This window comes from Pogoniulus pusillus, chromosome 22 (genome assembly GCF_015220805.1).
Source record: "Pogoniulus pusillus isolate bPogPus1 chromosome 22, bPogPus1.pri, whole genome shotgun sequence".
Taxonomy (NCBI): domain Eukaryota; kingdom Metazoa; phylum Chordata; class Aves; order Piciformes; family Lybiidae; genus Pogoniulus; species Pogoniulus pusillus.
The window spans coordinates 2132279-2198690 of NC_087285.1; the positions used below are offsets into that span (position 1 = coordinate 2132279).

A 66412-nucleotide genomic window follows, 5' to 3' on the forward strand; every position below is an offset into this window, starting at 1 on the left:
GGCGACCATCCTGCCACCGCACTCCCAGAAACTGAATTTCTCTGGCAGGTCCTTTGACCTTGTCTCTCTTAATGGCAAAACCTGCTTGCAACAGAATGTCAATGATTTTGTTACCTTTCTCGAAGACTTCCTCAGCAGTTTGGCCCCACACAATGATGTCGTCGATGTACTGGATGTGCTCTGGAGCTTTACCTTTCTCCAGTGCATTGTGGATGACTGAGTGACAGATGGTTGAGCTGTGTTTCCACCCCTGAGGCAAACGATTGAACTGGTACTGGATTCCTCTCCAGGTGAATGCAAACTGAGGCCTGCACTCCTTTGCTATGGGAATAGAGAAGAAAGCATTAGCAATGTCTATGGTTGCATACCACTTAGCCTCCTTCGATTCCAGCTCGTACTGGAGTTCCAGCATGTCCGGCACAGCTGCACTCATGGGTGGCGTCACCTCGTTGAGGGCACGAAAGTCAACTGTCAGTCTCCAGTCACCCGTAGGTTTGCGCACAGGCCAGATGGGACTGTTGAAAGGTGAATGAGCTTTCTCGATGACAGCCTGACTCTCCAACTGACGAATCAGCTGATGAATGGGCAACAAAGAGTCACGGTTAGTTCTGTACTGCCTATGATGAACAGTTTGAGTTGCAATTGGCACTTCCAGGTCCTCTATGTCATGATGTCCCACAACTGCAGATTCATCAGAAAGTTCAGGTCTAATAGACAATTTCAATTTATCATCCTCAATCTCTACAGATGCTATTCCAAAAGCCCATTTATGACCCTTAGGATCTTTGAAACAACCTTGTCTCAAAAGTCAATTCCCAAAATGCAAGGCGCATCAGGACCAGTTACAATAGTATGTGTCTTCCACTCTTTACCAGTTAAACTGATCTCAGCCTGTATCTTAGTTAACTCTTGAGATCCACCAGTGATTCCAAAGATAGAAATGGACTCTGTCCCCTTGCAATTAGATGGCAATAAAGTACACTGAGCACCTGTGTCAACTAAAGCCCTGTATTTCCGAACTCTTGAACTGCCAGGCCACCTAATGAATACATTCCAATAGATTCGGTTCTCTCCACTATCCCTTTCCTCCTCCTGGCTGGAGGCAGGGCACCCCTAATGCTGAACATGGCATGTGGGGTGTACACAATGATTGGTGTTGTTGTGAGAGAAATTGCAACTGTTGGAACAATTGCAGTTGCTCTCAGGAGCTGAAGAAGTGACAGCTACTTTCCTGGCATTGCTGCCTCTGTTTCTGCCACTCTGCAGATCCCTGACTCTCTTTGAAAGAGCTGAAGTAGGTTTACCATCCCATTTGTTCATGTTCTCACCGTATGTGTCACGCAGAAGTATCCACAGTGACGCACGTGATTGCTGCTGTCTGGGGGGAATTTGTCTCCTCCTGGGCTGGAATTGCCTTGCAGGAGGTGGGCGTCTGTTCCTGACTGCAGAAACATGCACCCATTCAGATGATGCAGGAACGGTATCTTTTACCAGATTGGAAATTGAGGTTGTAAGATCCTCCTTCAGTTCTTTCATGCTCTCCTTAATGCCATCTCTTATACCATCTTTAAGCTCTGTAGTCATAGTCTTTATGGCACAGATTATACCAGAATGTGACAAGCTGTCCTCAATCTGCCTGAGCTGGTCAGTGAATTCACCAACAGTGAAAGATCTTCCATTATCACTCCTTGCTAGAAATTTACTGGCCAAGATGTTAGCATAGGATGAAGGAGCAAGCTTAATGAGCTTCTTCATGAGACCTGTTCCCAAAGGAATATCATCAGGCTCATGAGTGCCATGATCTCCATAAAGCACTTCCTTCACAGCAAACTCCTTCAGAAGCTTAATTCCCTGCTCAACGGTGTTCCACTTCTTGGCAGCCCATGGCAAATCATCTCGGGAAGGATATCTCATAGCCACAGCCAACAAAAGGCGTGTCCACAAGCTAACCCTACCAAGAGGACTTGCTAGGTGTTTGTCCACTCCACTCTCCTTAGTGAGTGGTCCCAGCTGCTAATTTCCACTCACTGAAATATCTAGCCCCACGTTGGGCGCCAATTAAAAATGTGATGGTTTGGGGGTTACCCCACCCCTCCCACACTTTGTATTTGCCCCAGCTAACTCAGACGGCCTCTGGGAATATAGATGAAGCAATTTATTTACAGCTAGCAGAATTTACAAGCAGCTATTTACAATATATACAGTTATATACAATTATATACAGAAATATACAAAGGATAAACAATACAAAAGCACAACTCCCCTCCCAGAAACCTGAGTCCCCAGGAGGGGCTCTCAAACCACCCCAACACCTCCCCCCGGCCCTCTCAACCTTACCCCAGTTCTCAGGAAGAAAAGAGGTGCAGCCAAGAGGTTAGGGAGCAAGGTTAGTAGGAGCAGGGTTAATGAGATGTGACCAGGTCTAAGGCCAAAGCAAGAGTGAGAAACAAAATGGAGAATGTTTTCTTCTTCTTCCCAGAGTTCTCAGCGTGACTGTGAGAGAAGTTGACATCAATTGTTTTTCATTTCACTGCCCGTTATCTAGTTCTTGTACCAAAACATTCTAGCTTGCTTCAAACTAGCACAGCAGGGAGAGGGGATGCTCACCAGGAGGGCATAGAGAAGTGATCCTGCCCAGGGAGAAGAGAGGAAGAAGTGATCTCCAGGAGAAATGGGGAAAGGAGAAGTGATCTTCACTGCAGACAGAGGATGAAGAGCTGATTGTCACCTGAGAGGGGATGAAGAGGGGATCCTCATCACAGAGAAGGGAGGGGGAGGTGATGCTCACTTGTGAGAGGGGATGCAGAGTTGATCCTGGAGCAGAGAGAGAGGATGGACAAGTGATCTGCAGCAGGGAGAGGGAGAAGGGGTCAAGAGGTGAGTGTCACCAGGGAGAGGAGATCCTCAGCTGAGAGAGGGGAGGGAGAGGAGATCCTCACCTGAGAGAGGGGAGGGAGAGAGAGGATCCTCACCTGAGAGAGGGAGGGGAGAGAGAGGATCCTCACCTGAGAGAGGGGAGGGAGAGAGAGGATCCTCACCTGAGAGAGGGAGGGGAGAGAGAGGATCCTCACCTGAGAGAGGGGAGGGAGAGAGAGGATCCTCACCTGAGAGAGGGGAGGGAGAGAGAGGATCCACACCTGAGAGAGGGGAGGAAGAGAGAGGATCCTCACCTGAGAGAGGGAAGGAAGAGAGAGGATCCTCACCTGAGAGAGGGGAGGGAGAGGAGATCCTCAGCTGAGAGAGGGGAGGGAGAGAGAAGATCCTCACCTGAGAGAGGGGAGGGAGAGAGAAGATCCTCACCTGAGAGAGGGGAGGGAGAGAGAGGATCCTCACCTGAGAGAGGGGAGGAAGAGAGAGGATCCACACCTGAGAGAGGAGAGGGAGAGAGAGGATCCACACCTGAGAGAGGGGAGGAAGAGAGAGGATCCTCACCTGAGAGAGGGGAGGGAGAGGAGATCCTCAGCTGAGAGAGGGGAGGGAGAGAGAAGATCCTCACCTGAGAGAGGGGAGGGAGAGAGAAGATCCTCACCTGAAAGGGGAGGGAGAGGATCCTCACCAAAGAGGGGGTGGAGAGAAGATCTCACCTGAGAGAAGGAAGACAGAGATCAGCTGAGAGAGGGCTGGAGTGGGAGTCCTCAGCTGAGTGGGGCTGGAGAGGGAGAAGAGAGGGGATCCTCCTGAGAGAGAGGGGATGGAGAGGTGGGAGGGACCTGAAAGGGAATTGAGAAGTGATCCTCAGCAGAGGGGAGGGAGAGGAGACCTTAACCTGAGAGAGAGCAGCCTCAGCAGAAAGGGTCTGGAGAGGTGATCCTCACCTTGGAGAGGGGAGGTGGAGTGGATCCTCACGGGAGGGAGGGCAGGAAGAGATGGGTCTCACCTCAGAGAGAGCAGCCTCACCAGGGAGAGGCTCCTCACCAGGGAGAGGGGGTGGAGGGGTGGCTGAGGGGTGGCTGTCAGCAGAGAGGGGGCAAGGAGAGAGGATCCTCAGGGCAAAGAGGGAGTGGAGAGAGGATCCTGAGGGCAAAGAGGGGATGGAGAGAGGATCCTGAGGGCAAAGAGGGGATGGAGAGAGGATCCTCAGGGCAAAGAGGGGATGCAGAGAGGATCCTCAGGAGAAAGAGGGGATGGAGAGAGGATCCTCAGGAGAAAGAGGGGATGGAGAGAGGATCCTCAGGAGAAAGAGGGGATTCAGAGAGGATCCTCAGGAGAAAGAGGGGATGGAGAGAGGGTCCTCAGGGCAAAGAGGGGATGGAGAGGGAATCCTCAGGGCAAAGAAGGGATGGAGAGAGGATCCTCAGGGCAAAGAGGGGATGGAGAGAGGATCCTCAGGAGAAAGAGGGGATGGAGAGAGGATCCTCAGGGCAAAGAGAGAGTGGAGAGAGGATCCTCAGGGCAAAGAGGGGACGGAGAGAGGATCCTCAGGGCAAAGAGAGAGTGGAGAGAGGATCCTGAGGGCAAAGAGGGATTGGAGAGAGGATCCTCAGGACAAAGAAGGGAAGGAGAGAGGATCCTCAGGACAAAGAGGGGAAGGAGAGAGGATCCTCAGGGCAAAGAGGGGATGGAGAGAGGATCCTCAGGGCAAAGAGGGGATGGAGAGAGGATCCTCAGGACAAAGAGGGGATGGAGAGAGGATCCTCAGGACAAAGAGGGGAAGGAGAGAGGATCCTCAGGGCGAAGAGGGGATGGAGAGAGGATCCTCAGGGCAAAGAGGGGATGGAGAGAGTCCCACCAACTGATGCTCATCCACACAAGCTCCTGCTCATTCTGTGCTCTAGAAGTATCCCAAGCTCCTGCTCTCCTGCCCACAAACAAAGCAGCTCACTGCAGGGGGAACTTCACCTCAGAGCAACCTTCCAGTACCTTCAGGGGGCTACAGGGTGAGAGTGGTGAGAGGCTGGCACAGGTTGAGGGTGCTGAGACACTGGCACAGGTTGCCCAGGGAGGCTGTGGAGCACAGAAGCACCCAATGTGATCAAAGATCACATTGGGTGCTTCTGTGCTCCACAACCTCCCTGTAGGTGTTCAGGACCAGGCTGGATGAGGCCTGGAGTGACCTGTTCTAGTGGGAGGTGTCCCTGCCCATGGCACAGAGGGGTTGGAACTGGCTGATCCTTGTGGTCCCTTCCAGCCCTGACTGATTCTATGATTCTAAGCCTTGAGTAGATGTCTCTGCTGGGCTGTGCCCTCCTAACCCAGCAGCTGGGACAGAGCAGATCTGTCCCAGAGCACAACCAAGACTCTGCTCCCCAAAACATGCCAGCCTTGGCTCTGGAAGCTCCCTGGGACAGGCTCTGCAGCAGGGACACAGAGCTGCAGCAGTGCCAAGAGAGTCAGGTGCCAGCTGGTGCCCCATGGCAGCTCTGCTGGCACCCAGCTGCCAAAAGACCATCTTGGGGACCTCTCTAACTGTGAGCCATGGGGCCTAGCAGCACTCACTCTGCTGCAGCAGCCAGGCTGGCTGAGGCCCTGAGCAGCTTGGGCTGGTGGAGGTGTCCCTGCCTGTGGCAGGGGTTGGGACTGGAGGATGCTTGATGTTCCTTCCAACCCAACCCATGCTGGGACCCCATGACACCCTGAGTGCCACCTGAGCTGTCCCCAGCAGCCCCAGCTCAGGATCCAGCTCCCCCCCTCCAGCTGCAGAGACACCCAAATGGTTCTTTCAGGTAGGCTCCTTCTGTCCCAGGTCTCCTTCCAGGGTGGCAGAGGGTGGCACATGCCAGCATCCTGCACCAGGGGACTGAGTGTAGCAGCAGTGAGTGTGCAGCTGGCACCAAGCTAGGAGCAGTGTGGAGCTGCTGGAGGGGAGCAGAGCCCTGCAGAGGGACCTGGGCAGGCTGCATGGGTGGGCAGAGGCCAAGGGCAGGAGACTGAAGCAGGTCAAGGGCAGGTTGTGCACTTTGGCCACGAGAAGCCCAAGCAGCACTGCAGGCTGGGGCCAGAGGGGCTGAGAGCAGGCAGGCAGAGAGGGCCCTGGGGGTGCTGCTGAGGATGTGAGGAGGAAGCTGCTGGCAGAGAGAGTGATTGGCATTGGAATGGGCTGCCCAGGGAGGGGGTGGAGTGGCTGTGGCTGGAGGAGTTGGAGCCAAGGCTGGCTGGGCACTGAGTGCCATGGTCTGGTTGGTTGGGCAGGGCTGGGTGCTAGGTTGGGCACTGAGTGCCATGGGCTGGTTGGTTGGGCAGGGCTGGGTGCTAGGTTGGGCACTGAGTGCCATGGGCTGGTTGGTTGGGCAGGGCTGGGGGCTAGGTTGGGCACTGAGTGCCATGGTCTGGTTGGTTGGGCAGGGCTGGGTGCTAGGCTGGGCACTGAGTGCCATGGGCTGGTTGGTTGGGCAGGGCTGGGGGCTAGGTTGGGCACTGAGTGCCATGGGCTGGTTGGTTGGGCAGGGCTGGGAGCTAGGCTGGGCTGGGGGAACTCAGAGCTCTCTGGTCCATTCTATGATCCTATGCCCCCACAAGCCAGGCCTCCTGCATGTGCTGGGTGGGTCAGTCCCTTCAGCTCCCTGTGTGCCCTCCCTGCCCTCTCTGCACACCAAGGCCAAGCTGAACTCATCTCCTGCTGCAGAAAATGAACCTCCTGCAGAGTGCTGCAGGCAGGGCCATGAGAGCCCCCAGCCAGGGTGGGGTGAGGAGAGGAGACCCAAAGGGAAAGGAGAAGCTGGAGGAGAAAGAGCATGGGGTAAGGTGGCCTGCAGGAGGTAGGTCCTACCTGAGCTCAGCGTGGCCCTCCCAGCTCCATGGCTGCTGAGAAGCTTCCTTGGAGGCAGTCCCCAGGGAAGCAGTGGAGTGGCAGAGGCTGTCCTGGGTCTGAAGCCAAGGGGAGGAGGGAGAAGACCTTTCCTGCTGCAGGTGGTGGGATGCCAGCATGCCCTGGCAGGGGAGCAGCTGCTGGGATGTCTCCAGCAGCAGTCAGTGCTGCTGGCTGGATGCTCTCTGGGCTGCCTGGAGATGAAGCTGCTGGCAGGAGGAGAAGAGTTGCCCTTGGGGTGTCTCCAGGCTCTTCTTTCAGCCTCTCCACCTGAAGCAGAACCAAAGAACATCCCCGGGGGTCACTTTGGGCTCAGCTGCCCAAAGCAAACAGAGAACCACCCTGAAGCATGCCCTGGGTGGTCAGGTGTAGCTCCAAGCCTCATCCTTCCCTTCCCAAGATGTTGCTACCTTCCCTCCTTGCAAGCAGGAGACCTGTGGCACCTTTTGGGGACTTGATGCCCTCCTTCCATGAGCTGAAGGAAGGGACGGTGCCAGCCTGCAGCAGGGCAGAAGAGGTCCCACTGAGCCACAATTGGGAGCAGAAGAGCAGAGCAGAGCTCCCTGCCAACCCCAGCTCTGGGCTCCTCCCTTGCAGAGAGCTGCTGAGGTGCTGGAAGGTGTTGAGAGAAGGGCAGCAAGGCTGGGGAGGGGCCTGGAGCAGAGCCCTGTGAGGAGAGGCTGAGGGAGCTGGGGGGGTGCAGCCTGCAGCAGAGGAGGCTCAGGGCAGAGCTGATTGCTGCCTGCAGCTGCCTGCAGGGAGGCTGTAGCCAGGTGGGGTTGGGCTCTGGTGCCAGGCAGGCAGCAGCAGCAGAAGGGGCCCCAGGCTGCAGCTGTGGCAGGGCAGGTTGGGGCTGGCTGTGAGGAGGAAGCTGCTGGCAGAGAGAGTGATTGGCACTGGAATGGGCTGCCCAGGGAGGGGGTGGAGTGGCCGTGGCTGGAGGGGTTGGAGCCAAGGCTGGCTGGGCACTGAGTGCCATGGGCTGGTTGGTTGGGCAGGGCTGGGTGCCAGGCTGGGCTGGGGCAGCTTGCAGCTCTTTGCCAACCTGCTGGGATCTGTGAGTCTATGGAGGAGGAACCTGGCCCAGGTTGCCCAGCAAGGTGGCAGCTGCCCTATCCCAGGTGAGGCTGTTGGGGGCTGCCAGCAGCCTGCCCTAGCTGCAGCTGTCCCTGCTGGCTGCAGCAGGAGGGCAGTGGATGAGCTTTGGAGGTCCTTCCCCATCCAAAGCCTCCAGCGAGGCAACAAAACTCCTTCAAAAGAGGGAGGTTGGAAACTTCCAAAGGAAGGCAGTCAGGAGGCTAAAGCTCAGGCAGCCCTCAGCATTGCTGCCCCTCCTTGGAGAGGACAAAGGCTCAGCCCAGCCCGGAGGACCAATCGCTTCTAACAGCCTCATTAACCGCCAAATCCCAACGGCCGCAGGACAATGAGGAGCACAAAGAGCAGCGAGCAGTGAGCAGAGCCCTGCTTGCTCCCAGCCTTTCGCTCCCTCTCCTCCGCCACCACCTCCGAATCCTGGGAATCCCCCCACGATGCCAGCCTCAGGTCCTGGCAGGCGCAGGTGGAACTTTAGTGAGCTTCCAGGGGTGGGATTTTCAGCTCATCCATCAGCCGGCAGCTGCCAGCAGGAACCTACAGCCCTGCTCGGCGTTGCGCGGAGATGTGGGGAGCCTGGGCTGAGGCTCGGTCCCAGCCCAGCATCACCCAGGGTGGGCTGAGGCTCGGTCCCAGCCCAGCATCACCCAGAGCGGACTGAGGCTCAGTCCCAGCTAAGCATCACCCCGAGTGGTCTGAGGCTCGGTCCCAGAGCAGCATCACCCCGAGTTGGGCTGAGGCTCAGTCCCAACCCAGCGCAGCATCACCCCGAGTTGGGCTGAGGCTCGGTCCCAGCTAAGCATCACCCAGAGTTGGGCTGAGGCTGGATCCCAGCTAAGCATCACCCAGAGTGGGCTGAGGCTGGATCCCAGAGCAGCATCACCCCGAGTTGAGCTGAGGCTGGATCCCAGCTAAGCATCACCCAGAGTGGGCTGAGGCTGGATCCCAGCTAAGCATCACCCAGAGTGGGCTGAGGCTGGATCCCAGAGCAGCATCACCCCGAGTTGAGCTGAGGCTGGATCCCAGCGCAGCATCACCCAGAGTGGGCTGAGGCTCGGTCCCGGCTAAGCATCACCCCGAGTTGGGCTGAGGCTGGATCCCAGCGCAGCATCACCCCGAGTTGGGCTGAGGCTCGGTCCCAGCGCAGCATCACCCTGGGGTGGGCTCGGCGCTCCTGGGCTCTCCCGCAAATGAGCGTTTGAGGGGGAAAGGCAACCCCCGAGCGGAGCGGCAGGAAGGTTTCAGCGGAGCCGGCAAGCAGCAGGTCCCACAGCTCCACACCGAACCCCCAAACAGCCTCTGAACAGGGATACCCCCAGCGAGCCCCCCCAAAAGAAGCTTTGACATCCTTCGGCCATCACTTACGGGGGGCTTCGGAGGCAGGGGCGAAGCCGCAGACCCAGATCCCGCCGGGAACACCTCGGGAATGCCCAACCCCAGCCCGCGCACAGCAGCGGGGCCGCCTCATGAATATTCATGAGCGGCCACACCCCCCACGCCGCTCCAAGACACGCCCCACGGGCGCGGGAAACGCCAGCACTGGGTCCTAGAAGGGGTCGGCCTGAGCTGGGGCTGGGGGAAGAGAGACGAAAGGAAGAACAAAAACAGGGAAAGAGGGAAAAAAGTAACCCCAAAGCCGCTCGGAGCCCAAAAGCTCTGCCCCTGCCTCCTGCCCGCCCGCTTTGGCTTCCTCCTCCTCTGCAGACGGAGCCTCCTGGGTGCCACTTGGTGCCCTCTGCCCCTTGTGCTGTCCCTGGGCAGCGCTGCCAAGGGTTTGGCCCCAGCCTAAGGGGGCAACGAGAAAGCTCGGGAGGGAGTTTTTAGGTTGTCAGGTAGGGATAGGACTGGGGGGGATGGAACCAAGCTGGAAAGGGGAAGAGTCAGGCTGGATGTTAGGAAGATGCTCTTCAGCATGAGGGTGCAGAGAGCCTGGCACAGGCTGCCCAGGGAGGTGCTGGAAGCCTCATGCCAGGTGTTTGAGGCCAGGCTGGCTGAGGCTGTGGGCAGCCTGCTCTAGGGTAGGGTGTCCCTGCCCGTAGCACAGGGGATTGGAACTGGACGATCCTCAAGGTCCCTTCCAACCTTGACTGATTCTAAGGCTCTGTGATCCTCCTGCCCCCCACAGCTCCTTTAGCTGGTGCTGAGCATTGCTCAGCTGCCCTCTGGGGCTGCTCTGCTGCAGGCTCTCAGCCTTTGCTGCTCCCAGAGCTGCTCCAGGCCCCTCAGCAGCTCTGCAGCCTCCTCTGGACTCTCTCCAGCACTTCCCTGTTGAATGCCATGAGGTTGGCCTGGGCACAGCTCTGCAGCCTGTGCAGGTGCCTCTGGATGGATCCCTGCCCCTCTAGCAGGTTGACTGTGCCAGCTGCAGACTGCTGAGGCTGCACTGATTGCTGTGTCCATGGCACTGACAAAGATGTTAAACAGCACTGGGCCCACCTGGGAAGTCCTGGGGCTATGACCCTGCTGCAGGGCTTCTGACTCCCTCTCTGAGCTCCTTTGCTCCTGCCCTTCCTCCCTTGGAGCACAGCAGAGTGAGATTCAACTGTGCCACACAGCTTGGTGCCAGCTGCAGACCTGCTGAGGCTGCACTGATTCCTGTCCCCATCCCAACCCCTTCTGTCAGGCAGTGAAAGTGAAGCTGCAAGGAGCAGATCCTTATGGAAACTGCAACTCAGAGGCCCCCCGAGATGAAAAACCACTGCAGGAGAGGCCCCTGGAAGCAGCCCTCAAGCTTCTCACAGAGCTTTCACTCAAGTCAAAGCATCCCCAGCAGCCTGGGCAGGGAATTCAGAGCTCTGCTGGTGGTGCAGAGGCTGAAGACTCATCAGGGCACCCTCTGAGGAGCTGATGCCCCTCCCCACATGGAGGTGCTGAAGGACACTGCCCTGCTTGTTGTGTTCTCCAGCCCTGGGAGGACAGGAGCCAGGGGAGTGTGAGCATGGAACAGCCAAACACCAGGGCAGGTAAGAAAAATCTCTGCCTTTAATGGTCACAGCCACCAGGGGACAAGCCCAGCAGCAGCCAGCCAGAGGCTGGAACCCTCCCACCTCCCCTCAGCACCCTCAGAACCGTGACAGAGACCAGGGGATGGAGCAGCAAAAAGTCTGGGAGGGGCAGGAGAAGTTCCCCTGCTGGGTGAGGGCAAGGTGAGAGGACCTGGAGGAAGAGCTTCTCTCAGCCAGGAGCAGAAGCTACCAGCAGGAGGGAATGGGTCCTGCTCCCAGCAGCAGCCCAGGCCTCTTGCTAATGCACACAAGGACCTTGGAAGCCACCCTGGTGGTGCCCAGAGGCAGCTGGAAGCCACCCCAGAGGTGCCCAGACACCCATGGCAGCCAGACCTCTGCTCCACAGGGCTCTTGGCCTCCCTTCTGGCAGGGCAGTTGGCTCCAACTCATCACAGGTGGTGTGGAACTCTCCTGGGAACACAAAACTGAGCAGGGAGGGGAATGACCACCCCAAGGCCCTGCAGAGCTGCTGCCAACCTGCTCCATCAAGCTGCTCCCAGCTCCAGGGATGCCCCCAAGCCCTCTCCCACCATGGGCCTGGTCTTCTCAGGTGCTTTTCCCCCAGCAGTGGAGCAGCAGATGGGCAGAAAGGACAGCAGGAAGCAACTCTCAAGCACAGGCTTCAGAGGGAAGCTGAGCAGAAGGTAGGGATGGAGAGGGCTGGGTTGGGGGTTGCTGCTGGAGGGGGGCAGAGATAGCAGGGACAACCTGGCCAGGTGCCACCTCGCTGGCAGAAGCCTGGATGGGAGCTGCAGGAGGTGACTGAAGGCTCTGAAGGCAGTGACACAGCTGCCAGCCAGGATGCAGCAAGGGTTCCAGTGCTGCCTGAACTGCCAGCTCCCGGAGCAGTGACTGCTGGCACTGCCCCACCTGCTGGGGACGTCGAGGACGAACCTTTCACTGCTCTCTGCCTCTCCAGCTAGCAGAAGCCAGCTCTGGTGGTGGCCTTTCTGCTGCTGCTGCTGCCACCACCTTCAGTCAAATACACCAGGGAGGGCTGCCTGGCTCCTGTCTCTGGCCAGCCTGGCAGCCCCTCAGATCTCCACGTCGCTCTCTTTGTCGTTGTCGTGGTCACCGTCGTAGAACTCGTTGGCAGCTTCAGGCCTGCAGGGGGAGGCAACCAGCAGGAGTGAGGAGGACGCTGGGCAGCTCTGTGCCAAGAGAGGAAGGGCTGGGACATGCTGCTGAAGGTCAGGAGAGGGCCTGCAGCCCAGGTCAGGAGAGGATACACCTCCAGAGAGGGCTCCCTGCATAAAACCAGAGCCTCACATCGTGGTGGGAAGGCAGAGCCAGAGCTGGGAGCCCGAGGAGCCTGCACTGCTCTGTGGGCAGCAGAGGTGGACAGCAGCACACCAGGAAGGACCAGGCCCTCCCCCTAAAACAACACAGCCCTGAGAACATCAGGAGCTGCAGCACAGAATCCCTGCATGGTAGGGGTGGGAAGGCAGCTCTGGAGCTCAGCCAGTCCAAGCCTCCTGCTCCAGCAGGGCACCCACAGCAGCTTGCCCAGCAGCACAGTGCCCAGGCAGGGCTTGGAAGCTAAAGCAGGGCACCCACAGCAGCTTGCCCAGCAGCAGAGTGCCCAGGCAGGGCATGGAAGCTAAAGCAGGGCACCCACAGCAGCTTGCCCAGCAGCACAGTGCCCAGGCAGGGCTTGGAAGCTAAAGCAGGGCAGCCACAGCAGCTTGCCCAGCAGCACAGTGCCCAGGCAGGGGCTGGAAGCTAAAGCAGGGCAGCCACAGCAGCTTGCCCAGCAGCACAGTGCCCAGGCAGGGGCTGGAAGCTCTCCACACAAGGAGACTCCACAACCTCTCTGGGCAGCCTGCTCCAGGCCTCCAGCACCCTCACACCTAATGAGTTCCTCCTCCTCTTCACCCTCCTGGCTGCCACTTTGTGCCCTCTGCCCCTTGTGCTGTCCCTGGGCACCACTGACAAGAGCCTGGCCCCAGCCTCTTGCCCCCCCCAGCTCCTTTAGCTGTTGCTGAGCATTGCTCAGCTGCCCTCTGGGGCTGCTCTGCTGCAGGCTCTCAGCCTTTGCTCCTGCCAGAGCTGCTCCAGGCCCCTCAGCAGCTCTGCAGCCTCCTCTGGGCTCTGCCCAGCACTTCCCTGCCCCTCTGGCACTGGGGAGCTGACAACTGGACCCTGCCCTCCAGCTGTGGCTTCATCAGGGCAGAGCAGAGGAGAACCTCTCTCACCCTGCTGACAACCCAGTTCTAAATGCACCCCAGGAGAGCATTGCCCTCCTTGGCCATGAGGACACATTTCTGGCTCCTGGGGAACTTGCTGCCCACCAGCAGTGCCAGCTCCTTCTCTGGGCACCTCACACGGCCCCACCCAACCTGAGGACTGAGTGGCTGAGAACAGGCAGGCAGAGAGGGCCCTGGGGGTGGTGTGAGAGAGGAGCTGCAGAGGAGGCAGCAGTGTGCCCAGGTGGGCAGCAGAGGCACTGGCATCCTGGGCTGGCTGAGGAGCAGTGTGGGCAGCAGGAGCAAGGGAGGTTCTTGTGCCCCTGTGCTCAGCACTGCTCAGGCCAGCCCTGGAGTGCTGTGCCCAGCTCTGGGCTCCTCCCTTGCAGAGAGCTGCTGAGGTGCTGGAAGGTGTTGAGAGAAGGGCAGCAAGGCTGGGGAGGGGCCTGGAGCACAGCCCTGTGAGGAGAGGCTGAGGGAGCTGGGGGGGTGCAGCCTGCAGCAGAGGAGGCTCAGGGCAGAGCTGATTGCTGCCTGCAGCTGCCTGCAGGGAGGCTGTAGCCAGGTGGGGTTGGGCTCTGGTGCCAGGCAGGCAGCAGCAGCAGAAGGGGCCCCAGGCTGCAGCTGTGGCAGGGCAGGTTGGGGCTGGCTGTGAGGAGGAAGCTGCTGGCAGAGAGAGTGATTGGCACTGGCATGGGCTGCCCAGGGAGGGGGTGGAGTGGCCGTGGCTGGAGGGGTTGGAGCCAAGGCTGGCTGGGCACTGAGTGCCATGGGCTGGTTGGTTGGGCAGGGCTGGGGGAGCTTGGAGCTCTCTGCCAGCCTGCTGGGGTCTGTGAGTCTAACTCACTCCCACCTCACTCAGCTCCCCCCAACTCACTCCTACCTCACTCAGCTCCCCCCAACTCACTCCTACCTCACTCAGCTCCACCCAACTCACTCCCACCTCACTCAGCTCCCCCCAACTCACTCCCACCTCACTCAGCTCCCCCCAACTCACTCCCACCTCACTCAGCTCCCCCCAACTCACTCCCACCTCACTCAGCTCCCCCCAACTCACTCCCACCTCACTCAGCTCCCCCCAACTCACTCCCACCTCACTCAGCTCCACCCAACTCACTCCCACCTCACTCAGCTCCCCCCAACTCACTCCCACCTCACTCAGCTCCATCCATCCACTCCCACCTCACTCAGCTCCATCCATCCACTCCCACCTCACTCAGCTCCCCCCAGCTCCCTCACTTGCAAGTGGCTTAGCGTCAGTGGTAGGACACAGATGGTCTCCATGACCAGCACTGCAGCAACAGATCATCTCCATTGACCTGCCACCCCAGCAGGGACCCAAAAGGAAGCCTCCTTTCCTTCAGGAGCAGCTGTGGTACCTGCTGTAGTTCTCCTCAGACCCTCTCTCCTCTGGGTCGGGCTCATCGGTGCGGTCGTAGCTGAGCAGGTCGGAGGGGACGTCATGGATCTGCACGCTGGGAGCATGGTTCAGCATCTTCAGGTTCTCAAAGATGGTCTGCCTGATCTGATCCAGGTACTGCACAGACAGCAGAGAATCAACCAGCAAGCTCCTCTGGGCTGCAGCAAAGCCTTTGACACTGTCTGCCACAAGAAGCTCCTGGCCAAGCTGGCAGCTCATGGCTTGGACAGATTCATTCTGAGATGAGTCAGGAACTGGCTGGATGGCAGAGCTCAGAGAGTAGTGGGGAATGGTGCCACATGCAGCTGGCAGCTGGCACCAGTGGTGTTCCCCAGGGATCAGTGCTGGGCACAGTCCTGTTCAATATCTCTACTGATGATCTGGAGCAGGAGATTGAGTGCAGCATCAGTAAGTTTGCAGATGACACCAAGCTAGGAGCAGTGTGGAGCTGCTGGAGGGGAGCAGAGCCCTGCAGAGGGACCTGGCCAGGCTGCATTGGTGGGCAAGGGCAAGAGACTGAGCAGGCCAAGGGCAGGTTGTGCACTTTGGCCACAAGAAGCCCAAGCAGCACTGCAGGCTGGGGCCAGAGGGGCTGAGAGCAGCCAGGAAGAAAGGGACCTGGGGGTACTGGTGGATAGTAGCTGCAGAGGAGGCAGCAGTGTGCCCAGGTGGGCAGCAGAGGCACTGGCATCCTGGGCTGCTGAGGAGCAGTGTGGGCAGCAGGAGCAGGGAGGTTCTTGTGCCCCTGTGCTCAGCACTGCTCAGGCCAGCCCTGGAGTGCTGTGTCCAGCTCTGGGCTCCTCCCTTGCAGAGAGCTGCTGAGGTGCTGGAAGGTGTTGAGAGAAGGGCAGCAAGGCTGGGGAGGGGCCTGGAGCACAGCCCTGTGAGGAGAGGCTGAGGGAGCTGGGGGGGTGCAGCCTGCAGCAGAGAAGGCTGAGGGCAGAGCTGATTGCTGCCTGCAGCTGCCTGCAGGGAGGCTGTAGCCAGGTGGGGTTGGGCTCTGGTGCCAGGCAGGCAGCAGCAGCAGAAGGGGCCCCAGGCTGCAGCTGTGGCAGGGCAGGTTGGGGCTGGCTGTGAGGAGGAAGCTGCTGGCAGAGAGAGTGACTGGCACTGGAATGGGCTGCCCAGGGAGGGGGTGGAGTGGCCGTGGCTGGAGGGGTTGGAGCCAAGGCTGGCTGGGCACTGAGTGCCATGGGCTGGTTGGTTGGGCAGGGCTGGGGGCTAGGTTGGGCTGGATGATCCTGGAGCTCTCCTCCAAGCTGGTTGATTCTATGATATGCTACCAGACCTTCTGAATGTGACCTGCACCAGGAAGGTGCTGGGAAAGCTGCAAGAGGCTGCCTGGAGAGGTAGCTGAGGCCTCAAGCCTGGAGATGTTCAAGGTGAAGCTCCACAAGGCAACCTGATCAAGCTGAGGACATCCCCACCCAGGGCTTCCAGGAGAGCTCAAGAGTGGCATTGCAGGATCTGAAGGGGGCTCCAGGAGGGCTGGGGAGGGAGTATTGAGAAGGTCTTGGAATGAGAGGAGGAAGAGGAATGGGTTTGAAGTGGCAGAGGGGAGACTGAGACACCTCTTGACAATGAGGGTGAGGAGAGACTGGCACAGGTTGAGGGTAGTGAGACACTGGCACAGGTTGCCCAGGGAGGTTGTGGAGCACAGAAGCACCCAATGTGATCAAAGATCACATTGGGTGCTTCTGTGCTCCACAACCTCCCTGGAGTTGTTCAGGACCAGGCTGAATGAGACCTTGAGCCACCTGTTCTAGCTGGAGGTGTCCCTGCCTATGACACAGAGGGGTTGGAACTGGTTGAGCTTTGAGGTCCCTTCTAACCTAAACCCTTCTATGCTTCTACCTTTGGAGGTCTCTTCCAGTCTTTATCCCAGATCCTAGCTGAGCTTTGACCTTTTTCTGCCTCCCCAGGCAGAATCCCTTGCTTGGGGTCTGCCTGGTTTCACATCACCTACAGATGTGGTTGGGGGCCATGGAAGGAGGTGGTTGGGGGCCATGGAAGGAGGTGGTTGGGGGCCATGGAAGGAGGTGGTTGGGGGCCAAGAGGAGGTGGTTTGGGGCCAGCAGGAGGTGGTTTGGGGCCAGCAGGAGGTGGTTGGGGGCCAGCAGGAGGTGGTTTGGGGCCAGCAGGAGGTGGTTGGGGGCCATGGAAGGAGGTGGTTGGGGGCCATGGAAGGAGGTGGCTGGGGGCCATGGAAGGAGGTGGCTGGGGGCCATGGAAGGAGGTGGCTGGGGGCCATGGAAGGAGGTGGCTGGGGGCCATGGAAGGAGGTGGATGGGGGCCAAGGAAGGAGGTGGTTGGGGCCATGGAAGGAGGTGGTTGGGGCCATGGCCAAAGGCTCCAGGGCCTCACCTGCCTGGAGTTCTGGTTTTCAATCCTGGTGCTGACATCAGGGTGCAGAGTGAAGTCCGGAGCGAAGTACTCGAAGTACTCTGAGGAGGAAGGAGCAGAGGCAGAGCCTGAGGAGCCTGCACTGCTCTGTGGGCAGCAGAGCTGGACAGCAGCACACCAGGAAGGACCAGACCCTCCCCCCCCCAAAAACACAGCCCTGAGAGCATCAGGAGCTGCAGCACAGAATCCCTGCATGGTAGGGGTGAAAAGGCAGCTCTGGAGCTCAGCCAGCCCAAGCCCTCCCTGCTCCAGCAGGGCAGCCACTGCAGCTTGCCCAGCAGCACAGTGCCCAGGCAGGGCTTGGAAGCTGCAGCAGGGCAGCCACAGCAGCTTGCCCAGCAGCACAGTGCCCAGGCAGGGCTTGGAAGCTGCAGCAGGGCAGCCACAGCAGCTTGCCCAGCAGCACAGTGCCCAGGCAGGGGTTGGAAGCTAAAGCAGGGCAGCCACAGCAGCTTGCCCAGCAGCACAGTGCCCAGGCAGGGCTTGGAAGCTAAAGCAGGGCACCCACAGCAGCTTGCCCAGCAGCACAGTGCCCAGGCAGGGCTTGGAAGCTAAAGCAGGGCACCCACAGCAGCTTGCCCAGCAGCACAGTGCCCAGGCAGGGCTTGGAAGCTAAAGCAGGGCACCCACAGCAGCTTGCCCAGCAGCACAGTGCCCAGGCAGGGGTTGGAAGCTAAAGCAGGGCACCCACAGCAGCTTGCCCAGCAGCACAGTGCCCAGGCAGGGGCTGGAAGCTCTCCACACAAGGACACTCCACAACCTCCCTGGGCAGCCTGCTCCAGGCCTCCAGCACCCTCACACCTAATGACTTCCTCCTCCTCTTCACCCTCCTGGCTGCCACTTTGTGCCCTCTGCCCCTTGTGCTGTCCCTGGGCACCACTGACAAGAGCCTGGCCCCAGCCTCTTGCTCCCCACAGCTCCTTTAGCTGTTGCTGAGCATTGCTCAGCTGCCCTCTGGGGCTGCTCTGCTGCAGGCTCTCAGCCTTTGCTCCTGCCAGAGCTGCTCCAGGCCCCTCAGCAGCTCTGCAGCCTCCTCTGGGCTCTGCCCAGCACTTCCCTGCCCCTCTGGCACTGAGGAGCCCAGAGCTGGACCCTGCCCTCCAGCTGTGGCTTCATCAGGGCAGAGCAAAGCAGAGGGCAGAAGAACCTCCCCTGACACAGAGCATCCCATCAGTGTGGTTGATGCCAGCAGACCACGTGGGAGAGGTGCCACAGGCTCAGGGACTCACACAACTGCTTTTGTTGGAAGAGACGTTTAAGATCATCAGGTTCAAGCATGACCTCAGCACTGCCAGGCTCAGCATCAAACCAGGTCCCTCAGCACCACATCTCCAGGGCTCTGAAACCCCTCCAGCCATGGGGACTGCAGCACCTCCCTGGCCAGCTTAACACCACTGTGCTTGTGCTAAGGAAGGCTGGAATGATGATCCCTGAGGTCATTCCCCACCTGGGAGTCTGATCAGTCAAGCAGCAGAGCCACCCTGAGGTCACTGAACAGGAAACAACCCAGAGGAGGCCAGGAAGATGATCCAAGAGCTGGAGCAGCTCTGCTATGAGGACAGGTTGAGGGAGCTGGGGGTGTGCAGCCTGGAGAAGACTCCAGAAGGACCTTGCAGCTCACTTGAGGACCTGAAGGGATCCTAGAGGAAGGCTGCAGAGGGACTTTTAATGAGAGTGTTTAGAGAGAGGCCAAGGGGGAATGGTTTGAAGCTGAGAGAGAGCAGAGTTAGACTGGAGCTGAGGAAGCTCTTCAGTGTGAGGGTGGTGAGACTCTGGAATGGCAGCCACAGGCTCCCTGGGCAGCCTTCCTCCCTGGCAGGGAGTTCAAGGCCAGGCTGGATGGGAAGCCAAGGCTAGCTGAGAGGTGTCCCTGCCCACAGCAGGGAGGTTGGAGTGGGTGATCTCTGAGGTGCTTCCAAGCTGAGCCATCCCACATCAGTGCTACCCGACCCAGGCAGGGTGTGTCTGCCCAGGCACAGCTCCAAGCAGCTGGCAGGAGATGACTGAGGGCATCTCTACTGCTGCACCTCAGCCCTGATCTTATCTCTGGCCAACGAGGAGCAGAAGTGTGACTCCAGCTGCAGCAGGGCAGGGTTAAGGCTGGAGATGAGGAAGATTTCTTCCTGTCAGAGCGGGCAGAGATTGGCACAGGCTGCCCAGGGAGGTGGTGCCTCATCCCCAGAGGGGCACTTGGGGTCCTGGTTTGATAGCCACAGTGGGGTTGGACTCAATGATCTCTGAGGTCATTTCCTCCCCCCCCAAACAATTCCTTGACTCTTCAGCCGACACTGAATAGCTGAGCTCAAGCTAAGCCTCAACTTCAACTCACCACTGTAGGGCAGCTCTTCACTTATGGCTTCATCCACCAGCAACGAGGTCTCATAGGTCCTGCAAAGGTAGAGCAGGAGGAAATTCAGAGCAGAGGAAGCCAGGAGGGGACACTGGGACAAAGGCCACAGCTGCTCAACCTTGGAGCCAGCAGGGCAGGGACTCACCAGCAGCGCGCTACGTTGCGCACCGTGTAGCCACCTCCTCCCAGCACCAGCAAGGGGATGTTGAAGCTCTTCACATACTCCACACACTCCCTAGAAAGGCCCCAAAAGAAAAACTAAGGTGCCAGAGCTGTGGTAAGATAACCCAAATGTCACCAATGCCACCCAAACAGCACCACTGCTGGGGGTGACAGCATCCAGCCGGGAGCTACAGCATCCATCGCTGCTCTGCCAGCACCCAGAGGCTCTGCTCTGAGACCTCCACCCCTGGCATGCAGGAGGTGAAACATCAACCCCCAACCTGCTGGTGGAAAACCTCAAAGGGTGAAGGCAAACCTCAAGGCCCACAGCAGAGGGCTCAGAGCCCCTCAGACTAAAGGATGCTTCAGCACCAGCCAAGGGTTTGATGTTGCGGTCAGCAGGAGCAGGGCAGGGATTGTCCCTCTGTATTCAGCACTGCTGAGGTCAAACCTCAAGTCCTGGGTTCAGTTCTGGGACTCCTCAGTCCAAGAAGGACCTTGGGGGGCTGGAGTTGGTCCAGAGAAGGGCAACAGAGCTGGGTAAGGGTCTGGAGCACAGGGTTAGGGAGGAGCAGCTAAGGGAGCTGGGGTGGGGGTTTAGTCTGAAGGAGGCTGTGGGGAGGCCTCACTGCTCCCTACAGCTCCCTGAGAGGAGGCTGGAGCCAGGTGGGGGTTGGGCTCTTCTTCCAAGAAGCAACAGGATGAGAGGAAATGTCCTCAGGTTGCCCCAGGGGAGCTTTAGGTTGGCCATGAGGAACAACTTCTTCCCCTTGAGGGCTGCCAAGCCCTGGCCCAAGCTGCCCAGGGCAGTGCTGCAGCCCCCACGCCGTTGGAGCTGCGGTGCTGAGGGCCAAGGTTGGGTGGTGCCCCTGGCAGTGCTGGGCTTAGGCTTGGACTGGATGACCTCAGAGGCCTTTCCCAAGCTTGGATGCTGCTGAGTCAAGCCAAGGGCTGTGAGCTCTGCCCTGCTGCACTCACCCATGGCCTCTGATGCTGAGGTTAAAGCAGCCCAAGCGGTCACAGCCCAGCGAGTCGGCGCCGCACTGGGGAGCAGAGCAAGAACAGCCTCAGGTGCTGGTGATCTCCAGAGCCACATCAGTGTCCCCACCCCAGGGCCACCCTCCTTCAACCAGGGGCACAGACAGAGAGCAGCTCCCCTGGCACACCCCCCCGACGTGTGCCCAGGAAGGGAAGACATTGGAGTGGGCTCAGGAGAGCGGAGCCGGGAGGGGGTTGAGTCCTTCTGCCTGCTCGAAGGGGAGAGAAGGGAGGGAAATGGCCTCAGGTTGTGCCAGGGGAGGGCTGGGTTGCAGAGGAGGAGCAAGTTCTTGGCTGCCAGAGTGGTCAGGGGCTGGCACAGGCTGCCCAGGGAGGTGCTGGAGCAGCCATCCCTAAGAAACCTGTGGATGTGGACCTTCAGGACATGGCTGTTATCTCTCGACCTCCTTCCCTGCTCTCCCTTCCTGGTCCCTCCTGCAGTGACGTTGGGAACACTCCCTAATGCCATCAGTGGCCTTGGATGTGGCTCCTGGGAAGTGTCCCTCCCTCTGAGGGACCTGGGCAGGTGTGGTCGGGAGGAGAAGAGGCTGAGAGGAGACCTCAGTGCTCTCTGCAGCTCCCTGCAAGGAGGCTGGAGCCAGGGGGGAGGCTTCTCGCCCAAGGAACAAGTGAGAGGAGGAGAGGAGATGGCCTGGAGGGGAGGATGAGGAAGAGTTTCCCTGGGGGCAGAGGGGTCAGACACTGGCACAGGCATGAGGAAGAGCTGCTTTGGTGCCAGAGGGGTCAGACACTGGCACAGGCATAAGGAAGAGTTGCTTTGGTGCCAGACAGGTCAGACACTGGCACAGGCATGAGGAAGAGTTGCTTTGGTGCCAGAGAGGTCAGACACTGGCACAGGCATGAGGAAGAGCTGCTTTGGGGCCAGAGAGGTCAGACACTGGCACAGGCATGAGGAAGAGTTGCTTTGGTGCCAGAGAGGTCAGACACTGGCACAGGCATGAGGAAGAGTTGCTTTGGTGCCAGAGGGGTCAGACACTGGCACAGGCATAAGGAAGAGTTGCTTTGGGGCCAGAGAGGTCAGACACTGGCACAGGCATGAGGAAGAGTTGCTTTGGTGCCAGGCAGGTCAGACACTGGCACAGGCATGAGGAAGAGCTGCTTTGATGCCAGACAGGTCAGACACTGGCACAGGCATGAGGAAGAGTTGCTTTGGGGCCAGAGAGGTCAGACACTGGCACAGGCATGAGGAAGAGTTGCTTCGGGGCCAGAGGGGTCAGACACTGGCACAGGCATGAGGAAGAGTTGCTTTGGTGCCAGAGAGGTCAGACACTGGCACAGGCATGAGGAAGAGTTGCTTTGGTGCCAGACAGGTCAGACACTGGCACAGGCATGAGGAAGAGTTGCTTTGGTGCCAGAGAGGTCAGACACTGGCAGAGGCTACCCAGGGAGGTGCTGCAGTGCCCATGCCTGGAGGTGCTGGAGCAAGCTGTGGCCATGGCACTTGGGGCCAGGCTTTGGTGGCCATGGTGGGGTTGGGTTGCTGCTGGCCTGGACCACCTCAGAGGTCTCCTCCAAGCCAAGCAATGCTGTGGCCCTTGGAGCAGCCCTGGGGGGGGACAATGAAGCTTCACTTTGCCCCTGCAAGGAGGCAGAAGCTGCTTGGGGCAGCTGCTCTGCAGGTCTTGTGCTGCCTCTCTGCAGAGGCTGTGCAGTGCTCACCACCTGGCAGGGCCTAGGAGAGGGCTCTGAGTGTGTGCCCTGCAGAGCCCTCAGCACAGCTGCCAGCTCTGCCAGCACAGGGGCAGGAGGAGCTGCTCTGGCAGGGGTTTGCTGCCATCCTGCTGGCTCTGCAGAGGGACCACCCAGAGCAGCTCAGGACCTCTCTTGGGCTTCAGCAGGCAACCTCCTCCCCTCCCAGCAGGTCGATGGTGCCAGCAGGGACTAGAAGAGGTTGCTCAGGGCCTCATCCAGCCTGGTCCTGAACACCTTCAGGGAGGTTGTGGAGCACAGAATCACCCAATGTGAGCTTTGAGTCTGTGCTCCACAACCTCCCTGGGCAGCCTGTGCCAGGCTCTCCCCACCCTCAACCTGTGCCAGGCTCTCCCCACCCTCACTGCAAACAACTTCTTCCTCATAGCCACTCTCAGTCCCTCCTCTGCCACTTCAAACCCATTCCTCCTCCTCCTCCTCCTCTCATTCCAAGACCTTCTCAATAGTCCCTCCCCAGCCCTCCTGTAGCCTCTTTCAGACCCTGGAAGGGCCACTCCAAGGTCTCCTCTTCTCCAGGCTGCACAGCCCCAACTCTCTCAGCCTGTTCCTCAGAGCAGAGCTGCTGCTGCCCTCTGAGCACCTTGGTGGCCTCCTCTGGACTGGCTCCATCACTTCCATGTCCTGCTTGTGTTGGAAGCTTCAGTATGGCCTAGCCTGACCTCTCCTCAAGCCTTCAGGAGCTGCTTTGGGAGAGCTTTGCAAGGCCAAACCATGCCAGGAGCCTCTTGCAGGCTCTGAGAGCTGTGCAAGCAGCTTTGAGCTCCTTACCTGCAGCACGATGCAGGTGGGTTGGTAGTAATCCACCACTTGGTTAATGACAGGCTGGAAGAGGTGTTTGTAACCTTGGGAGAGGAAGGGATATTGGTGATGGCAGTGCAGGAGGAGGCCCAATCAGGGGCCTGGATGAGGAGGAGGAGCAGGAAACACCTACTTTGGTCATCGATGCCATCCCTGAGGGGCACATTGAGGCAGTAGTAGCGTCCGCTCTCCGCGCCCACCTCGTACATGTCACCTGCCAGGGGAGAGTGGAGCAGTCACAAGGAGCTCTGAGCCTTCAGAGAGGGGCAGGAAGGGCACTGTTGGGATGAGGGAGAGATGTCCTAAGCCAGTTGGGATCTCCTCTTCCTCTCAGCTAAGCACTCCTGGGCCTCTCTGTCTGGCTACGGCACAGAGCGGGACCCTTCGCGATCATCCTGCCATGGGTTAGGGACAGCTCAGACCCAGCCCAGGGTGCTTAAGGTCTCATCCAGCCTGGTCCTGAACACCTCCAGGGAGGTTGTGGAGCACAGAATCACCCAATGTGATCTTTGATCACATTGGGTGATTCTGTGCTCCACAACCTCCCTGGGAAACCTGTGCCAGTGTCTCACCACCCTCAACCTGTGCCAGCCTCTCACCACCCTCAACCTGTGCCAGCAATTTCTTCCCCCTCTCCCAGCTCCAAGCCATCCTCCCTCCTCCTGCCACTCCCAGCCCTCATCACAAGTCCCCTCCCCAGCTCTCCTGGATCCCCTTCAGGCACTGAGAGGCTGCTCTGAGGTCTCCCCAAAGCCTTCTCTTCTCCAGCCTGAACAGCCTCAGCTCCCAGCCTGTCCCCACAGCAGAGCTTCTCCAGCCCTGCCATCATCTTGGTGGCCTCCAGCAGTTCCATCTCCTTCCATGGGGGCTGTGAGTCAGGTTCTGCTCCTGCTGCCTTCCCTTTGCTCATCACCCCAGCTCAGGAGCCTTCCCCAGCACTCCTGCAGCCCCTTTCAGCTCCTGGAAGGCCACAGGAAGCTCTCAGTGCCAAACATTTCTTCCTTCTCTCCAGTCTGAATCAATCTCTTTTATTTCAAGCCATGGAAGTGTTCCAGGCCAGGCTGGAGGAGGCCTTGAGCAACCTGTGCTGGTGGGAAGTGTCCCTGCCCATGGTTAGGATGATCTTGAAGGTCACCTTCCAGCATCTCCAGAGCTTTCCTGTCACAGAGGCTCCAGAACTGGAACTTCTCAACCTTCCAGAGCTGTGCAATGGAAGAGAATCCACTGCTGCCCTTGGGAGATTCATGGGATCACAGAATGGGTTGGGTTGGAAAGGTTCTGCAAGATCATTCAGTGCCAACTCCTTTGCCATGGGCTGGGACAGCTCAGACCCAGCCCAGGGTGCTCAAGGTCTCATCCAACCTGGTCCTGACCACCTCCAGGGAGGTTGTGGAGCACAGAATCACCCAATGTGATCTTTGATCACATTGGGTGATTCTGTGCTCCACAACCTCCCTGGGCAGCCTGTGCCAAGGTCTCACCACCCTCAACCTGTGCCAGGGTCTCACCACCCTCACTGCCAACAATCTCTTCCTCCTCTCCACTCTCAGTCTCCTCTCTTCCAGCTTCAATCTATTCCCTCTCCTCCTGTCACTGCTAGCCCAGGCTGTTCCTGGGTCTCATCACCTAACTCTTGGGGCTTGGAGTGACAGGAGGAGAGGGAATGGCTTTGAGGTGGGAGAGGGGAGACTGAGGACAGGAATGGCTTTGAGGTGGGAGAGGGGAAATAGAGAGGGACAGGAATGGCTGTGAGGTGGGAGAGGGGAGATAGAGAGGGATAGGAATGGCTTTGAGGTGGGAGAGGGGAGACTGAGGACAGGAATGGCTTTGAGGTGGGAGAGGGGAGACTGAGGACAGGAATGGCTTTGAGGTGGGAGAGGGGAAATAGAGTGGGACAGGAATGGCTTTGAGGTGGGAGAGGGGAAATAGAGTGGGACAGGAATGGCTTTGAGGTGGGAGAGGGGAGATAGAGAGGGATAGGAATGGCTGTGAGGAGGGAGAGGGGAGATAGAGAAGGACAGGAATGGCTGTGAGGTGGGAGAGGGGAGATAGAGAAGGACAGGAATGGCTGTGAGGTGGGAGAGGGGAGATAGAGAAGGACAGGAATGGCTGTGAGGAGGGAGAGGGGAGATAGAGAGGGACAGGAATGGCTGTGAGGTGGGAGAGGGGAGATAGAGTGGGACAGGAATGGCTGTGAGGAGGGAGAGGGGAGATTGAGGGGGACAGGAATGGCTGTGAGGTGGGAGAGGGGAGATTGAGGGGGACAGGAATGGCTGTGAGGTGGGAGAGGGAAGATAGAGAGGGATAGGAATGGCTGTGAGGAGGGAGAGGGGAGATAGAGAAGGACAGGAATGGCTGTGAGGTGGGAGAGGGGAGATAGAGAAGGACAGGAATGGCTGTGAGGTGGGAGAGGGGAGATAGAGAAGGACAGGAATGGCTGTGAGGAGGGAGAGGGGAGATAGAGAGGGATAGGAATGGCTGTGAGGTGGGAGAGGGGAGATAGAGTGGGACAGGAATGGCTGTGAGGAGGGAGAGGGGAGATTGAGGGGGACAGGAATGGCTGTGAGGTGGGAGAGGGGAGATAGAGGGGGACAGGAATGGCTGTGAGGTGGGAGAGGGAAGATAGAGAGGGACAGGAATGGCTTTGAGGTGGGAGAGGGGAGACTGAGAGGGACAGGAGGAGAGGGAATGGCTGGGAAGTGGGAGAGGGGAGACTGAGAGGGACAGGAGGAGAGGGAATGGCTGGGAAGTGGGAGAGGGGAGACTGAGAGGGACAGGAGGAGAGGGAATGGCTGGGAAGTGGGAGAGGGGAGACTGAGAGTGGAAGTGAGGAAGAAATTGTTGGCAGTAAGAGTCTGCTCTGCTGAGACCATACCTGCAGCACTGCCTCCAGTTCTGGGGCCTCCAGCATGAGAGGGACAGGGAAGTGCTGGAGCAGGTCTAGAGGAGGTCACAAAGGCTGGAGAAGCTCCATTGTGGGGACAGGCTGAAGGAGTTGTTCAGCCTGGAGAAGAGAAGGCTCCAGGGAGGTCTTAGAGCAGCCTTGCAGGACCTGAAGGAGGCTAAAAGAGCTGGGAAGGGACTTGTGACAAGGGCTGGGAACGACAGGGTGAAGGACAATGGCTCTGAGCTGGGAAAGGGGAGAGTGAGAGTGGAGAGGAGGAAGAAATTGTTGGCAGTGAGGGTGAGGAGAGCCTGGCACAGGTTGCCCAGGGAGGCTGTGGCTGCTCCCTGCCTGGAGGTGTTCGAGGTGAGGTTGGATGAGGCCTGGAGGAATTTTAGCTTGGCCAACCTGGGCTTGAAAACCTGCAGGGAGGGAGACATCCAGAACCTCCCTGGGCAACCTTAGGTTGCCCAGGGAGGTTCTGGATGTCTCCCTCCCTGCAGGTGTTGAGGCTGAGGCTGCATGAGGCCCCCTGGGCTGGTGGGAGAGAAAGAACTCAGCTCTCAACTCCCTTCCACGCTTCATCCCTAAGCTCTTTCCTCCACCCTGCAAGCTCTCAACCTGTGCTTTCAAGATCTTGGGCCAGCCCAGCAGAAGCATCTGAGGGCTGTGCAAAGCAGTGCCAGGGCCCCAACACCTACCTGTGCCAGGGAAGAAGTAGTTGCCATACTTATGGAAGGACACAGTCATGACACGGTCAGTCAGGTAGAAGGCCTCCTGCACACCATCCCCGTGGTGGATGTCAATGTCAATGTAGAGCACACGAGGGTGATACCTGCTGGAGACAGGAGGGAGTCAGCTCTGCTGAGGCACTGCAGCCAACCTCACCCTCCCCTCTGCTGCCTCAGTACCAATTGGTCACCTTCGGTGTCTTTATGGATGGGCTGAGGCAGAGGATTGAGTGCAGCAGCAGCAGGGAGTGTGCAGCTGGCACCAAGCTAGGAGCAGTGTGGAGCTGCTGGAGGGGAGCAGAGCCCTGCAGAGGGACCTGGGCAGGCTGCATGGGTGGGCAGAGGCCAAGGGCAGGAGACTGAAGCAGGCCAAGGGCAGGTTGTGCACTTTGGCCACAAGAAGCCCAAGCAGCACTGCAGGCTGGGGCCAGAGGGGCTGAGAGCAGGCAGGCAGAGAGGGCCCTGGGGGTGGTGTGAGAGAGGAGCTGCAGAGGAGGCAGCAGTGTGGCCAGGTGGGCAGCAGAGGCACTGGCATCCTGGGCTGGCTGAGGAGCAGTGTGGGCAGCAGGAGCAGGGAGGTTCTTGTGCCCCTGTGCTCAGCACTGCTCAGGCCAGCCCTGGAGTGCTGTGCCCAGCTCTGGGCTCCTCCCTTGCAGAGAGCTGCTGAGGTGCTGGAAGGTGTTGAGAGAAGGGCAGCAAGGCTGGGGAGGGGCCTGGAGCACAGCCCTGTGAGGAGAGGCTGAGGGAGCTGGGGGGGTGCAGCCTGCAGCAGAGGAGCCTCAGGGCAGAGCTGATTGCTGCCTGCAGCTGCCTGCAGGGAGGCTGTAGCCAGGTGGGGTTGGGCTCTGGTGCCAGGCAGGCAGCAGCAGCAGAAGGGGCCCCAGGCTGCAGCTGTGGCAGGGCAGGTTGGGGCTGGCTGTGAGGAGGAAGCTGCTGGCAGAGAGAGTGATTGGCACTGGCATGGGCTGCCCAGGGAGGGGGTGGAGTGGCCGTGGCTGGAGGGGTTGGAGCCAAGGCTGGCTGGGCACTGAGTGCCATGGGCTGGTTGGTTGGGCAGGGCTGGGGGCTAGGCTGGGCTGGGGGAGCTTGGAGCTCCCTGCCAACCTGCTGGGGTCTGTGAAACAGCACAGAAGAGCTAAAGGAGCTGTGAGGGGCAAGAGGCGGGGTCCAGACTCTTGCCAGTGGTGCTGAGGGACAGCACAAGTGGCATTGGACACAAAGTGAAGCAGTAGAAGCCCTCTGCTGTGAGGTCAGGCTGGAGAAGAGAAGGTGCCAGGGGGACCAGCAGGCCTTGTAGTGCTTAAAGAGGACAAAAAAAAATGCTGGGGACAGAGTTCTGAGCAGAGCCTGTTGGGACAGGGCAAGAGGGGATGGAAACTCAAAGAGGAAGAGTGGAGAGAAGGGAGAAAAGTTGGAGCCTGAGGGTGAGGAGAGCCTGGCCCAGGCTGCCCAGAGAGGTGGCAGATGCCCATTCCTGGCACCATCCCAGCTGAGGTTGGTTGGGGCTGTAAGCAACCTGCTCTGGCTGCAGCTGTCCCTGCTGGCTGCAGTGAGGTTGTGCTGGATGAGCTCGGAAGGTCCTTCCCAACCCATTCCCTGATTCTACCTGCTCCTATAGGATTCACTCAGGGATAGAGACAGGGAAGTGCTGGGCAGAGCCCAGAGCAGGCTGCAGAGCTGCTGAGGGGCCTGGAGCAGCTCTGGCAGGAGCAGAGGCTGAGAGCCCTGGGGCTGAGAGCCTGCAGCAGAGCAGCCCCAGAGGGCAGCTGAGCAATGCTCAGCAACAGCTAAAGGAGCTGTGGGGGGCAAGAGGCTGGGGCCAGGCTCTTGTCAGTGGTGCCCACAGGAGGAACTCATTAGGTGTGAGGGTGCTGGAGGCCTGGAGCAGGCTGCCCAGAGAGGTTGTGGAGTGTCCTTGTGTGGAGAGCTTCCAACCCCTGTCTGGGCACTGTGCTGCTGGGCAAGCTGCTGTGGCTGCCCTGCTTTAGCTTCCAACCCCTGCCTGGGCACTGTGCTGCTGGGCAAGCTGCTGTGGGGGCCCTGCTTTGGCAGGGGGCTTGGGCTGGCTGAGCTCCAGAGCTGCTTTCCAACCTGACCATTCTATGACTCTCAAATCCCTCTTCCTGTGTCTGCAGAGTAGCCCAGGACAACAACCAGGTGTTGGCCCTCCTGGATGCTTGAATCCAGGGTGGAAGCAAGGAGCAGGGCAGCAGGAGCAGGGCAGCAGGAGCAGGGCAGCAGGAGCAGGGCAGCAGGAGCAGGGCAGCAGGAGCAGGGCAGCAGGAGCAGGGCAGCAGGAGCAGGGCAGCAGGAGCAGGGCAGCAGGAGCAGGGCAGCAGGAGCAGGGCAGCAGGAGCAGGGCAGCAGGAGCAGGGCAGCAGGAGCAGGGCAGCAGGAGCAGGGCAGCAGGAGCAGGGCAGCAGGAGCAGGGCAGCAGGAGCAGGAGCAGGGCAGCAGGAGCAGGAGCAGGGCAGCAGGAGCAGGAGCAGGGCAGCAGGAGCAGGAGCAGGGCAGCAGGAGCAGGAGCAGGGCAGCAGGAGCAGGAGCAGGGCAGCAGGAGCAGGAGCAGGGCAGCAGGAGCAGGAGCAGGGCAGCAGGAGCAGGAGCAGGGCAGCAGGAGCAGGAGCAGGGCAGCAGGAGCAGGAGCAGGGCAGCAGGAGCAGGAGCAGGGCAGCAGGAGCAGGGCAGCAGGAGCAGGAGCAGGGCAGCAGGAGCAGGAGCAGGGCAGCAGGAGCAGGGCAGCAGGAGCAGGGCAGCAGGAGCAGGGCAGCAGGAGCAGGGCAGCAGGAGCAGGGCAGCAGGAGCAGGGCAGCAGGAGCAGGGCAGCAGGAGCAGGAGCAGGGCAGCAGGAGCAGGGCAGCAGGAGCAGGAGGAGGAGGAGGGCAGCAGGAGCAGGAGGAGGAGGAGGGCAGCAGGAGCAGGAGGAGGAGGAGGGCAGCAGGAGCAGGGCAGCAGGAGGAGGGCAGCAGGAGCAGGGCAGCAGGAGGAGGGCAGCAGGAGCAGGAGGAGGAGCAGGGCAGCAGGAGCAGGGCAGCAGGAGCAGGGCAGCAGGAGCAGGGCAGCAGGAGCAGGGCAGCAGGAGCAGGGCAGCAGGAGCAGGAGCAGGGCAGCAGGAGCAGGAGCAGGGCAGCAGGAGCAGGAGCAGGGCAGCAGGAGCAGGAGCAGGGCAGCAGGAGCAGGAGCAGGGCAGCAGGAGCAGGAGCAGGGCAGCAGGAGCAGGAGCAGGGCAGCAGGAGCAGGAGCAGGGCAGCAGGAGCAGGAGCAGGGCAGCAGGAGCAGGAGCAGGGCAGCAGGAGCAGGAGCAGGGCAGCAGGAGCAGGAGCAGGGCAGCAGGAGCAGGAGCAGGGCAGCAGGAGCAGGAGCAGGGCAGCAGGAGCAGGAGCAGGGCAGCAGGAGCAGGAGCAGGGCAGCAGGAGCAGGAGCAGGGCAGCAGGAGCAGGAGCAGGGCAGCAGGAGCAGGAGCAGGGCAGCAGGAGCAGGAGCAGGGCAGCAGGAGCAGGAGCAGGGCAGCAGGAGCAGGAGCAGGGCAGCAGGAGCAGGAGCAGGGCAGCAGGAGCAGGAGCAGGGCAGCAGGAGCAGGAGCAGGGCAGCAGGAGCAGGAGCAGGGCAGCAGGAGCAGGAGCAGGGCAGCAGGAGCAGGAGCAGGGCAGCAGGAGCAGGAGCAGGGCAGCAGGAGCAGGAGCAGGGCAGCAGGAGCAGGAGCAGGGCAGCAGGAGCAGGAGCAGGGCAGCAGGAGCAGGAGCAGGGCAGCAGGAGCAGGAGCAGGGCAGCAGGAGCAGGAGCAGGGCAGCAGGAGCAGGAGCAGGGCAGCAGGGAGCAGGAGCAGGGCAGCAGGGAGCAGGAGCAGGGCAGCAGGAGCAGGAGCAGGGCAGCAGGGAGCAGGGCAGGGCAGCAGGGAGCAGAGCAGCAGTGCCCCTGCCCCATTCCCTTACTTGAGCAGCTCCAGGATGCCAATAACGATGTCATTCACATAACAGAACCCAGAGGCCTGCAGGAGAGGGAGAAAACAGGATCAGAGAGGGAGCAACAAAGTCCCTGCCCCCCCCAGAGGCCGAGGAGCAGCTGGGGTCACCTCATTACCTCAAACTTCTTGGCGTGGTGCAAGCCTCCTGCCCAGTTTATTGCAATGTCACAGATCTAGGAGAGACAAAAAGCCAGCTCAAGGTGACAGGATGGTGACAACATCCTTGCCCCCCCTTCCCCTGGGCACCCAGTGCCACCTGCCCAGCCCTGTGGACCACAAACACCCTTCTGGCCCTATCCTCCCTCTTCTGGTGGCCTTTCCAGAGCTCCACCTCGGTTATTATAGCCCAGATTTGGTTTCTTCTTCCCCATCCTGGCTTAGCTCAGGGCTCTACATTCCCAGTTAGATCAAGCAGAGATCATCTCCCACCACCACTGCTCCCTCTCCAGCCAGCAGCAGGCACACACAGTTTGCTCTTCACGCTCAGGAGACCTTTCCCAGGTCTTTAAGAGCCTCAAAGCTCTGTGTGGATTTTTGCTAAGTCCCCTGAGGGATACTTTGAGAGCTTCCCTGTGGCCTCCTCCTGCAGTACATTTCCACCCAGCAGCCAGTTTGAAGCCCCCCAGGTTTGTCTGGCAGCGCTGGGACATGCAGCGTGAGGACCTCCTGCTCTGCCTGAAACAGCTGGATGGGTGCACAGGGATGGGCTCAAGCTGGGTCCTAGAGCTTGGTGATGCTGTCAAAGCAAAGCCCTGAGGCTCTGCTGAGCTGGAAGGCAGCTGCCTGCTGGCTGTGCAGCCAGAGGCTGCCTTTACCTTGTTGTTCAGCTGCGTTGCTCCCTGCAGGGAGGCTCCGGTGTAGCGAGAGCAGAACTCAAAGAGGCCTGGAAACACAGGGCTGGAAGAGAGAGCAGGGCTCAGGACCCCCCCAGCTTGGCCAAAGACCTCTGAGCTCATCAAATCCAACCCTCAGCCCAGCACTGCCAGGGCAGCAACCAAACCCTGGCCCCCAGAGTCCCATTGCCATGGCTGTGAAACTCCCCCAGGGCTGGGGACTGCAGCACTGCCCAGGGCTGTGAAACTCCCCCAGGGCTGGGGACTGCAGCACTGCCCAGGGCTGTGAAACTCCTCCAGGGCTGGGGACTGCAGCACTGCCCATGGCTGTGAAACTCCCCCAGGGCTGGGGACTGCAGCAGTGCCCATGACTGTGAAACTCCCCCAGGGCTGGGGACTGCAGCACTGCCCATGGCTGTGAAACTCCCCCAGGGCTGGGGACTGCAGCACTGCCCAGGGCTGGGGACTGCAGCACTGCCCATGGCTGTGAAACTCCCCCAGGGCTGGGGACTGCAGCACTGCCCATGGCTGTGAAACTCCCCCAGGGCTGGGGACTGCAGCACTGCCCAGGGCTGTGAAACTCCCCCAGGGCTGGGGACTGCAGCACTGCCCAGGGCTGTGAAACTCCCCCAGGGCTGGGGACTGCAGCACTGCCCAGGGCTGTGAAACTCCCCCAGGGCTGGGGACTGCAGCACTGCCCAGGGCTGTGAAACTCCCCCAGGGCTGGGGACTGCAGCACTGCCCAGGGCTGTGAAACTCCCCCAGGGCTGGGGACTGCAGCACTGCCCATGGCTGTGAAACTCCTCCAGGGCTGGGGACTGCAGCACTGCCCATGGCTGTGAAACTCCTCCAGGGCTGGGGACTGCAGCACTGCCCATGGCTGTGAAACCCCTCCAGGGCTGGGGACTGCAGCACTGCCCATGGCTGTGAAACTCCTCCAGGGCTGGGGACTGCAGCACTGCCCAGGGCTGTGAAACCCCTCCAGGGCTGGGGACTGCAGCACTGCCCAGGGCTGTGAAACTCCCCCAGGGCTGGGGACTGCAGCACTGCCCAGGGCTGTGAAACTCCCCCAGGGCTGGGGACTGCAGCACTGCCCAGGGCTGTGAAACTCCCCCAGGGCTGGGGACTGGGCAGCCTGGGCCAGGCCTTGGCAACCCTCAAGGGGAAGAAATTGTTCCTCATGGCCAACCTGAACCTCCCCTAGGGAAACTTGAGGCCTTTTCTTCTCATCCTCCTGTTGCTTATTCCTAGGGAGAAGGGACCAAACTCTCATCTCACCCTAACCTCCTCCCTCAGGGAGCTGTAGACAGCAACGAGGTCTCCCCTCAGGGAGCTGTAGAGAGCAACGAGGTCTCCCCTCAGGTTCCTTCTCTCCAGACTAAACCCCTCCCCAGCTCCCTCAGCTGCTCCTCCCCAGCTCCTTCTCTCGCCTGCTCCTCCCCAGCTCCTTCTCTCGCCTGCTCCTCCCCAGCTCCCCCTCTCGCCTGCTCCTCCCCAGCTCCTTCTCTCGCCTGCTCCTCCCCAGCTCCCCCTCTCGCCTGCTCCTCCCCAGCTCCTCTCTCGCCTGCTCCTCCCCAGCTCCTTCTCTCGCCTGCTCCTCCCCAGCTCCCTTAGCTGCTCTTCCCCAGCTCCCTCTCTCGGCTGCTCCTCCCCAGCTCCCCCTCGCCTGCTCCTCCCCAGCTCCCCCTCGCCTGCTCCTCCCCAGCTCCCCCTCGCCTGCTCCTCCCCAGCTCCCTCTCTTGCCTGCTCCTCCCCAGCTCCTTCTCTTGCCTGCTCCTCCCCAGCTCCTTCTCTCGCCTGCTCCTCCCCAGCTCCCCCTCCCCAGCCCTGCTGTCCAGACCCTTCCCAGCAGTGTGCTCTGGGGGCCAGGAAGGGCAATGCCAATCTGGGGTGGATCAGAAGGGCTGTGGTGAGTAGGTCCAGAGAGGTTCTCCTGCCCCTCTGCTCTGCCCTGCTGAGCCCACACCTGCAATACTGTGTCCAGTTTTGGGCTCCCCAGTTCAGGAGAAACAGAGACCTGCTGGAGAGAGTCCAGCAGAGAGCCATGAGGATGAGTGTGGGACTTGAGCATCTCCCCTGTGGAGAGAGACTGAGAGCCCTGGGGGTGTTTAGTCTGGAGCAGAGAAGGCTGAGAGGGGATCTGAGCAATGTGCACAGACAGCTGAGGGGTGGGGGGCAGTGCCTGGGGCCAAGCTCTTTTGGGGGCTCAGCAGCAAGGAGCAGCAGCTACAAAGTGCAACAGAGAAGGTTTCAGCTCAACATGGGCAGAAACTGCTGTGCAGTGAGGGTGGCAGAGCCCTGGAGCAGGCTGCCCAGAGAGGCTGTGGAGTCTCCTTCTCCAGAGGCTCTCAAACCCAACCTGGATGCATTCCTGTGTGCACTCTCCTAGAGCAACCTGCTTGGCAGGGAGGGTTGGACTGGATGAGTTCTGGAGGTCCCTTCTCACCTTTTCAAGTTCTGTGGTTGTCTAATCACAGGATGTGAGGGGTTGGAAAGGACCCAAAGAGACCAGAGAATGGTTTAGGTTGGAAGTGGACCTCAAGGATCATCCAGTTCCAACCCCTCTGTGCCACAGGCAGGGACACCTCTCACTAGAACAGGTTGCTCAAGGCCTCATCCAACCTGGTCCTGAACACCTCCAGGGAGGTTGTGGAGCACAGAATCACCCAATGTGATCTTTGATCACATTGGGTGATTCTGTGCTCCACAACCTCCCTGGGAAACCTGTGCCAGTGTCTCAGCACCCTCAACCTGTGCCAGGGTCTCACCACCCTCACTGCAAACAACTTCTTCCTCATATCCACTCTCAGCATCCTCATGGCCTTCCTCTGACAGTTCCATGTCCTGCTTGTGCTCATCCAGCCCAAGCCCCCTGCCAGAGCAGGGCCACACAACCCAGCTCAGGGCACACAGAACACATCCAGACAGGCCTGGGAAGGCTCCACACAAGGAGACTCCACAACCTCTCTGGGCAGCCTGTGCCAGGGCTCTGGGAGCCTTCCAGGCAAGAAGTTCCCCCTTGTGCTGAGCTGAACCTCCTGTGCTGCAGCTTCCATCCACTGCTGCTTGTCCTGTCCCAGGGAGCAGTGAGCAGAGCCTGTCCCCCCCTCCTCACCCCCAGCCCTCAGAGAGTTCCAGACATTGATTCAAACCCCTCTCAGGCTTCTCCTCTCCAGAGTAAGCAGCCCCAGGGCCCTCAGCCTCTCCTCACCAGGCACTGCTGCAGTCCCCTCAGCATCCTCCTAGCCCTCACAGCTCAAGAGCAGCCCTGAGGAGAGGGATTTGGGGGTGCTGGTGGATGTAGAAGCTCAATCAGAGCTGCCAGTGCTGCTCTTGCAGGTCAGAGAGCAACCAGAGCTTGGGCTGCAGCAAGAGCAGTGTGGGCAGCAGGGGTGGGAAGTGATCCTGCCCCTCTGCTCCCCACTGGTGGAGCATTTATTAGATGCCCTCTCAGTCTTCTCCTCTGCAGACCAAGCAGCCCCCCCCCAGGGGCCTCAGCCTCTCCTCCTCAGGCAGTGCTGCACTCCCCTCATCATCCTCACAGCCCTCCCCTGGATCTCCTCCAGCAGATCCCTGTCCCTCTGCAGCTGGGGAGCCCCAGGCTGAAGGCAGCCTCGCTGACAGCTGCCCCCAGAGGCAGCACAGGGAGGTGAGCCAGAGGAGGCCCCCAGAGCACTCACCAGTCATCCCCCACGTTGAAGGCATTGAGGCTCTTGGTGAAGCCCTGCATGTTGTTGGGGCTGACCCTCTGCAGGAAGTCGATGTAGTCCTCGGAGTGGAAGCGGCACATGTCGTGCTGGGAGGCCTGGTAGGGCTTGAACACCTGCAAGAGAGGGAGCCAGGAGGGACTGTGCACCCTCCAGAGGGACTGCCCACCCTCCAGAGGGCCTGCCAGGTCTCAGAGACCTCTTCCAGTCAGCAGCTTGGGGGAAGTGGAGGTGTTGAGGCTGGTGAAGGCTTCAGGGAGACCTCAGAGAGTGACAGAATCAGGCAGGCTGGCAGAGAGCTGCAAGCTGCCCCAGCCCAGCCTAGCCCCCAGCCCTGCCCAACCAACCAGCCCATGGCACTCAGTGCCCAGCCAGCCTTGGCTCCAACCCCTCCAGCCACGGCCACTCCACCCCCTCCCTGGGCAGCCCATTCCAGTGCCAATCACTCTCTCTGCCAGCAGCTTCCTCCTCACAGCCAGCCCCAACCTGCCCTGCCACAGCTGCAGCCTGGGGCCCCTTCTGCTGCTGCTGCCTGCCTGGCACCAGAGCCCAACCCCACCTGGCTACAGCCTCCCTGCAGGCAGCTGCAGGCAGCAATCAGCTCTGCCCTGAGCCTCCTCTGCTGCAGGCTGCACCCCCCCAGCTCCCTCAGCCTCTCCTCACAGGGCTGTGCTCCAGGCCCCTCCCCAGCCTTGCTGCCCTTCTCTCAACACCTTCCAGCACCTCAGCAGCTCTCTGCAAGGGAGGAGCCCAGAGCTGGACACAGCACTGCAGGGCTGGCCTGAGCAGTGCTGAGCACAGGGGCACAAGAACCTCCCTGCTCCTGCTGCCCACACTGCTCCTCAGCCAGCCCAGGATGCCAGTGCCTCTGCTGCCCACCTGGGCACACTGCTGCCTCCTCTGCAGCTCCTCTCTCACACCACCCCCAGGGCCCTCTCTGCCTGCCTGCTCTCAGCCCCTCTGCCCCCAGCCTGCAGTGCTGCTTGGGCTTGTTGTGTTCCCATCTGCTGCTGAGTCCAGTCTGGGACTTGCCCAGTGCCTGCCCCAGCAGCAGAGGTGACAATGGAGCCATCACTGCCATCAGGGCTTGGGTTCCACATTGCTTTGTGTTCCTGTGCCCCTGTTTGACAGAGTTGGTCTCATTTCCATCCCAGCTGGTTCAGTTTCTTTCCCACCCCAACAGTCTTCCCTTTGGGAAGCAGAAGGGACCCCTGGAGAAGCTTTGGCACTCCTCTGGTGGCCAACCCAGCCCTGACACCCCACTGCAAGCAGCCCAATAAAGCAACTTGACCTCAAACTCCACCTGGAGACTTCATCCCCTGCCCACTCCCCAGTTTCCTATGACTTTAAGACCCTCCCCCAGGGGTAGGTTTGGTCTCTCTGTCCAGGTTTGCTGGCTGATGGGTTCCAAAGTGACTTGGAGAACCTCAAAGGCAGAGGAAAGCCTTGCAGGAGCTTTGGCTCCTTTGGAAAGGTGGTGGGAAATGGGCAGTGAGCTGCATGGATGCACCCCAAGGAGCCTGTGCCAGCACAGGCTGGGCACTCACAGCAGGCAGCTCAGGGGAAGGTCACAGCTCACTGCTGAGAGGAAATTCAAGCTGCACTGAGCACAGTGAGAGAGAATTGTGTGAGTGTGGCCAGCAGGTCAAGGCAGAGTCTTCTACCCCTCTGCTCTGCCCTGCTGAGACCACAGCTGCAGTTCTGGCTCCAGATTTGGGGTTCCCAGGTCAAGAGGGACAGGGAAGTGTTGGAGAGGGAGTCCAGAGGAGGCTACAAAGCTGCTCCCCTGCAGCCAGTGCTGGCTCCTGGGCACTTTGGCACCAACTGACACCCTGAGCCCTCCTCAAGTTCTTGCTGGGAGTGAGCAGCTCTGGGAGCAGTAAAGGCTGTGCCACTTGCTCTGGTGCCAGCAGCACTACTGCTGGGATGCTGTGGGGCAGGGGAGCTTCTCCTCTGCCCTGCTGAGACCACAGCTGCAGGACTGGCTCCACTTTTGGTTTTCCCTGGTTAAGAGGGGCAGGGAAGTGCTGGGCAGAGCCCAGAGCAGGCTGCAGAGCTGCTGAGGGGCCTGGAGCAGCTCTGGCAGGAGCAGAGGCTGAGAGCCCTGGGGCTGAGAGCCTGCAGCAGAGCAGCCCCAGAGGGCAGCTGAGCAATGCTCAGCAGCAGCTAAAGGAGCTGTGGGGGGCAAGAGGCTGGGGCCAGGCTCCTGTCAGTGGTGCCCAGGGACAGCACAAGGGGCAGAGGGCACAAAGTGGCAGCCAGGAGGGTGAAGAGGAGGAGGAACTCATTAGGTGTGAGGGTGCTGGAGGCCTGGAGCAGGCTGCCCAGAGAGGTTGTGGAGTCTCCTTGTGTGGAGAGCTTCCAAGCCCTGCCTGGGCACTGTGCTGCTGGGCAAGCTGCTGTGGGTGCCCTGCTTTAGCTTCCAAGCCCTGCCTGGGCACTGTGCTGCTGGGCAAGCTGCTGTGGCTGCCCTGCTTTAGCTTCCAAGCCCTGCCTGGGCACTGTGCTGCTGGGCAAGCTGCTGTGGGTGCCCTGCTTTAGCTTCCAAGCCCTGCCTGGGCACTGTGCTGCTGGGCAAGCTGCTGTGGGTGCCCTGCTTTAGCTTCCAAGCCCTGCCTGGGCACTGTGCTGCTGGGCAAGCTGCTGTGGCTGCCCTGCTGCAGCAGGGAGGCTTGGGCTGGCTGAGCTCCAGAGCTGCCTTTTCACCCCCAGCATGCTGAGGTTGTGTGATGTGGACAAGTTAAGCATCAGAGCAAGGCTTTCAAGGCTCTGAGCATGGCAAAGGGCAGAGCTCTGCCTGCTGCCTGGCTCAGGCACAGCTCTGCCCCTTCCCAGTGTCTCAGCAGAAGCTGCCTCTGGCTGTCTCTGCATGAAGAGAAAAGCAGCAACCTCTGAGGAATTTACCCACCGAAGCTGAGACACTTCCAGTAAAACCCTGCAGAAGAAAGGCCCCAAAGATTCCCTACTCCCTGAGTGCTCTCCAGCTGCATCCTCCTGAGGGCAGCAGCAGCTCTCACCACAACTGGATTCTCTTTAGCAGCTGCCTGGCTTGAGCTGGGGAGCCCAGACCTGACCCTGGAGGCCAACAGATCCAAACAGCTCCAGCAAAGCAGCACTGCCTGCAGCTGCAGCCCTGTGTTTCCACCAACCTTCTGCTTCAGTCCTTCCTCAGGGCACACCAAACAGCTCCTGGGCTCTGGAGACAGCAGAGAGCAGCTACAAGAGCCTCTGGAGCAGATGAGTAGAGCCTGGAGCCATGCCAGGCAGCCCAGCAATCAAATTAATTGGCTTAATTAAATGGCTCAATGGGCTGACAGCTCAGGAGCAACCCTGCTGCACTCCCAAGTTGGGGCAAGGCAGATGGAAACAAACCCAAGTGCCTGGCAGCTGGAGTGGCAGTTCTGGCAGGTTAAAATGGGCAAAGCCAGCTCAAAGGGGTAGGAATCTTACACCATCCCTGCCTTGGTCTTGCCTAATGAAGCACAAAGTCACCTGCCCTGGACTCCTGAGAGCTTTGGGTTTGCTCTGTGCTGCCAGAAGAGGGAGAAAAAGGAGGAAGGATTCCAGGGAAAGTAGCAAAACCTGATCCCACTGGCACCAAGAGAGAGAAAAGAGGCCCAGAGTGTGGCAGCAGCCACTGAGTGCCATGCCCTGGGTTGCCAAAGCAGCTCATTTCCTGCAGGATGGAAGATGGCAGCTTCTGAGGATCACTCCAGAGTGAGCAGGACTACAGAGAGCAGAGGGAAAAGTCTGGCAGCAAGAGCTGGGCTGAGCTGTTTGAGCCACCAAAGCTTTGAAGAGCAGCTTGGGCAACCACTGACCACACAGCAGGCAGAGCACTGAACCCTCTTAAAGCATCCAGAAGCCTCCTGAGGTGCTTCTTGCTCCCCTTCCCTGCTCCAAGCCCACAGAAGTGTGCCACGAGGTGCCCAGCAGCACTGCTGCAGCTCCTGGCTCAGCTCTGCACACACACACAGGATGCTGAGAAGCAGTGATGAAGCCTCTCTAGGGTGGGGTATGAGGGCAACAAGAAGTGCTGAGTGCAGGGTTCTGCACTTTGGCCACAACAACCCCAAGCAGCACTGCAGGCTGGGGACTGAGTGGCTGAGAGCAGCCAGGAGGAAAGGGACCTGGGGGTACTGATAGAGAGTAGCTGAAGATGAGCCAGCAGTGTGCCCAAGAGAGCCAATGGCATCCTGGGCTGGCTGAGGAGCAGTGTGGGCAGCAGGACAAGGGAGGTTCTTGTGCCCCTGTGCTCAGCACTGCTCAGGCCAGCCCTGCAGTGCTGTGTCCAGCTCTGGGCTCCTCAATTCAAGAGAGATGTTGAGGTGCTGGAAGGTGTCCAGAGAAGGGCAGCAAGGCTGGGGAGGGGCCTGGAGCACAGCCCTGTGAGGAGAGGCTGAGGGAGCTGGGGGTGTTTAGCCTGGAGAAGAGGAGGCTCAGGGGTGAGCTCATTGCTGTCTACAACTACCTGAAGGGGCATTGTAGCCAGGTGGGGGTGGGTTCTTCTCCCAGGCAAGCAGCAATAGAACAAGGGGACACAGTCTCAAGTTGTGCCAGGGTAGGTCTAGGCTGGATGTTAGGAAGAAGTTCTTCACAGAGAGTGATTGGCATTGGAATGGGCTGCCCAGGGAGGTGCTGGAGGCACCGTCCCTGGGGGTCTTCAAGCAAAGCCTGGCTGAGGCACTTAGTGCCATGGTCTGGTTGACTGGATAGGGCTGGGTGCTAGGTTGGACTGGATGAGCTTGGAGGTCTCTTCCAACCTGCTTGATTCTATGATTCTAAGTCTTCCAGTGGAACTCTCTCTCAAATCATAGACTCTCTTCCTAAATCCTTTTACAAACTGTTGCTGGAAAAGCCTCATCTGCAACAAGTCTGCTACCTGCTGGGCCAAAAGAGGAGCTGAAGGAGAAGCAGCACTGCAAGAAAGCTGAAAAGCAGCTAGTAAGAGGGGCCAGGCCTTGGCATAGAACCAGAGAATGACACAGCTGTTTGGCTTGGGAGAGAGCTGTGAGACCATCCAGTCCAACCTTCAACCCAGCCCCACCATGGTCACCAAACCACAGCCCCAAGTGCCATGGCCACACCTTCCTGGAACACCTCCTGGGACAGGGACTCCACCACCTGCCAGGGCAGCCTGTGCCAATGCCAGAGCAGGGCAGATCCTGCCTGGCAAACCTGGAGGCCTTCTGTGAGCAGGGCACAGCAGGAATAGCTGAGGGGGAGCCACTGATGGCATTGGCCTGGCCCTGAGCAAGGCTTTGGCACTGTCCCCACTACATCCTGGGCCCCAGGCTGGTGCCACATGGGTTTGAGGGTGCAGCACTGATGGGCACAGAAGTGGCTTGGTGGCCACACCCAAAGAGTGGCTGCCAATGGCTCCATGGCCCAGTGCAGGCAGTGCCAGGCAGAGCCCCTCAGGGATCAGTGCTGGACCAGTCTTGGTCAGCATCTCTGTGGGTGCCATGGGCAGGGGCACTGAGTGCAGCCTCAGCAGGTTTGCTGCCCACACCAAGCTGTGTGGTGCTCAGCCAGGCTGGAGGGCAGGATCCATCCAGAGGGAGCTGGGCAGGCTGCAGAGGTGGGCACAGGCCAAGCTCAGGAGGTGCAACAAGACCAAGGGCAAGGTCCTGCAGCTGGGTCGGGGCAATGCCAAGCACCAATCCAGGCTGGGCAGTGCCAGGCTGGAGAGCAGCCCTGAGGAGAGGGACTTGGGGGTGCTGCTGGAGGAGAAGCTCAGCAGGAGCCAGCAGTGTGCACTTGCAGCCCAGAAAGCCAAGCAGAGCCTGGGCTGCAGCAGCAGCAGTGTGGCCAGCAGGGGCAGGGAGGGGATTCTCCCCCTCTGCTCTGCTCTGCTGAGACCCCACCTGGAGTCCTGCATCCAGCTCTGGAGCCCCTGGGCCAAGAGGGCTGTGGAGATGCTGGAGAGTGTCCAGAGCAGGACCAGGAGGATGCTGAGAGGGCTGCAGCAGCTCTGCTGTGAGCACAGCCTGAAAGAGTTGGGGCTGTGCAGGCTGGAGCAGAGGAGGCTCCCAGGTCACCTTCTTGTGGCCTTGCAACATCTGAAGGGGGCTCCAAAAAAGCTGGGGAGGGACTTTTGAGGCTGTGAGGGAGTGGCAGGACTGGGGGGGATGGAGCAAAGCTGGAGGTGGGGAGAGTGAGGCTGGAGGGGAGGAGGAAGTTGTTGAGCAGGAGAGTGGTGAGAGGCTGGAATGGGTTGCCCAGGGAGGTGGTTGAGGCCCCATGGCTGGAGGTGTTTGAGGCCAGGCTGGCTGAGGCTGTGTGCAGCCTGCTCTAGGGTAGGGTGTCCCTGGGCATGGCAGGGGTTGGCACTGCCTGCTCCTTGTGCTCCCTTGAGTCCTGACTGAGTCTATGACCACTCTTGCTGCAAAGAAGTTTTTCCTCATCTCCAAACTAAACCTCCCCCGGGGCACCTTGAGGCCATTCCCCCTCATCCTGTCACTTGCTCCTTGGGAGCAGAGCCCAACCCCTACCAGGCTCCAACCTCCTTTCAGGGAGCATTAGAGAGCAATGAGGTCTCAGCCTCCTCTTCCCCAGGCTAACCCCACCCAGCTCCCTCAGCCTCTCCTCCCTAGCCCTGTTCTCCAACCCCTTCACCAGCTTGTTTGCTCCTCTCTGGACACAGAGCTCAGGACCTTGCTTGCAGTGAATGTAAATGCTTATAAACATCTGAGGGCAGAGGGACAGGACAGGGGGGACAGGCTCTGCTCACTGCTCCCTGGGACAGGACAAGGAGCAATCACAGACCCCAGCAGGCTGGCAGAGAGCTCCAAGCTCCCCCAGCCCAGCTTAGCCCCCAGCCCTGCCCAACCAACCAGCCCATGGCACTCAGTGCCCAGCCAGCCTTGGCTCCAACCCCTCCAGCCACGGCCACTCCACCCCCTCCCTGGGCAGCCCATGCCAGTGCCAATCACTCTCTCTGCCAGCAGCTTCCTCCTCACAGCCAGCCCACACCTGCCCTGCCACAGCTGCAGCCTGGGGCCCCTTCTGCTGCTGCTGCTTGCCTGGCACCAGAGCCCAACCCCACCTGGCTACAGCCTCCCTGCAGGCAGCTGCAGGCAGCAATCAGCTCTGCCCTGAGGCTCCTCTGCTGCAGGCTGCACCCCCCCAGCTCCCTCAGCCTCTCCTCACAGGGCTGTGCTCCAGGCCCCTCCCCAGCCTTGCTGCCTTTCTCTGGTCACAGCTCAGCAGCTCTCCACACCCTCTCTCTCTGTCCAAGCCTCAACTGCCCAGGCCGGCAGCTGCCTGCCCACAGTCCCGAGTGTGTGCGGGGGCAGACCCCCCCCCAGAGCCCCTGCAGACCCCCCCCAGAGCCCCCGCAGACCCCCCCCCAGAGCCCCTGCAGACCCCCCCCCAGAGCCCCTGCAGACCCCCCCCCCAGAGCCCCCGCAGACCCCCCCCCAGAGCCCCCGCAGACGCCCCCCAGAGCCCCCGCAGACCCCCCCCCAGAGCCCCCGCAGACCCCCCCCCAGAGCCCCCGCAGACCCCCCCCAGAGCCCCTGCAGACCCTCCCAGAGCCCCCGCAGACCCCCCCCCAGAGCCCCTGCAGACCCCCCAGAGCCCCTGCAGACCCCCCCCCAGAGCCCCTGCAGACCCCCCCAGAGCCCCCGCAGACCCCCCCAGAGCCCCCGCAGACCCCCCCCCAGAGCCCCTGCAGACCCCCCCAGAGCCCCTGCAGACCCCCCAGAGCCCCTGCAGACCCCCCCCCAGAGCCCCTGCAGACCCCCCCCCAGAGCCCCTGCAGACCCCCCCAGAGCCCCCCGCAGACCCCCCCAGAGCCCCTGCAGACCCCCCCAGAGCCCCTGCAGACCCCCCCGAGCCCCGCGGGCGCCGCTTACGATCATCTTCTTGTAGAGGCCATAGTGCAGGACCAGGCTGTGGGTCAGCGCCAGGCGGTGCGGCTTCATGGGGTGCCCCGCTCCTGGAGGGGGAACGACACCGGCAGTCACCGGGAGGCCCAAACACCGCCAACCCCCCCGGGGCCGCGGCCAGGGCCTACCGCGGGGACCCCTCCCCGAGCCGACCCCCGCCCAGGCCCGCTCGGCTCCGGGACGCGGGGAGCGGAGCAGCCTCAAGCCAGGCCCGGCTCAGCCCCGGCTCTGAGCGAGGCCCGGCCCCTCCGGCGCCCTCCCCGCCCCTCTGCCGGCCCCGGGGCGCACCGTAGTGGAAGTTGCCCACGTCCGGGTCGTAGAAGTAGGCCACGGTCTTCGCCATGGCCGCGCCGCCGCCTGCCTCATCACACCGCGACCGGGCGGCGTCGCCGCTGAGTGACGTAGGCAGACGGGGGTGTGGTGTGCGCTGCGTGGAGGCGGGGCCAGCGCCTGGGGGAGGGACCGGTTCATAGGGGCGGGGCCTGTGCCTGGGGGAGGGACCGGTGCATGGGGGCGGGGCCTGTGCCTAGGGCCGGTGCCGGGGCCAGGGGGCGGGGCCTGTGCCTGGGGGAGGGGCCGTCGCATGGGGGCGGGGCCTGTGCCTGGGGGCGGGGCGGATCCCGCTGAGGCGCCCCCGCGGTCCTAGTGCCCACCCCCGCCCCGCGTCCCCCGCGGTAACGGCGCTGAGGCTCCCGGTGGAGCCCTGCGAGTGGCTGCGGCTGAGCCTCTGCCGGGAGCCGATGTGGTCCCCTGAGCGGGAGCGGCACATGTCGGGCTGGGAGGCCTGGTAGGGCTTGAACACCTTCAAGAGAGCCGAGAGTGCCTGCCCACCCTCCGGAGCGCCTGGCAGGTCTCAGAGACCTCTTCCAGTCAGCAGCTTGGGGGAAGTGGAGGTGTTGAGGCTGCTGAAGGCTTAGGGAGACCTCAGAGAGTGACAGAGTCAGGCAGGTTGGCAGAGAGCTCCAAGCTGCCCCAGCCCAGCCTGGCACCCAGCCCTGCCCAACCAACCAGCCCATGGCACTCAGTGCCCAGCCAGCCTTGGCTCCAACCCCTCCAGCCACAGCCACTCCACCCCCTCCCTGGGCAGCCCATGCCAGTGCCAATCACTCTCTCTGCCAGCAGCTTCCTCCTCACAGCCAGCCCCAACCTGCCCTGCCACAGCTGCAGCCTGGGGCCCCTTCTGCTGCTGCTGCCTGCCTGGCACCAGAGCCCAACCCCACCTGGCTACAGCCTCCCTGCAGGCAGCTGCAGGCAGCAATCAGCTCTGCCCTGAGGCTCCTCTGCTGCAGGCTGCACCCCCCCAGCTCCCTCAGCCTCTCCTCACAGGGCTGTGCTCCAGGCCCCTCCCCAGCCTTGCTGCCCTTCTCTCAACACCTTCCAGCACCTCAGCAGCTCTCTGCAAGGGAGGAGCCCAGAGCTGGACACAGCACTCCAGGGCTGGCCTGAGCAGTGCTGAGCACAGGGGCAGGAGAAGCTCCTTTGTCATCACAGAATCCATCAGGCTGGAAGAGACCTGCAAAGCTCACCCAGCACAACCTCACTGCAGCCAGCAGGGACAGCTGCAGCCAGAGCAGGCTGCTCACAGAGCCCCAAACCACCTCAGCTGGGATGGTGCCAGGGATGGGCATCTGCCACCTCTCTGGGCAGCCTGGGCCAGGCTCTCCCCACCCTCAGGCTCCAACATTTCTCCCTTCTCTTCACTCTCAATCTTTCTCAGGCAGCTAAAACCATCCCCTCTTGCCCTGTCCCAACAGGACCTGCTCAAAACTCTGTCCCCAGCACTCCAGGGCTGGCCTGAGCAGTGCTGAACACTGCACAACCTCCCTTGTCCTGCTGCCCACACTGCTCCTGAGCCAGGCTAATGAAAACTGCAGCACAGGAGGTTCAGCTCAGCACAAGGGCAACTTCTTGCCTGGAAGGGTCCCAGAGCCCTGGCACAGGCTGCCCAGAGAGGTTGTGGAGTCTCCTTGTGTGGAGCCTTCCCAGGCCTGTCTGGATGTGTTCTGTGTGCCCTGAGCTGGGTTGTGTGGTCCTGCTCTGGCAGGGGGTTGCACTCGATGAGCTCTTTGAGTCCCTTCCCCCCCTGACACTCTGTGCTCCTGTGACACCTTGGCCAGGGCTGGGCTCTCTCCATGCCGTCTGTGCTGTCACCACTCTGCAAGGTGCTGGTGCCAGATAACAGCTGCCTGGGGCCAGCACAGCTGCCTGAGTGGCACAGCTGAGCTGCCTGTCTTGGGGAACAGGGGGAGAAGCACGTCCCTGCCTCCCGAGGGCAGAGCCCCCGTGGGTGGAGGCTGGCCCAGAAACCTTCAAGGGTCTTGGAGTGGCAAACAGAAGGGTTGGAGGAGAGTGTTAGATGTTCTTGTGCTCAGAGATCCAGAGCAGACTGTGGCTGAAGTCCTTCATCTTGCTTAGAGATCCAGAGCAGGCTGTGGCTGAAGACCCTCACCTTGCTCAGAGATCCAGAGCAGGCTGTGGCTGAAGTCCTTCACCTTGCTCAGAGATCCAGAGCAGGCTGTGGCTGAAGTCCTTCACCTTGCTCAGAGATCCAGAGCAGGCTGTGGCTGAAGACCCTCACCTTGCTCAGAGATCCAGAGCAGGCTGTGGCTGAAGTCCTTCATCTTGCTCAGAGATCCAGAGCAGGCTGTGGCTGAAGTCCTTCACCTTGCTCAGAGATCCAGAGCAGGCTGTGGCTGAAGTCCTTCACCTTGCTCAGAGATCCAGAGCAGGCTGTGGCTGAAGTCCTTCACCTTGCTCAGAGATCCAGAGCAGGCTGTGGCTGAAGTCCTTCATCTTGCTCAGAGAGCATCAGAGCAGGCTGTGGCTGAAGTCCTTCATCTTGCTCAGAGATCCAGAGCAGGCTGTGGCTGAAGTCCTTCACCTTGTTCAGAGATCCAGAGCAGGCTGTGGCTGAAGTCCTTCACCTTGCTCAGAGATCCAGAGCAGGCTGTGGCTGAAGTCCTTCACCTTGCTCAGAGAGCCAGAGCAGGCTGTGGCTGAAGTCCTTCACCTTGCTCAGAGAGCATCAGAGCAGGCTGTGGCTGAAGTCCTTCATCTTGCTCAGAGAGCCAGAGCAGGCTGTGGCTGAAGTCCTTCACCTTGTTCAGAGATCCAGAGCAGGCTGTGGCTGAAGTCCTTCACCTTGCTCAGAGATCCAGAGCAGGCTGTGGCTGAAGTCCTTCACCTTGCTCAGAGAGCCAGAGCAGGCTGTGGCTGAAGACCCTCACCTTGCTCAGAGATCCAGAGCAGGCTGTGGCTGAAGTCCTTCACCTTGCTCAGAGAGCATCAGAGCAGGCTGTGGCTGAAGTCCTTCACCTTGCTCAGAGAGCATCAGAGCAGGCTGTGGCTGAAGTCCTTCATCTTGCTCAGAGATCCAGAGCAGGCTGTGGCTGAAGTCCTTCACCTTGTTCAGAGATCCAGAGCAGGCTGTGGCTGAAGTCCTTCACCTTGCTCAGAGATCCAGAGCAGGCTGTGGCTGAAGTCCTTCACCTTGCTCAGAGATCCAGAGCAGGCTGTGGCTGAAGACCCTCACCTTGCTCAGAGAGCATCAGAGCAGGCTGTGGCTGAAGTCCTTCATCTTGCTCAGAGATCCAGAGCAGGCTGTGGCTGAAGTCCTTCACCTTGTTCAGAGATCCAGAGCAGGCTGTGGCTGAAGTCCTTCACCTTGCTCAGAGATCCAGAGCAGGCTGTGGCTGAAGTCCTTCACCTTGCTCAGAGAGCATCAGAGCAGGCTGTGGCTGAAGTCCTTCATCTTGCTCAGAGAGCATCAGAGCAGGCTGTGGCTGAAGTCCTTCATCTTGCTCAGAGATCCAGAGCAGGCTGTGGCTGAAGTCCTTCACCTTGTTCAGAGATCCAGAGCAGGCTGTGGCTGAAGTCCTTCACCTTGCTCAGAGATCCAGAGCAGGCTGTGGCTGAAGTCCTTCATCTTGCTCAGAGAGCCAGAGCAGGCTGTGGCTGAAGACCTTCATCTTGCTCACAGGACCAGACCAGACTGTGGCTGAAGACCCTCATCTTGCTGGAGAACTCAAGTAATGTCTTCAGATCCAGGTTGCTGTTTCAGGCCTGGCATGTAGCAGCTCTGCAGCCATGGTGGGCTCTGTTCTGGGCTGAGGAACAGAGCAGGGAGCCCAGGAGGAAGCTGCCCATGGAGCAGGCACCCAGATCCCTGTGGCTGCCAGGTGGCCAAGCAGCAGCTGCAGGTGACAGTGGCTGGGATGGTTCTGGAGGAGGCACCCAGGTCCCTGTGGCTGCCAGGTGGCCAAGCAGCAGCTGCAGGTGGCAGTGGCTGGGATGGTTCTGGAGGAGGCACCCAGGTCCCTGTGGCTGCCAGGTGGCCAAGCAGCAGCTGCAGGTGACAGTGGCTGGGATGGTTGTGGAGGAGGCACCCAGGTCCCTGTGGCTGCCAGGTGGCCAAGGTGTGGGTGGCAATGCTGTCCCTTCACCTTCTCCTTGGCTGCTCCATCCCCTCCCTGGCCACCTCTTGCCACGATGCTTTCAACTTCAGGGGCATGCAGGCAGTGCCACAAGAAGGGCTGAAGCCTCCCAGGTCTTTGCAGGGGTCCCAGCTCTGCTTGTCCCAGAGCCCTGATGGGGAGGGGCAGTGGTGGTGGGTGGCAGCTGAGCAGGCTGCTGCCTGCCCCAGGAGCTGGGATGGGTTTGTGCTCCTGGGGTCAGACAGGGTAAGGCCTGGTCCTGGTCAGTGTCTTTATTGATGGTCTGGAGCAGGGACTGAGTGCAGCAGCAGGGAGTGTGCAGCTGGCACCAAGCTAGGAGCAGTGTGGAGCTGCTGGAGGGGAGCAGAGCCCTGCAGAGGGACCTGGGCAGGCTGCATGGGTGGGCAGAGGCCAAGGGCAGGAGACTGAAGCAGGCCAAGGGCAGGTTGTGCACTTTGGCCACAACAAGCCCAAGCAGCACTGCAGGCTGGGGCCAGAGGGGCTGAGAGCAGGCAGGCAGAGAGGGCCCTGGGGGTGCTGGGTGGCAGAGAGGAGCTGCAGAGGAGGCAGCAGTGTGGCCAGGTGGGCAGCAGAGGCACTGGCATCCTGGGCTGGCTGAGGAGCAGTGTGGGCAGCAGGAGCAGGGAGGTTCTTGTGCCCCTGTGCTCAGCACTGCTCAGGCCAGCCCTGGAGTGCTGTGCCCAGCTCTGGGCTCCTCCCTTGCAGAGAGCTGCTGAGGTGCTGGAAGGTGTTGAGAGAAGGGCAGCAAGGCTGGGGAGGGGCCTGGAGCACAGCCCTGTGAGGAGAGGCTGAGGGAGCTGGGGGGGTGCAGCCTGCAGCAGAGGAGGCTGAGGGCAGAGCTGATTGCTGCCTGCAGCTGCCTGCAGGGAGGCTGTAGCCAGGTGGGGTTGGGCTCTGGTGCCAGGCAAGCAGCAGCAGCAGAAGGGGCCCCAGGCTGCAGCTGTGGCAGGGCAGGTTGGGGCTGGCTGTGAGGAGGAAGCTGCTGGCAGAGAGAGTGATTGGCACTGGCATGGGCTGCCCAGGGAGGGGGTGGAGTGGCCGTGGCTGGAGGGGTTGGAGCCAAGGCTGGCTGGGCACTGAGTACCATGGGCTGGTTGGTTGGGCAGGGCTGGGTGCCAGGCTGGGCTGGGGCAGCTTGGAGCTCTCTGCCAGCCTGCTGGGGTCTGTGAGCCTGTGATTGTGTGACCCTCTCCAACAGCTCCAGGTCCCTCCTGTGCTGGGTTCCCAGAGCTGGAGGCAGTGCTGCAGGTGAGGGCTGAGCTGAGCAGAGCACAGCAGCAGAATCCCCTCCCTGTGCTGCTGCTCTGCCTGCAGCCAGCACACAGCTGGCTCTGGGCTGCCATCAGCCTGTGCTGGCTCCTGAGCACTTTGGCCCCAACTGCCAGCCCTGAGCCCTTCCTCTGAAGGCTGCTCTGGTGCCAATCCTCTCCCAGCCTTTATCAGCCTGGGGTGGTTCAGCACCAGGAGACCTCTGCTGAGGTTATGGTCTGGGAGGAGGCCTGGCAGAAGGACTAAGTCTTGGTGCCCATGGCCTTTCCTTGCCAGAGTTGGTCCATTTTAGGGCTGTGTCCCTGCCAGGGCAGCAGACAGGTGGAGGTCACCTCTGATGTGGTCACCTGCTGAAGTCAGGATGGTGCAGGAGGCTCTTGGGCTTCTGAGAGCTGACACTTGGTCAGTTCTGGAGAGAGGCCTCCCTCTGCCTGCTGTCCTGGCAGGGACACAGCCTAAAGTGGACTTGGAGGTTGCCTCATTGCAGTGTGGAGTGTGGTGAGACACCTGCTGCAGGCGAGATCTGTGTAGAGAGGCACTCAGCTCAGCAGAGGAGGGGTGGGAGGGACATCAGAGCTTGCCTGGGCTTCTGGGGGCCTGGGGGAGACAAAAAGGTGGAGAGGAACAAGCTGAACTTGGAGTAGCCAAGGAAATTGGGGGGAAGCCTCCCAGAGTGGGGATAATGTGGTGGGGATGGAGGAGGAGGTCATAGGAGCAGCACTGCTGGAGAATGCAGATAGCTTAGGCAGCCCTGTCTGGGGCAGGAGGCAGAGAGGCAGAGACAGAGATGTCCTGGAGCAGAGCATCAGCCTGTGGACTCTCCTGACTCTGCTTTCCCACCACCTCACAGTGCAGCTATCTGCATCCTTGTCCACCTCCCCACACCAGTGCAGGACCAGTCCTGGCCCTGCTTCAGATCCACTTCCACCCCTTTTGCCCTCTCACTGCCCTGGCACCTCACAGTGCAGCTATCTGCATCCTTTTCCACTCTCCATACCAGTGCAGGACCAGTCCTGGTCTTGCTTGGGATCCACTTCCACTCCTTTTGCATCCTTGTCCACCCTCCACATCCGTGCAGGACCAGTCCTGATCTTGTTTGAGATCTACCTCCACCCCTTTCACCCTCCCACCTCACAGTGCAGCTATCTGCATCCTTTTTCACTCTCCACATCAGTGCAGGACCAGTCCTGGCCCTGCTTGAGATCCACTCCTTTGCATCCTTTTCCACCCTCCACACCAGTGCAGGAGCAGTCCTGGTCTTGCCTGAGATCCACTTCCACTCCTTTTGCATCCTTGTCCACCCTGCATACCAGTGCAGGACCAGTCCTGCTCCTGCTTGAGATCCACTTCCACTCCTTTTGCATCCTTTTCCACCCCCCACATCTGTGTAGGACCAGTCCTGCTCTTGCTTGAGATCCACTTCCACCCCTTTTGCCCTCTCACTGCCCTGGCACCTCACAGTGCAGCTATCTGCATCCTTTTCCACCCTGCACATCAGTGCAGGACCAGTCCTGCTCTTGCTTGAGATCCACTTCCACTCCTTTTGCATCCTTGCCCACCCCTCACATCCGTGCAGGACCAGTCCTGCTCTTGTTTGTGCTCCACTTCCACCCCTTTTGCCCTCCCACTGCCCAGCTCAACGCTCGGAAAATCCACCAGAAGCTCCTGCAAGGAGGGTGCCAGGGGAAACCCAGCCTGGCTCCGGATCCTTCATCCCAGGGAGGGCAGCAGCTCGCCAGAGCCTGCTTCCCACAGCCACGCTCCCCGTTGGCTCCCGTTGGCTCCCGTTGGCTCCCGCTGGCTCCCGCTGGCTCCCGTTGGCTCCCGTTGGCTCCCGTTGGCTCCCGCTGCCTTCCATTGGCTCCCGTTGGCTCCCGCTGCCGTCGTTCCCCCCCGCCCCGCTTCCCTCTGCTCCTCCATCCGCTGCAACCGCTCCGGGAAGGGTTTCTTTTCCCTCCTGGTTGCTGAGGCTGAGCAGAGACCTGCAGGCTGCTGTGGTGGGAAAGAGCAGCTTGGTTCTTGCCCAGGAGAGGGAAGAGGAGAGGAGAGGAGAGGAGAGGAGAGGAGAGGAGAGGAGAGGAGAGGAGAGGAGAGGAGAGGAGAGGAGAGGAGAGGAGAGGAGAGGAGAGGAGAGGAGAGGAGAGGAGAGGAGAGGAGAGGAGAGGAGAGGAGAGGAGAGGAGAGGAGAGGAGAGGAGAGGAGAGGAGAGGAGAGGAGAGGAGAGGAGAGGAGAGGAGAGGAGAGGAGAGGAGAGGAGGAGAGGAGAGGAAGAGAGGAAGGAGGAGAGGAGAGAAAAGAGGAGAGGAGAGAAAAAAAGGAGGAGAGGAGAGAAGAGGACAGGAAAGAGGAGATCACAGGAAAGAAGAGAGGAGAGAAAAGAGGATAGGAGAATAAAAAAGGAGAGGAGAGGAGAGGAGAGGAGAGGAGAGGAGAGGAGAGGAGAGGAGAGGAGAGGAGAGGAGAGGAGAGGAGAGGAGAGGAGAGGAGAGGAGAGGAGAGGAGAGGAGAGGAGAGGAGAAAGGAAAGGGAAGGAGAAAGGAAAGGAGAGGAAAGGAAAGGGAAGGGGAGGAAAGGAGAAAGGAAAGGGAAGGAGAAAGGAAAGGAGAGGAGAGGAAAGGAAAGGGAAGAGGAAAGCAGAGGAGAAGAGAGGGCAGCGGAGCCGGGAGGCCGGAGGATGCTGGCGGCGGCGGGCAGCCGCAGGGATGCGGGGTTGCTAGGAGGCAGGTGAAGGTGAAGAGGAGAACGCTGCGGAGAACCGGCCGCAGGCCCAGGTACCACCGCGGCGGCGGCGGCGGCGGCGGCTGCGGGGACAAGGGGGCGGAGGGGGAACGACGCTGGCGAGCGGGTGGCCAAGATTTGAGCCTCCCCGGCAAAGGCCAGGGGGTGGGGAGGAGGTGTGCGGGAAGGGAGCCGGCGGGGCTGTGAGGGCAGGCGATGCGGGAGCCGGCAGCCGGCCCGGCCCTTCGGCAGCCCCCAGCCGCCGCTCCCCGCCCGCCGCTGCCCTTGCCGGTGGCGGCCTGCGGCTGTGAGTCGGGAGGGGATGGGCGAGGGGAGGATGCTGCGCTGCCCGCACGGGGCCGGCGGGGTGATGCCGCAGAGCCCCCGGGGGGAGCCCCGGGCAGAGGTGCCCTTGGGAAGCCGCTCGCCAAGGCTGGGCTGGAGCCGCAGCCCCTGGCCTGAGGGATGCTGCTGCTGCTGCTGCTGCTGCTGCTGCCCTTGGGATGCCTCTCGCCGGCTGCGTGCGGGGCAGCGATGTCCTTGGGAGGCTCTGCCAAGCCCCCTCCAGCCTGCCCTCTTGCCCCGTGAAGGAGCCCCCCCCCGAGCCAGCAGCCGGCTCTAAGCCGGGGTGGATGGGAGGAAGAAGAGGAGGGGGAGGAGGAGGAGGATGGGGCCAGCGAAGCCGGGCGCAGGGGCGAGCGCTGAGCTCTCCGGCTCCCTGTCCCCTCCTGTCTCCTAGAGCCGCATGTCAGACCAGCACAGCACCAACAATGGGGAGTCAGACCCCCAGCACAGCCTCTCCATGGTCTTCCTCGTGGTCCTGGTCTTCTTCATCATGGGGCTGGTGGGGTTCCTCATCTGCCACGTCCTGAAGAAGAAGGGGTACCGCTGCCGCACCTCCCGCGACCAGCTCGACCCAGACACCAGAGATGTGCTGGCAGAGCTCCAGGCCAGTGAGTACTGGGGGCTCACTGGGGGCTCACTGGGGTGCTGGGGGCTCACTGGGGTGCTGGGGGCTCGCTGGGGAGATGGAGTCTCGCTGGGGAGTTGGGGGCTCGACGGTCAAACGGGGACACACTGGGATGTGCAGTTCTGGGCTCCTCAATTCAAGAGAGGTGTTGAGGTACTGGAAGGTATCCAGAGAAGGGCAGCAAGGCTGGGGCCAGGCAGAGAGGGAGCTGGGGGTGGTGGGAGAGAGCAGCTGAAGAGGAGGCAGGGACCTGGCCAGGCTGCATGGGTGGGCAGAGGCCAAGGGCAGGAGACTGAAGCAGGCCAAGGGCAGGTTGTGCACTTTGGCCACAAGAAGCCCAAGCAGCACTGCAGGCTGGGGCCAGAGGGGCTGAGAGCAGGCAGGCAGAGAGGGCCCTGGGGGTGGTGTGAGAGAGGAGCTGCAGAGGAGGCAGCAGTGTGGCCAGGTGGGCAGCAGAGGCACTGGCATCCTGGGCTGGCTGAGGAGCAGTGTGGGCAGCAGGAGCAGGGAGGTTCTTGTGCCCCTGTGCTCAGCACTGCTCAGGCCAGCCCTGGAGTGCTGTGTCCAGCTCTGGGCTCCTCCCTTGCAGAGAGCTGCTGAGGTGCTGGAAGGTCTTGAGAGAAGGGCAGCAAGGCTGGGGAGGGGCCTGGAGCACAGCCCTGTGAGGAGAGGCTGAGGGAGCTGGGGGGGTGCAGCCTGCAGCAGAGGAGCCTCAGGGCAGAGCTGGTTGCTGCCTGCAGCTGCCTGCAGGGAGGCTGTAGCCAGGTGGGGTTGGGCTCTGGTGCCAGGCAGGCAGCAGCAGCAGAAGGGGCCCCAGGCTGCAGCTGTGGCAGGGCAGGTTGGGGCTGGCTGTGAGGAGGAAGCTGCTGGCAGAGAGAGTGATTGGCACTGGAATGGGCTGCCCAGGGAGGGGGTGGAGTGGCCGTGGCTGGAGGGGTTGGAGCCAAGGCTGGCTGGGCACTGAGTGCCATGGGCTGGTTGGCTGGGCAGGGCTGGGTGCTAGGCTGGGCTGGGGGAGCTTGGAGCTCTCTGCCAGCCTGCTGGGATCTATGAGTCTGTGGTTCTATGAGTCTCTGACTCTCTCAGCTCTCTGTCAGCCTGGCTGCTCCTGGGGAGGGACTGCTGAGCTGAGTGGCCACATCCCAGCCCTCAGAGCCAGGTTTGCTCTTTCCAGATGAAGAGGAGGAGCTGAACGAGGACACAGTGGAGAAGATCGTGAGGTGCATCATCCAAAATGAAGGTGAGACTGGCCCAGGGGCTGGCCTGGAGCTGTGCTGAGCCCTTGGGCTGACCTCTTTCCTTCTCCATCTCTCTTCAGCAAATGCTGAGGCCCTCAAGGAGATGCTGGGGGACAACGAAGGGGACATCCCAGTGCCAGTGCCTAGGTAAGGCTCCTGCAGGGTGGGAGCAGCTCTGCTGTGAGCACAGGCAGAGGGAGCTGGGGGTGTGCAGCCTGCAGAGGAGGAAACCCTGGAGGGACCTCAGAGCTACCTTCCAATGCCTGAAGGGGTCCTACAGGAAGGCTGCAGAGGGACTTCTTGTGAGGGGGTCTTGAGACAGGCCAAGGGGGAATGGTTAGAAGCTGAGGGAGAGCAGGGTCAGAGTGGAGCTCAGGGAGGAGAACAGCAGGAGGAAGAGCAGGGTGAGAGTGGAGCTGAGGCAGAAGAGGAGCAGGAGGAAGAGCAGGGTCAGAGTGGAGCTGATGAAGGAGATCAGGAGGAGGAAGAGCAGGGTCAGAGTGGAGCTGAGGCAGAAGATGAGCAGGAGGAAGAGCAGGGTCAGAGTGGAGCTGAGGCAGAAGATGAGCAGGAGGAAGAGCAGGGTGAGAGTGGAGCTGAGGCAGAAGATGAGCAGGAGGAAGAGCAGGATCAGAGTGGAGCTGAGGCAGAAGATGAGCAGGAGGAAGAGCAGGGTGAGAGTGGAGCTGAGGGAGTAGCTCAGCAGGAGGAAGAGCAGGGTGAGAGTGGAGCTGAGGCAGAAGATGAGCAGGAGGAAGAGCAGGGTGAGAGTGGAGCTGAGGCAGAAGATGAGCAGGAGGAAGAGCAGGGTGAGAGTGGAGCTGAGGCAGAAGATGAGCAGGAGGAAGAGCAGGGTCAGAGTGGAGCTGAGGGAGGAGAACAGCAGGAGGAAGAGCAGGGTCAGAGTGGAGCTGAGGCAGAAGATGAGCAGGAGGAAGAGCAGGGTCAGAGTGGAGCTCAGGCAGAAGATGAGCAGGAGGAAGAGCAGGGTCAGAGTGCAGCTGTTGGAGGAGATCAGGAGGAGGAAGAGCAGGCTCAGAGTGGAGCTGAGGCAGAAGATGAGCAGGAGGAAGAGCAGGGTCAGAGTGGAGCTGATGAAGGAGATCAGGAGGAGGAAGAGCAGGCTCAGAGTGGAGCTGAGGGAGGAGAACAGCAGGAGGAAGAGCAGGGTCAGAGTGGAGCTGGGGCAGAAGATGAGCAAGAGGAAGAGCAGGGTCAGAGTGGAGCTGAGGCAGAAGATGAGCAGGAGGAAGAGCAGGGTCAGAGTGGAGCTGAGGCAGAAGATGAGCAGGAGGAAGAGCAGGGTGAGAGTGGAGCTGAGGCAGAAGATGAGCAGGAGGAAGAGCAGGGTCAGAGTGGAGCTGAGGCAGAAGATGAGCAGGAGGAAGAGCAGGGTGAGAGTGGAGCTGAGGCAGAAGAGGAGCAGGAGGAAGAGCAGGGTCAGAGTGGAGCTGAGGGAGGAGAACATCAGGAGGAAGAGCAGGGTGAGAGTGGAGCTGAGGCAGAAGATGAGCAGGAGGAAGAGCAGGGTCAGAGTGGAGCTGAGGCAGAAGATGAGCAGGAGGAAGAGCAGGGTCAGAGTGCAGCTGTTGGAGGAGATCAGGAGGAGGAAGAGCAGGCTCAGAGTGGAGCTGAGGGAGGAGATCAGGAGGAGGAAGAGCAGGGTCAGAGTGGAGCTGAGGCAGAAGATGAGCAGGAGGAAGAGCAGGCTCAGAGTGGAGCTGAGGGAGGAGAACAGCAGGAGGAAGAGCAGGGTCAGAGTGCAGCTGTTGGAGGAGATCAGGAGGAGGAAGAGCAGGCTCAGAGTGGAGCTGAGGGAGGAGATCAGGAGGAGGAAGAGCAGGGTCAGAGTGGAGCTGATGAAGGAGATCAGGAGGAGGAAGAGCAGGCTCAGAGTGGAGCTGAGGGAGGAGAACAGCAGGAGGAAGAGCAGGGTCAGAGTGGAGCTGGGGCAGAAGATGAGCAGGAGGAAGAGCAGGGTCAGAGTGGAGCTGAGGCAGAAGATGAGCAGGAGGAAGAGCAGGGTCAGAGTGGAGCTGAGGCAGAAGATGAGCAGGAGGAAGAGCAGGGTGAGAGTGGAGCTGAGGCAGAAGATGAGCAGGAGGAAGAGCAGGGTCAGAGTGGAGCTGAGGCAGAAGATGAGCAGGAGGAAGAGCAGGGTCAGAGTGGAGCTGAGGGAGTAGCTCAGCAGGAGGAAGAGCAGGGTCAGAATGGAGCTGAGGCAGAAGATGAGCAGGAGGAAGAGCAGGGTCAGAGTGGAGCTGAGGCAGAAGATGAGCAGGAGGAAGAGCAGGGTCAGAGTGGAGCTCAGGCAGAAGATGAGCAGGAGGAAGAGCAGGGTCAGAGTGGAGCTGAGTGAAGATGAGCAGGAGGAAGAGCAGGGTCAGAGTGGAGCTGAGTGAAGATGAGCAGGAGGAAGAGCAGGGTCAGAGTGGAGCTGAGTGAAGATGAGCAGGAGGAAGAGCAGGGTCAGAGTGGATCTGAGGCAGAAGATGAGCAGGAGGAAGAGCAGGGTCAGAGTGGAGCTGAGGCAGAAGATGAGCAGGAGGAAGAGCAGGGTCAGAGTGGAGCTGAGGGAGTAGCTCAGCAGGAGGAAGAGCAGGGTCAGAGTGGAGCTGAGTGAAGATGAGCAGGAGGAAGAGCAGGGTCAGAGTGGAGCTGAGTGAAGATGAGCAGGAGGAAGAGCAGGGTCAGAGTGGATCTGAGGCAGAAGATGAGCAGGAGGAAGAGCAGGGTCAGAGTGGAGCAGCAGGAGGGTGCTGAGGCTCTGGCTCAGGCTGCCCAGGCTGGCTGTGGCTGCCTCCTCCCCGGGGCTGCTCAAGGCCAGGCTGGATGGGTCTAGAGCAGGTGTCCCTGCCCGGGGCAGCAGGCACCCAGTGGACAATGTCTGAGGTCCCTCCCAGCCACGCTCTGCTTCTCTGCTTGCTGCACCCCAGAGCCCACGGGAGGAGCTCTTCCTCCCTCCTCTGCTCACAGCAGGTCCCCTGCAGAGCTGCTGCTCCTCCTGCAGCAGGGCTGGGACCTGTCCCCTGCACCACCCAACCTCTCCTGTGTGTCCTTCTCCTCCCTGCAGCCTTTGTCCTCACCGGAACAGCCAGGATGGGGCCCCCCCACACCACCACACCGTTCACCTGGGCTCCACCCAGGCCCCCTGCATCCACTGCAGCAGGAGGAAGAGGCCCCCCCTGCACCGCCAGGGCCGCTCCAAGGAAGGCAAAGGCAGGATGCACCCCGGGGAAACCACTGTCTTCTCAGTGGGCAGGTACTCAGCACCCCCACACAGCCCTGCTGCTCTGCCTGCTGCCCTGCCTGCTGCTCTGCCTGCTGCTCTGCCTGCTGCTCAGCAGCCCCTCTTGCAACAGGGCTGTGGAGGGGCTGGAGAGTGTCCAGAGCAGGGCCAGGAGGATGCTCAGAGGCTGCAGCAGCTCTGCTGTGAGCACAGCCTGAAAGAGTTGGGGCTGTGCAGGCTGGAGCAGAGGAGGCTCCCAGGGGACCTTCTTGTGGCCTGCCAGGACCTGAAGGGGGCTCCAAAAAAGCTGGGAGGGACTTTTGAGGGTGTGAGGGAGTGGCAGGAGTGGGGGGGATGGAGCAGAGCTGGAGGTGGGGAGAGTGAGGCTGGAGGTGAGGAGGAGGTTGTTGAGCAGGAGAGTGGTGAGAGGCTGGAATGGGTTGCCCAGGGAGGGGGTTGAGGCCCCATGGCTGGAGGTGTTTGAGGCCAGGCTGGCTGAGGCTGTGTGCAGCCTGCTCTAGGGTAGGGTGTCCCTGGACATGGCAGGGGTTGGCACTGCCTGCTCCTTGTGCTCCCTTCCAGCCCTGCCTGGTTCTACAGTTCTATGAGTCCATGCTTTATGAGTCTATGGTTCTGGGGTTCTATGAGTGTGTGATTCACTGAGCCTCTGGTGCTGGGTTCTAGGGGTCTGTGGTTCTGTGATTCTGTGGTTCTGTGAGTCTATGGCTCTATGGCTCTAGGAGTCTATGAATCTATGGTTCTATGCTTCTAGGGCTCTATGGCTCTATGAGTCTATGGTTCTATGATTCTAGGGCTCTATGGGTCTATGGCTCTATGGCTCTATGATTCTATGGTTCTAGGGCCCTATGAGTCTATGGTTCTATGGTTCTAGGGCTCTATGGTTCTATGAGCCTATGGTTTTATGGCTATGGCTATGATTCTATGGTTTTATGGCTCTATGATTCTATGGCTCTAGGGCTGTATGATTCTATGGCTCTGGGGCTCTATGATTCTGGGGCTCTATGATTCTATGGCTCTATGATTCTATGGCTCTGGGGCTCTATGATCCTATGGCTCCATGATCCTATGGCTCTATGATTCTATGGCTCTGGGGCTCTATGATTCTGTGGCTCTATGATTCCATGGTTCTGTGGCTCTATGATTCTATGGTTCTATGGCTCTGGGACTCTATGATTCTGTGGCTCTATGGCTCTATGATTCTATGGCTCTGGGGCTCTATGATCCTATGGCTCTATGATTCTATGGCTCTGGGGCTCTATGATTCTATGGCTCTATGGTTCTATGGCTCCGGGGCTCTATGATCCTATGGCTCTATGGTTCTATGGCTCTGGGGCTCTCTGATTCTATGGCTCTATGATTCTATGGTTTTATGGCTCTATGGTTCTATGGCTCTATTATTCTATGGCTCTGGGGCTCTATGATCCTGTGGCTCTATGATTCTATGGCTCTGGGGCTCTATGATCCTATGGCTCTATGGTTCTATGGCTCTGGGGCTCTATGATTCTATGGCTCTATGATTCCATGGCTCTGGGGCTCTATGATTCTATAGCTCTGGAGCTCTATGATTCTATGGCTCTGGGGCTCTATGATTCTGGGGCTCTATGATTCCATGGCTCTGGGGCTCTATGATTCTATGGCTCTATGATTCTATGGCTCTATGGTTCTGGGGCTCTATGATTCTATGGCTCTATGATTCTATGGCTCTATGTTTCTATGGCTCTATGGTTCTTTGGTTCTATGGTTCTATGGCTCTATGATTCTATGGCTCTATGGTTCTGGGGCTCTATGGCTCTGGGGCTCTATGGCTCTATGGTTCTATGGCTCTGGGGCTCTATGATTCTGTGGTTCTATGGTTCTGTGGCTCTGTGGTTCTCTGAGTCTATGGTTCTATGTTTCTGTGGTTCTCTGTTTCTATGACTCCATGCCCATGGAGTCTTCTCAGCTCCCCAGGTCCTTGCCCAGTGCCAGGCAGCCTCTTGCCTTCCCCTCTTTAGGTGCCCCAGTGGCAGCTGTGGAGGTTCTGAGGAGCCAGGTGGCAATAGCTGTGTGGCAGGTGGAGGTTCAGCAGTGGCTTCCCTCCTCCTTGAGAAGGTGACTCAAGCCTGAGCTGTGCTGCTGACTCAGTGCTGGGCAGAGCCCCAGATCCATGGAGCAGTGAGTGGCTGGAGAGCAGCCCTGAGGAGAGGCACTTGGGGGTGCTGCTGGAGGAGAAGCTCCACAGGAGCCAGCAGTGTGCACTTGCAGCCCAGAGAGCCAAGCAGAGCCTGGGCTGCAGAAGCAAAATTGTGGCCAGCAGGGCCAGGGAGGGGATTCTGCCCCTCTGCTCTGCTCTGCTCTGCTGAGACCCCACCTGGAGTCCTGCATCCAGCTCTGGAGCCCCTGGGCCAAGAGGGCTGTGGAGATGCTGGAGAGTGTCCAGAGCAGGGCCAGGAGGATGCTCAGAGGCTGCAGCAGCTCTGCTGTGAGCACAGACTGGAAGAGTTGGGGCTGTGCAGGCTGGAGCAGAGGAGGCTCCCAGGTGACCTTCTTGTGGCCTGCCAGGAGCTGAAGGGGGCTACAAAAAAGCTGGGGAGGGACTTTTGAGGGTGTGAGGGAGTGGCAGGAGTGGAGGGAATGGAGCAAAGCTGGAGGTGGGGAGAGTGAGGCTGGAGGTGAGGAGGAAGTTGTTGAGCAGGAGGGTGGTGAGAGCCTGGAATGGGTTGCCCAGGGAGGGGGTTGAGGCCCCATGGCTGGAGGTGTTTGAGGCCAGGCTGGCTGAGGCTGTGTGCAGCCTGCTCTAGGGTAGGGTGTCCCTGGGCATGGCAGGGGGTTGGCACTGCCTGCTTCTTGTGCTCCCTTCCAGCCCTGCCTGGTTCTGTGGCTCTGTGTCCTTTGTCCATGCTCAGGCTCCTCTCACTCACCTCCTGAGCTCTGGAGGTGTTCTCCTTTCCCAGAGGCTTCCCTCAGAGCTCTGCTTTCTCTCTTTGCCCCTGCCCATGCCCAGTGTCACATCCACCTCCTCCACAGGACAGTCACTCCTGGTCCTCTGAGGCTGCATTTGAACCTTCCACTGCCTGAAACTCCTTGCTCTGAGGTCCAGCTGCCCATGAGGCACAAAGTACCTCCCAAGCTGTGCTCCTGGCTTCTGCTGCCTCAGCTGCACCCCAGCAGAGCTCTTGCTGCCCGACTGGGACAAGACCCCCTGGGTCTGAGGCATCTTGTTAGGAAGGCAGGGAGGTGGCAGCAGCTCCTCAGGTGGCCTTGCAGCACCACCAGCACCAGAATGGCAGAGTGGCTGTGCCCCTCCAGCTCCTTGCCTGCCACCAGGGCTGTCATTAGATGACCCAGCAGGAATATGATGCTTAGGGGAGGGTCCCTGGCACTTCAAATGCTGTTCCACTCCCTGCTTGCTGTCACCTCAAGGGACTTGCTGAGCTTCCTGTGCTCAGTGACCCTCAGCACAACCTGCAGCCATGGCCCAGGTCACTTCATTCCCCAGCAGGAAGGCTGAGCACAGCCCAAGAGCTGTAGCAAAGTCTCCCAGGGCTCAGCTTGCCTCCTGCAGTGGTGACCTTGGGCAGGGTGTCAAGGGTGATGGATGGAGGTGACCTTGGGCAGGGTGCCAAGGATGATGGATGGAGGTGACCTTGGGCAGGGTGTCAAGGGTGATGGATGGAGGTGACCTTGGGCAGAGTGCCGAGGATGATGGATGGAGGTGACCTTGGGCAGGGTGCCAAGGGTGATGGATGGAGGTGACCTTGGGCAGGGTGATGAGGATGATGGATGGAGGTGACCTTGGGCAGGGTGATGAGGAGGATGGATGGAGGTGACCTTGGGCAGGGTGATGAGGAGGATGGATGGAGGTGACCTTGGGCAGAGTGCCAAGGGTGATGGATGGAGGTGACCTTGGGCAGAGTGCCAAGGGTGATGGATGGAAGTGACCTTGGGCAGGGTGCCAAGGAGAATGGATGGAGGTGACCTTGGGCAGGGTGATGAGGATGATGGATGGAGGTGACCTTGGGCAGGGTGCCAAGGATGATGGATGGAGGTGACCTTAGGCAGGGTGCCAAGGATGATGGATGGAGGTGACCTTGGGCAGGGTGTCAAGGGTGATGGATGGAGGTGACCTTGGGCAGGGTGTCAAGGGTGATGGATGGAGGTGACCTTGGGCAGGGTGCCAAGGGTGATGGATGGAGGTGACCTTGGGCAGGGTGATGAGGATGATGGATGGAGGTGACCTTGGGCAGGGTGATGAGGAGGATGGATGGAGGTGACCTTGGGCAGGGTGATGAGGAGGATGGATGGAGGTGACCTTGGGCAGAGTGCCAAGGGTGATGGATGGAGGTGACCTTGGGCAGAGTGCCAAGGGTGATGGATGGAAGTGACCTTGGGCAGGGTGCCAAGGAGAATGGATGGAGGTGACCTTGGGCAGGGTGATGAGGATGATGGATGGAGGTGACCTTGGGCAGGGTGCCAAGGATGATGGATGGAGGTGACCTTAGGCAGGGTGCCAAAGATGATGGATGGAGGTGACCTTGGGCAGGGTGCCAAGGAGGATGGATGGAGGTTACCTTGGGCAGGGTGATGAGGATGATGGATGGAGGTGACCTTGGGCAGAGTGCCAAGGGTGATGGATGGAGGTGACCTTGGGCAGGGTGCCAAGGATGATGGATGGAGGTGACCTTGGGCAGGGTGCCAAGGGTGATGGATGGAGGTGACCTTGGGCAGGGTGCCAAGGGTGATGGATGGAGGTGACCTTGGGCAGGGTGCCAAGGGTGATGGATGGAGGTGACCTTGGGCAGGGTGCCAAGGGTGATGGATGGAGGTGACCTTGGGCAGGGTGCCAAGGGTGATGGATGGAGGTGACCTTGGGCAGGGTGCCAAGGATGATGGATGGAGGTGACCTTGGGCAGGGTGCCAAGGGTGATGGATGGAGGTGACCTTGGGCAGGGTGCCAAGCAGCTCCTGGGCTTTTGTGGCCACCTTGCTGAGCCACAAAGCTCTGCTGTGGTCAGATCCTGCAGGGGCTCTTCAGTCAAAGCCTAAAGCTTGATGAAGGAGAGGTCCAGAATGCAGCTGCAGCAAGGCTCAGCCCTTGACTGAATACTCATTGGAGCCTCTGAGTAGGTGTCCCTTGAGGTGAGTGTAGGAAGTCCCTGGAGGTGACACCAAGAGGTCATTTAAGTAGGTGAGGCTGCACACTGTGGTCTGGAAAGGTCCAGAATGCTGCTCTGACCCACACCATGCAGCTGCAGCAAGGCTCAGCCCTTGACTGAGGACTCACTGGAGCCTCTGAGCAGGTGTCCCTTGAGGTGAGTGCAGGTAGTCCCTGGAGGTGACACCAAGAGGTCACCTCAGGAGGTAAAGCTGCATGGTGTGGTCTGGAGAGGTCCAGAATGCCTCTCTGGCCCACACCATGCAGCTGCAGCAAGGCTCAGCCCTTGACTGAAGACCTGTTCATGCTGATGCTGTCCCCGTGGGTGTCACAGGGGTCTGGGTTCTTCCAGTGTCACTGCAGGGAGGTGAACTGGGGAGGGAGGGGGACCTCTGTAGGGGGACATCCTGAACCTTCCCACCCTCATCTCCAGCCAAGATGACACCTTCTGGACAGCAGCAGCCCCTGGCTTCCTCTCTGCCACTCAGCCAGGCTGGGACAGGCTGAGTTGGGCAGGAAGCAGTGGAATGAAACTCAGCAAGGGCAAGGCAGAGTCTGGCCCCTGGGCAAGGACAGCCCCAAGGAGCAGCAGAGGTTGGCACTGAGTCGTTGGAAGGCAGCAGAGGGGAGAAGGACCTGGGGGTGCTGGTGGGTGGGAGGGTGCCCAGGAGCCAGCAGTGTGCTCTGGGGGCCAGGAGGGGCAATGCCATCCGGGGGGGGGGCTAGAAGGGCTGTGGTGAGCAGGTCCAGAGAGGTTCTGCTGCCCCTCTGCTCTGCCCTGCTGAGGCCACAGCTGGAGTCCTGTGTCCAGCTCTGGGCCCCCAGGTGCAGAGGGACACAGAACTGCTGGAGAGAGTCCAGCACAGAGCCACAAAGGGAAGGGAAGGGAAGGGAAGGGAAGGGAAGGGAAGGGAAGGGAAGGGAAGGGAAGGGAAGGGAAGGGAAGGGAAGGGAAGGGAAGGGAAGGGAAGGGAAGGGAAGGGAAGGGAAGGGAAGGAAGGGAAGGGAAGGGAAGGGAAGGGAAGGGAAGGGAAGGAAGGGAAGGGAAGGGAAGGGAAGGGCAGGGCTCTGTCAGGAGCAGAGCCTGAGGGAGCTGGGGCTGGGAGCTGGGAGAGGAGCAGCTGAGAGGTGACCTCAGCAGTGGCTATGAAGATGTGCAGGTGAGTGGCAGGAGCTGCAGCCAGGCTGTGCTGGGAGATGCCAGTGCCAGCACAAGGGGCACTGGGTGGCAGCTGAGCCCTAGGAAGCTCCATGGGGGCAGGAGGAGGAGTTTTTGCCCTGTGAGGGTGGCAGAAGCCTGGCACAGGCTGCCCAGGGGGGCTGTGGAGTCTCCCTCTCTGCAGCTCTCCAGCCCCCACCTGGCTGTGTTGCTGTGTGAGCTGCTCTGGGGGCTGCTGCCCTGGCAGGGCTTGGCCTGGAGGAGCTCTGCAGCTCCCTGCCAGCCCCTGGCACTCTGGCTCAGTGGTTCTGCCTCTTCGATCACATTGGGTGATTCTGTGCTCCACAACCTCCCTGGGCTACCTGTGCCAGGGTCTCACCACCCTCACTCTAAAGAACTTGTTGCCTGCCAACATCTGTCTTTTCTCCTGATGGCAGCCAGTCACTGGCCACAAGGTCCATGCAGCTCTCCATGGCCTCATCCCTTTGTCACCAGGCTTAGCTGGTTCATACTTCACCTTCTGAATCAAGACCTGAGCTTCTGTACTGACTCCTGGCCAAGCAGGATCCATCTCAGAGCATTCCTGGCAGCTGCAGGGAGGACACTGCTGGGCAGTGCAGAGATCAGTGTTGGACACTGCAGAGATCAGTGCTGGGCAGTGAAGAGATCAGTGCTGGGCACAGTCCTGGTCAGTGTCTTTATGGATGATCTGGAGCAGGGACTGAGTGCAGCAGCAGGGAGTGTGCAGCTGGCACCAAGCTAGGAGCAGTGTGGAGCTGCTGGAGGGGAGCAGAGCCCTGCAGAGGGACCTGGGCAGGCTGCAGGGGTGGGCAGAGGCCAAGGGCAGGAGACTGAAGCAGGCCAAGGGCAGGTTGTGCACTTTGGCCACAAGAAGCCCAAGCAGCACTGCAGGCTGGGGCCAAAGGGGCTGAGAGCAGGCAGGCAGAGAGGGCCCTGGGGGTGGTGTGAGAGAGGAGCTGCAGAGGAGGCAGCAGTGCCCAGGTGGGCAGCAGAGGCACTGGCACCCTGGGCTGGCTGAGGAGCAGTGTGGGCAGCAGGAGCAGGGAGGTTCTTGTGCCCCTGTGCTCAGCACTGCTCAGGCCAGCCCTGGAGTGCTGTGTCCAGCTCTGGGCTCCTCCCTTGCAGAGAGCTGCTGAGGTGCTGGAAGGTGTTGAGAGAAGGGCAGCAAGGCTGGGGAGGGGCCTGGAGCAGCAGCCCTGTGAGGAGAGGCTGAGGGAGCTGGGGGGGTGCAGCCTGCAGCAGAGGAGGCCTCAGGGCAGAGCTGATTGCTGCCTGCAGCTGCCTGCAGGGAGGCTGTAGCCAGGTGGGGTTGGGCTCTGGTGCCAGGCAGGCAGCAGCAGCAGAAGGGGCCCCAGGCTGCAGCTGTGGCAGGGCAGGTTGGGGCTGGCTGTGAGGAGGAAGCTGCTGGCAGAGAGAGTGATTGGCACTGGAATGGGCTGCCCAGGGAGGGGGTGGAGTGGCCGTGGCTGGAGGGGTTGGAGCCAAGGCTGGCTGGGCACTGAGTGCCATGGGCTGGTTGGTTGGGCAGGGCTGGGTGCCAGGCTGGGCTGGGGCAGCTTGGAGCTCGCTGCCAATCTGGATGATTCTATCATTCTCTGATCAATTTGGGTCCCTGCCAACCCTCTGCCATCTGATCTGATCCCTTCCAGCCCCTGGCACATCCTCTGAATGCTCTGATCCAACGCTGGAGCCGCAGGCAAGCTGCAAACGCAGCTGATGGAGAGGAGGGGGAAGGATTTTGACGCTTCCTTCTTCCCTCCCCGCTCCTTCCCAGGTTCCGTGTCACACACATCGGGAAGAAGCCACCCTCGCAGGAGCAGCAGGACGGGCCCCTGCCCGCCGCCAGCCGCCAGCCCAGCACGGAGGAGCTGGAGCGCAGCAGCGAGCGGCTGCAGCCGGAGCGGGCTCGCAACGGGACTGTCCCCACGGGCGGGCTGCAGAACGGAACCCTCCCGAAAGGTGCCCAGAGCGGCAAAGGTGGCGAGCAGAGCCTCTCCACCACCCCAAACACACCGGCCAGCTCCGGCCCCCGCTCCAGCCGGCGGTCGGGCAAAGGCTCGCCGCAGGATGCTGGCACCGCTCCTGGCAGTGCCAGCCGCCAGCGCAAGCTGCTGAGCCGCCAGCGGCTGCTGGGAGGGTCGAGCCCCAGCATCCCGGGAGAGCTGGCGCTGGAGGAGACCGGACTGGGCTCGGCGGATGAGGTGTCGGACATCCACGGGAGCCTGAGCCTGCAGGAGCAGCCCGAGGAGCTGGCGAGGGAAGGAGGCAGCAGGAGGCAGCTGCCCGCGGGGGAGGATGCGGGGCAGCAGGTAGGTGCCCTTGTCCCCTGCCCTGCGCCCCCCGCCACAACCCCCCTGGGCTGGAGGGTTTGGGGGCTTAGGGCACAGCAGCCCACGTCCTGCTGCCAACCAGGCTAAGCAGGGTGAGGAGAGGCTGAGGCTAAGGCTGGGCATGGAGCCTGCCCTGCTCTGCCCACCCTGCCCTGTCCTGCCCACTCTGCCCTGCCCTGCTCTGCCCACCCTGCCCTGCTCTGCCCGCCCTGCCCTGCCCTGCCCGCCCTGCCCTGCTCTGCCCACCCTGCCCTGCTCTGCCCACCCTGCCCTGTCCTGCCCCCCCTGCCCTGCTCTGCCCGCCCTGCCCTGCCCTGCTCTGCCCGCCCTGCCCTGCTCTGCCCGCCCTGCCCTGCTCTGCCCGCCCTGCCCTGTCCTGCCCACCTTGCCCTGCTCTGCCCGCCCTGCCCTGCTCTGCCCGCCCTGCCCTGTCCTGCCCACCCTGCCCTGCCCTGCTCTGCCCGCCCTGCCCTGTCCTGTCCACCCTGCCCTGCTCCTGCCGACCCATTCTGGTGCCATCTCCTCACCTCTTTCCTAACGAGTGCCCCTGAGAACTCCCAGCCTGCTGGCACCGCACAGGCAGGAGAAGGCAGGGCACTGCTTGGCTCGGCTGGAAGATGACCCAGGCTGCCCAGGGAGGTGATGGAAGCCTCAGCCCTGGAGGGCTTTCAGGCCAGGCTGGATGTGGCTTTGAGCAACCTGATCTAGTGTGAGGTGTCCCTGCCCGTGGCAGGGTGAGGAGGGCAGGGGAGGGTTGGAGCTGGATGATCCTTGAGGGACTCTCCAGCCCCGACCATTCTGGGGTGCTGTGGTCTGGGGAGGATTTGGAGGTGCAAAGCTGGAGGTGAGCTGGCATTGAGCACTGCCAGGCCAGCCCCAGCCTGTCCTGGGCTGATCCCAGGGCAGCAGGGGGCAGGGAGGGGATTCT

General features: G+C 60.6%; 2 protein-coding genes across 2 annotated transcripts in view; one reads left to right on the top strand and one right to left on the bottom strand.

The window, feature by feature from the left end:
- Positions 1-10801: 10801 nt before the first annotated feature.
- HDAC3 (histone deacetylase 3) lies at positions 10802-43339 on the bottom strand. The gene is made up of 15 exons (XM_064161458.1): positions 43230-43339; positions 42909-42991; positions 35023-35165; positions 31325-31406; positions 30626-30682; positions 30478-30533; positions 26516-26649; positions 23064-23144; positions 22901-22974; positions 20342-20406; positions 19347-19436; positions 19181-19239; positions 16813-16892; positions 14408-14565; positions 10802-11946 (listed from the first exon to the last, which is right to left on the bottom strand). Exons 1-15 carry the CDS (start codon positions 43282-43284, stop codon positions 11877-11879), a joined length of 1287 nt encoding a protein of 428 aa, XP_064017528.1. The 5' UTR covers positions 43285-43339; the 3' UTR covers positions 10802-11876.
- A 7526-nt stretch (positions 43340-50865) lies between these two features.
- The window catches only part of RELL2 (RELT like 2), a 17887-nt gene continuing 2340 nt past the window's right edge, over positions 50866-66412 (top strand). The window contains exons 1-6 of the mRNA XM_064161468.1: positions 50866-51435; positions 52122-52335; positions 53527-53592; positions 53671-53737; positions 56664-56852; positions 64929-65463. Coding sequence (XP_064017538.1) covers positions 52128-52335; positions 53527-53592; positions 53671-53737; positions 56664-56852; positions 64929-65463 — 1065 coding nt within the window. The 5' untranslated portion in view covers positions 50866-51435; positions 52122-52127. The remainder of the gene's footprint in view (positions 51436-52121; positions 52336-53526; positions 53593-53670; positions 53738-56663; positions 56853-64928; positions 65464-66412) is intronic.

Bases quoted from the DNA above. Each gene is read 5' to 3' on its own strand.
- HDAC3 (XM_064161458.1), bottom strand. From the start codon at position 43,284: ATGGCGAAGACCGTGGCCTACTTCTACGACCCGGACGTGGGCAACTTC. The intron at 16,893-19,180 runs GTGAGTTGAAGT...CTTCCTCCTCAG, and splicing joins TGAAGAGCTGCCCTACAGTG to AGTACTTCGAGTACTTCGCT. The intron at 11,947-14,407 runs GTACCACAGCTG...CTCCCCCTGCAG, and splicing joins TCTGAGGAGAACTACAGCAG to GCCTGAAGCTGCCAACGAGT.